This window comes from Eretmochelys imbricata, chromosome 2 (genome assembly GCF_965152235.1).
Source record: "Eretmochelys imbricata isolate rEreImb1 chromosome 2, rEreImb1.hap1, whole genome shotgun sequence".
Taxonomy (NCBI): domain Eukaryota; kingdom Metazoa; phylum Chordata; order Testudines; family Cheloniidae; genus Eretmochelys; species Eretmochelys imbricata.
In genome coordinates this window covers 164,562,760-164,634,848 of record NC_135573.1, presented here as the reverse complement: position 1 = coordinate 164,634,848, position 72,089 = coordinate 164,562,760, and the positions used below count along the sequence as shown (strand labels likewise).

General features: G+C 40.0%; 1 protein-coding gene across 2 annotated transcripts; it reads left to right on the top strand.

Annotated features, from left to right (window-relative positions):
• The first annotated feature begins 19,643 nt into the window (after positions 1-19,643).
• On the top strand, positions 19,644-52,050 carry VSTM2A (V-set and transmembrane domain containing 2A). 2 transcript variants are annotated; one of them, XM_077809203.1, is made up of 5 exons: positions 19,644-19,722; positions 21,769-21,935; positions 23,040-23,090; positions 30,155-30,491; positions 51,962-52,050. In XM_077809203.1, exons 1-5 carry the CDS (start codon positions 19,644-19,646, stop codon positions 52,048-52,050), a joined length of 723 nt encoding a protein of 240 aa, XP_077665329.1. The 2 variants fall into 2 exon arrangements, with proteins under 2 accessions (XP_077665329.1, XP_077665330.1); XM_077809204.1 differs by lacking the exon at positions 51,962-52,050 and adding an exon at positions 51,840-51,916.
• The last annotated feature ends 20,039 nt before the right edge of the window (positions 52,051-72,089 follow it).

Below are 72,089 nucleotides of genomic sequence, written 5' to 3'. Positions count from 1 at the left end.
ATACAATGTATTGTTTCCTAGCCATGTTCTTGGAAACAGTTAAACCATTTTGGCTGAAGATTTCCAAAAAAAAGTTCAATCTAAGGCAGATACCTCGCATGGTAAATTTCATCCCAAAATTTATACACAACGGAAGACAGAATGTTATATTGGAAAGTGTTGGGTAACCTTAATAATAGTCAGCTCTACAAGTCCCATCTATAATATTCAAAGGAAAGGTTCATTTAAAAATATATTCTGATTTTTGTAAGCTCCCCTATATAACTCTTAGAAGCCTGTAAAGTTTTTTTTTTTTCTCTGATGATGCTAATGATTTAATATTTGCATTGAAATAGCATCTGGTAGCCTCAATCAGGGATTGGAGCCCTATCGTGCTAGACAATGCCCACGCATATAACGAAAGGACAGTTCTTGGCCCAAAGAATTTACAGCCCCAAACCCTGATCATGAAAGGTTTATGCATGTGCTTAATTTTGAGTTTGTGAGTAATCCTATCAATCCAATCCTTTGAGACTGGTGCCTAAGTAATTAGTGCTTCGTTAGATTGGCAGTAGCTTTGATAAATTTGCAGCCCAGGAAACCTTGAATAACATTTTTTTCTTTAAAAATGAAGTTTAAGTATCAGACTTGTATTATTTTTAAATTAAATGTTACCAAGATATTTAAAGCAGTGATATGCTGGTATGGACTTGCATGAGCCCCTTATTAGCAGAGCCAGAAGGGCCCCATGAAGAAACCCAACTTCTTTTTTTTAAAAAGTTTATAGCTCAATTTTTTCTTGCAAAGATATCTTTGAAATGGTAAGTTGATCTCTAGGATTGAAAAGAACAACCAACGGGGCTCCACTTTTGCAGAATGAGCATGAGGCTAAAGATACCTATGCACTGACTGACACACATACACATTATTTTACGCTTAAATTTGTATAAAATGAGTCCAAAATTTGGGACATATCCAAAGGCAGCACCTGATAACATTGCCCCAAATGCTTAGGCTGGCTTGACGCACAGTAATGTGATAATGGTGTCTGGGAATAATTGACGATTGGGTCCCCACATTGTTTTTTTTCCAGGCTCATCGCAAAACAGTAAAGCCAATTCTTATTCAGTCCTTTCTGATGTTGGGATCAAACCAACTCTGTTCACCCTGGTATTTTCTGCTTTGTGAGGACATAGAATCATAGAACATTAGGGTTGGAAGAGACCTCAGGAGGTCATCTGGTCCAACCCCTACTCAAAGCTGGACCAACACCAACTATATCATCCCTGTCATAAATATAAAGGGAAGGGTAAACCCCTTTGAAATCCCTCCTGGCCAGGGGAAAGCTCCTCTCACCTGTAAAGGGTTAAGAAGCTAAAGGTAACCTTGCTGGCACCTGACCAAAATGACCAATGAGGAGACAAGATACTTTCAAAAGCTGGGAGGAGGGAGAGAAACAAAGGGTCTGTGTCTGTCTGTAGTCTTCTTTGTCGGGGATAGACCAGGAATGGAGTCTTAGAACTTTTAATAAGTAATCTAGCTAGGTACATGTTAGATTATGATTTCTTTAAATGGCTGAGAAAAGAATTGTGCTGAATAGAATAACTATTTCTGTCTGTGTATCTTTTTTGTAACTTAAGGTTTTGCCTAGAGGGGTTCTCTATGTTTTTGAATCTAATTACCCTGATATCTACCATCCTGATTTTACAGGGGGGAATTTCTTTATTTCTATTTACTTCTATTTTTATTAAAAGTCTTCTTGTAAGAAAACTGAATGCTTTTTCATTGTTCTCAGATGCAAGGGTTTGGGTCTGTGGTCACCTATGCAAATTGGTGAGGCTTTTTATCCAACATTTCCCAGGAAAGGGGGGGTGCAAGTGTTGGGAGGATTGTTCATTGTTCTTAAGATCCAAGGGTCTGGGTCTGTAGTCACCTAGGCAAATTGGTGAGGCTTTTTACCAAACCTTGTCCAGGAAGTGGGGTGCAAGGTCTTGGGAAGTATTTTGGGGGGAAGGACGTGTCCAAACAGCTCTTCCCCAGTAACCAGTATTAGTTTGGTGGTGGTAGCGGCCAGTCCAAGGACAACGAGTGGAATATTTTGTACCTTGGGGAAGTTTTGACCTAAGCTGGTAAAGATAAGCTTAGGAGGTTTTTCATGCAGGTCCCCACATATGTACCCTAGAGTTCAGAGTGGGGGAGGAACCTTGACATGGTGGCATAGTGGTGGGATTAACCTGAAATCATTTTGAGATCCAGTTGAGATTTTTTTGAACTAGAAATACAGATTTTAAAAAGGATTTTTTTTTCCTTTGGAAAGGAAGTCCAGAAAGCAGCTGAAACTGAAAGCAGCTTGGTTTTTCTCTGCTTTTTGGCCAAGCAGAGACAAAAGGGGATTATCTTTGTGAATTGCAGGTTTTCTTTGCCTGGAGGCAGGGTACTTAACTCCTGTAGGGAAATTCACAGTCTTCCAACCCAGAGGTTTTTTTTTCTTTTCTTTTCTTCCTAAAAGTAAATAGGGGGTGTGTGTTCTACCCATTTGCCTGGAGACAAAAGTGGCAGGGTTTTTTTTTTTAGGATTTTGATTTTTTTGTTTTACAAGGAGCACAGGTTTGAAAAGGATTTTTTTTTTCCTTTGGGCTGCTGGTAAGCAGGTTTCCAAGTAGTTGGAGGTTTTTTGCTTTGATTTGGGCCCAGAGCAGAGACAAGGGAATTGTCTTTTTCTGTAGGCTGACAATCACTATCAGAGAATAGGTATTCTATTCCAGCACAGCAAAAGTTTACAGCCAAGTTTTGTTTGTTTATTTCTAAACCTTGGGTGTAAAGTTAGTTAAAAACAGAGAGGTTAGAATGACAAAATCCACGGCTCGACAAAAGCTGGAATTAGCCAGATTTCAGGCTGCGGAAAAACAAAGGGAACATGAAAGACAGATAGAACTCATGCGGCTGAAAATGGAAGCAAGGGCCAAAGAAATGGAAGCAAGGGCCAAAGAACTGGAGGAGAGGGAAAAAGAGAGGAAGCATGTGGAGGAGGTGGAGAAGATAAAGTCTCAGCGGAATATCCCAACAAACCCTAGCAATCCTTCTCCAAGTACCACTTCCCATCCCAGAAAGTTCCCCACCTACAAGGCAGGTGATGATACTGAGGCCTTCTTAGAAAACTTCAAAAGGGCCTGCCTTGGGTACAACATCTCTACTGACCAATACATGGTAGAGCTGAGGCCGCAGCTCAGTGGACCCTTAGCTGAGGTGGCAGCTGAAATGCCTAAAGAACACATGAACAAGTATGAACTGTTTAAATCCAAGGCGAGAGTCAGAATGGGGATAACACCCGAGCAGTCTCGTCGGAGGTTCAGAGCCCTAAGGTGGAAACCAGACATGTCATTTACCCGACATGCCTACCACATTGTGAAACATTGGGATGCCTGGATATCAGGAGCAAGTGTTGAATCTCCAGAAAATTTGCCCTTCCTAATGCAAATGGAACAATTCTTAGAGGGTGTTCCTGAGGAAATAGAAAGATACATCCTAGATGGGAAACCCAAAACTGTAATCGAGGCAGGAGAGATTGGAGCCAGATGGGTGGAGGTGGCAGAGAAGAAGAAAACTGGTCGCAGTTGGAGCGGAGACCAGAAGGGACCACCCCAGACCACACCCTATTACCAGGGGCCGCCCAAAGCCCCACCTACCTCCCAAAGAACCCTCCAGACCCCTTATCGTCCCACCACCCCGTTCTCCAGCAACCCTCCTCGCCCCAGTGACCCGTCAGCTGGACGATGTTTTAAATGTAACGAGCTGGGGCATGTAAAGGCCAACTGCCCCAGGAACCCCAACAGATTACAGTTCATTGCACCGGAATCACACCAGAGGTCCACAGGCCCAGATACCCTTGGAGCGGAGGGAAACTGTGAGTGTGGGCGGGAAGAAAGTCACTGCGTGGAGGGACACCGGAGCACAAGTGTCAGCTATCCATGCTTCCTTAGTGGACCCCAATTTAATCAACCCAGAGATCCAAGTGACGATTCAACCCTTCAAGTCCAACTCTTTCCATTTGCCTACAGCCAAGTTGCCTGTCCAGTACAAGGGCTGGTCAGGAATGTGGACTTTTGCAGTCTATGATGTTTATCCCATCCCCATGCTGTTGGGGGAAGACTTGGCCAATCATGTGAAGCAGGCCAAGAGGGTGGGAACGGTCACCTGCAGCCAGGCTAAACAAGCCGTGAGGCCTAGCTCTGTTCCGGAAACTTCTATCAGGACCGGGTCAGAGGTGATGGACCCGGACCCCAGGCCAATGTCTGCAACAGCAGTAGTGGATCCAGTCCCAGAGACCCAGACGGAACCAGTCCCAGAACCGGAACGAGCCGAACAACCAACACCAGACCCCATGTCAGCACTGAATCCAGTACTTGCAACCTCAACACCAGAGGGCCCCACCGACCCTGAACTGGCAGCAGTCGATAACCCTACACAAGAGGCTCAGCCGGAGCCTGAATCCCAACATAGTGCACCAGCGGAGAGCAGTTCACAGTCGACAGAAACAGCTCCATTCCCTATATCGCTTCCAGAGGGACCAAGCCTAGGTCCACAATCCAATGAGGGACTGATGTCTCCAGCATCAAGGGAACAGTTCCAGACCGAACAGGAAGTAGATGAAAGCCTCCAGAGAGCTTGGACGGCGGCACGGAGCAACCCACCGCCTCTCAGCTCTTCTAATCGATCCAGGTTTGTTGTAGAAAGAGGACTTTTATACAAGGAAACTCTTTCTGGGGGACACCTGGAAGACTGGCATCCTCAGAGACAGTTGGTAGTTCCAACTAAATACCGGGCCAAGCTCTTGAGCTTAGCCCACGATCACCCTAGTGGCCATGCTGGGGTGAACAGGACCAAAGACCGTTTGGGGGGGTCATTACACTGGGAGGGAATGGGCAAGGATGTTTCTACCTATGTCCAGTCTTGTGAGGTGTGCCAAAGAGTGGGAAAACCCCAAGACCAGGTCAAAGCCCCTCTACAACCACTCCCCATCATTGAAGTTCCATTTCAGCGAGTGGGTCCTTTTCCGAAAAAGACACCCAGAGGAAAGCAGTACATACTGACTTTCATGGATTTTGCCACCCGATGGCCGGAAGCAGTAGCTCTAAGCAACACCAGGGCTAAAAGTGTGTGCCAGGCACTAGCAGACATTTTTGCCAGGGTAGGTTGGCCCTCCGACATCCTCACAGATGCAGGGACTAATTTCCTGGCAGGAACTATGAAAAACCTTTGGGAAGCTCATGGGGTAAATCACTTGGTTGCCACTCCTTACCACCATCAAACAAATGGCATGGTGGAGAAGTTTAATGGAACTTTGGGGGCCATGATACGTAAATTCGTAAATGAGCACTCCAATGATTGGGACCTAGTATTGCAGCAGTTGCTCTTTGCCTACAGAGCTGTACCACGTCCCAGTTTAGGGTTTTCCCCATTTGAACTTGTATATGGCCGTGAGGTTAAGGGGCCATTGCAGTTGGTGAAGCAGCAATGGGAGGGATTTACACCTTCTCCAGGAACTAACATTCTGGACTTTGTAACCAACCTACAAAACACCCTCCGAACCTCTTTAGCCATTGCTAGAGAAAACTTACAGGATGCTCAAAAAGAGCAAAAAGCCTGGTATGATAAACATGCCAGAGAGCGTTCCTTCAAAGTAGGAGACCAGGTCATGGTCTTAAAGGCGCTCCAGGCCCATAAAATGGAAGCATCGTGGGAAGGGCCATTCATGGTCCAGGAGCGCCTGGGAGCTGTTAATTATCTCATAGCAGTCCCCACCTCCAACCGAAAGCCTAAGGTGTACCATATTAATTCTCTAAAGCCCTTTTATTCCAGAGAATTAAAGGTTTGTCAGTTTACAGCCCAGGGAGGAGATGACACTGAGTGGCCTGAAGGTGTCTACTACGAAGGGAAATGTGCTGGTGGTGCGGAAGAGGTGAACCTCTCCATGACCCTTGGGCGTATGCAACGACAGCAGATCCAGGAGCTGTGCACTAGCTATGCGCCAACGTTCTCAGCCACCCCAGGACTGACTGAACGGGCATACCACTCCATTGACACAGGTAATGCTCACCCAATTAGGGTCCAACCTTATCGGGTGTCTCCTCAAGCTAAAACTGCTATAGAACGGGAGATCCAGGATATGTTACAGATGGGTGTAATCCGCCCCTCTGAAAGTGCATGGGCATCTCCAGTGGTTCTAGTTCCCAAACCAGATGGGGAAATACGTTTTTGCGTGGACTACCGTAAGCTAAATGCTGTAACTCGCCCAGACAACTATCCAATGCCACGCACAGATGAACTATTAGAGAAACTGGGACAGGCCCAGTTCATCTCTACCTTGGACTTAACCAAGGGGTACTGGCAGGTACCGTTAGATGAATCTGCCAAGGAAAGGTCAGCCTTCATCACACATCTCGGGCTGTATGAATTTAATGTACTCCCTTTCAGGCTGCGAAATGCACCCGCCACTTTCCAAAGACTTGTAGATGGTCTCCTAGCGGGATTAGGAGAATATGCAGTCGCCTACCTTGATGACGTGGCCATATTTCCTGGGCAGACCACCTGGAACATCTACAAAAAGTCCTTGAGCGCATAAGGGAGGCAGGACTAACTGTTAAGGCTAAGAAGTGTCAAATAGGCCTAAACAGAGTGACTTACCTTGGACACCAGGTGGGTCAAGGAACTATCAGCCCCCTACAGGCCAAAGTGGAGGCTATCCAAAAGTGGCCTGTCCCAAAGTCAAAGAAACAGGTTCAATCCTTCTTAGGCTTGGCCGGTTATTACAGACGATTTGTACCGCACTACAGCCAAATCGCCGCCCCACTGACAGACCTAACCAAAAAGAAACAGCCAAATGCTGTTCAGTGGACCGAAAAGTGTCAGAAGGCCTTTAACAAGCTTAAAGCGACACTCATGTCTGACCCTGTACTAAGGGCCCCAGACTTTGACAAACCGTTCCTAGTAACCACAGATGCATCCGAGCGTGGTGTGGGAGCAGTTTTAATGCAGAAAGGACCTGATCAAGAATTCCACCCTGTAGTGTTTCTCAGCAAAAAACTGTCTGAGAGGGAAAGCAACTGGTCAGTCACTGAAAAAGAATGTTACGCCATTGTCTACGCTCTGGAAAAGCTACGCCCATATGTTTGGGGACGGCATTTCCACCTGCAAACCGACCATGCTGCACTGAATTGGCTTCACACCGTCAAGGAAACTAACAAAAAACTTCTTCGGTGGAGTTTAGCTCTCCAAGATTTTGATTTCGACATCCAACACATCTCAGGAGCTTCTAACAAAGTGGCTGATGCACTCTCCCGTGAAAGTTTCCCAGAATCAACTGGTTAAAATCGTCCTTGAGATGTGGAAAATATTGTTAGTCTTTATGTACTTGGTAGTATATTTAGAGATGCATGTGTCTTATTAACTCTGTTTTTCCTAGAGCTCCAGGAAGAAATCCCAGCCAGTGTTTCACCCTAGCTGAGATTTGGGGGGCGTGTCATAAATATAAAGGGAAGGGTAAACCCCTTTGAAATCCCTCCTGGCCAGGGGAAAGCTCCTCTCACCTGTAAAGGGTTAAGAAGCTAAAGGTAACCTCGCTGGCACCTGACCAAAATGACCAATGAGGAGACAAGATACTTTCAAAAGCTGGGAGGAGGGAGAGAAACAAAGGGGTCTGTGTCTGTCTGTATGCTGGGTCTTTGCCGGGGATAGACCAGGAATGGAGTCTTAGAACTTTTAGTAAGTAATCTAGCTAGGTATGTGTTAGATTATGATTTCTTTAAATGGCTGAGAAAAGAATTGTGCTGAATAGAATAACTATTTCTGTCTGTGTATCTTTTTTGTAACTTAAGGTTTTGCCTAGAGGGGTTCTCTTTGTTTTTGAATCTAATTACCCTGTAAGATATCTACCATCCTGATTTTACAGGGGGGATTTCTTTACTTCTATTTACTTCTATTTTTTATTAAAAGTCTTCTTGTAAAAAACTGAATGCTTTTTCATTGTTCTCAGATCCAAGGGTTTGGGTCTGTGGTCACCTATGCAAATTGGTGAGGCTTTTTATCCAACATTTCCCAGGAAAGGGGGGGTGCAAGTGTTGGGAGGATTGTTCATTGTTCTTAAGATCCAAGGGTCTGGGTCTGTAGTCACCTAGGCAAATTGGTGAGGCTTTTTACCAAACCTTGTCCAGGAAGTGTGGTGCAAGGTCTTGGGAAGTATTTTGGGGGGAAGGACGCGTCCAAACAGCTCTTCCCCAGTAACCAGTATTAGTTTGGTGGTGGTAGCAGCCAGTCCAAGGACAACGGGTGGAATATTTTGTACCTTGGGGAAGTTTTGACCTAAGCTGGTAAAGATAAGCTTAGGAGGTTTTTCATGCAGGTCCCCACATCTGTACCCTAGAGTTCAGAGTGGGGGAGGAACCTTGACAATCCCAGACAGAGCTTTGTCAAGCCAGACCTTAAAAACCTCTAAGGATGGAGATTCCACCACCTCCATAGGTAACCCATTCCAGTGCTTCACTTCAGGTGAAATAGTGGTTCCTAATATCCAACCTCAACCTCCCCCACTGCAACTTGAGACCATTGCTTCTTATTCTGTGATCTGCCACCACTGAGAACAGTCTAGCTCCATCCTCTTTGGAACCCCCTTCAAGTAGTTGAAGGCTGCTATCAAATTCCCCCTCACTCTTCTCTTCTGCAGAGTAAATAACCCCAGTTCCCTCAGCCTCTCCTCAGAAGTCATGTGCCCCAGCCCCCTAATAATTTTCGTTGCCCTCCACTGGACTCCCTCCAATTTGTCCACATCCTTTGTGTAGTGGGGGGACCAAAACTGGACACAATACTCCAAGTGTGGCCTCACCAGTACCAAATAGAGGGGAATAATCATTTCCCTCGATCTGCTGGCAATGAGCCTACTAATACAGCCCAATATGACGTTAGCCTTCTTGGCAACAAGAGCACACTGCTGAATCATATGCAGCTTCTCGTCCACTGTAATGCCCAGGTCCTTTTCTGCAGAACTGCTGTTTAGCCAGTCAGTCCCCAGCCTGTAGCGGTATATGGGATTCTTTGTTCCTAAGTGCAGGACTCCCCACTTATCCTTGTTGAACCTCATCAGATTTCTTTTGGCTCAGTCCTCCAATTTGTCAAGGTATATGCCATGACATCTGCCATGATTATGGTTATGGCAGCTGCTGCAAGATTAACTCCCCAACTTTTGTTGCCTACTAAGCACTAGGAATGTCCTCTACCCCTCCTAGCAGCACTTAAGGACAAGAGGCTAAAAATGTGAATGACTTCTCATATTGAGCATAAAGTTCTAATACGTCATTAATGTTCCAACTTAGTGAGAGGTTAACCTAAAAGCAAACAAATGAACAAACTTCTCTAGCCCATGTAACACATGTTCAAGGAGCAAATATATAATGATTTGTATTTCACCAGGGCAAGGGTCACAATCCAATGGTCAGATGTTGAAGCTAGACAAATTCAGACTGGAAATAAGGCATACATTTTTAATAGTGAGAATAACTAATTATTGGAACAATTTACCAAGGATCGTGGTGGATGCTCCATCACTGAGAATTTTAAAATCAAGACTGGCTGTTTTTTTTCTAAAAGATATGAGGTAGGAATTATTTTAGGGACAGTCTATGGCCTGTGTTGTACAGGAAGTCAGCTAGATGATCATAATGGTCACTTCTGGCCTCATAATCTATGAAAAAGGGGCAAATGATTGGACAGAGAATGGTATTACACATTCTTCCATCACACTGAACTGTAGTTAGTCTTAGCAATAGAGACATTTCACAGAACAGGCTAAACAAATGGTTCCTGAGAAAGCCCTTTTTGTGCTGCTGAGGAAGCCTACATAACAGTGTGATCAGCAAAGCCCTAAGGTACTATTCTGCCTTCAGATGCCCTTTAGTAAGCCCCAATCACTTAAATAATTTAAAACATGAATTGTACAAAAGCATCCTAGAGGAGGATTCATCCCCAACAGTCTGCCTATCAGCATATACCATGACAAGTACTTCATGCAGCTATGACTGTATATGTATGTATACAGACCATGTGGCTATCATGTAATGTATTGTGTGTAGCTATCTGCATGGTTAGGCATGGTACGTAAATGGAAAACATTGCAAAAGTACATGTAGCTATCTTTTTACTTGTATTTTATTCCTGGAAGAAAGGAATCATTTGCTTTACACAGAAAAAATATAAAGGCATGGTTAATGGTGGCAGGGCTAACATCTACGGAAAAGGTTGCACCCTTCTTGACAAGTGCATATGAAAAAGCACATTTGTCCACTGCTACTAACTGGACACCCTCAAGCAGCCAAAGATCCACATATCCTTTCTAGATTGAGTCTCAGCCAGCTAAATCTCACCTACATCTCAACCAGGTGCTGGACATACTGGTCAAATGAACTATCCAGTCCAAAGAACTAGATATATGGAGTTAGATGACATCTTCTTACAGAAGGCAACACAGCCAAAATAATTTCATTAAGGATCATGGTGACCTCACATAAATATTGAAGGGAAGAGGAGATATACTAGAATCTTGCCAAAACTCTGATGAGAGTCCCCCAAGGATAGATGATCAATTGCCCAATACCACCCTCTGGGACCATTCCAAAGAAAGAAATTGAGCCAGACAAGAGCAACTTTGCCAACCCTTGCTAGGATCAGCAGACATGCCAACAATACCTCATGGTTAGGAGTAAAAATAGTCCTCTTGTAGACCTAAAATACTTAAAAGGAACTTCATATTCCTCCATCTCCAAAAGGAGATGAACAGTGCATTGTCCATACAATACCACCACCTAAAACAGGAATGAGCAGTGTCACTCTGTGTGGAGTGGCTCATGAGTGAGAATAACAACCTCAGGGCAGACTGTTAAGAAACAGTGCACAAACCCCAAACTGGTTGTGAGTTCTTTAGTTAGATTTCCCCAACCGAATAACAAATTTAAACTCCCCAGGCACTATGCAGCTTCAACAGAGTCACAGAGAGTCTCCTTCAGCATTCTGCTCTATCTTGCCACTCAGGCAAGCTTGACTCTGTGACAGATGGTCACTTTACTTCACAAAATAGTCATGTTACTCCCAGTCCCAAAGGACCAGTCACTTACCCCAGGTCAATTTGCACCTTAGATCTCACACCAAAAACAAATCTTGTAGCCAGTCCTATAGTAAACTAACTATGGACCTTTTAACTAGGAAAAAGAAATGAGAGTTATTTACAAGGTTAAAGCAGGTAAGCCTATACACACAAATGAGTTACAGTCAGATTTCAAAAGGTAATCATAACTTCTATACTAAGCAGACTTTGAATATCCTTTAGGACCAACCCAGGCAAAACAGCTGGGGACTACTTGCATACACTGAGGGCTTGGATACATTGGCGAGTTAGAGCACATTAAAGGACCCCCGGGCACACTAGCTCACTACCCGTCCACACTGGCAAGGCACATAGAGCGCTCTGATTCCGTGGCTAGAGCGCTCCTGGTACTCCACCTCAGCGAGTGGAATAATGTTTTGTGTGCCCCCACTGGAGCATTGCGGCACCAGTGTAGAAGCCCTGGTCTGTTAGTGAGCTCTGATCAGCCTCCAGAAGTGTCCCACATTGCCTGTTCTAGCCACTCTGGTCATCACTTTGAACTCTACTGCCCTGCCCTCAGGTGACCAACTGTCAGACCCACCCTTTAAATTCTCTGGGAATTTTGAAAATCCCCTTCCTGTTTGCTCAGCCAGGCGTGGAATGCTCTCAGCAAATCTCTCCATGCGCCAGGCTATCCCCAGTATGGAGCAATGGCGAGGTACTGGACCTCATCAGTGTTTGCGGGGAGGAAGCTGTTCAGTCCCAGCTGCGCTCCCGCCATAGGATTTATGATACCTTCGGGCAGATATCAAGGGACATGATGGAAAGGGGCCATGACCAGGACACACTGCAGTGCAGGATTAAAGTGAAAGAGCTGTGGAATGCCTTCCGCAAAGCCCGCAAGACAAGTGCTGCCCCTGCGACCTGCCATTTCTACAAAGAGCTGGATGTGATACTTGGGGGTGACCCCACCTCCACTCCGAGTACCACCACGGACACTTCAGAGCCCAGTTCAACAAGGCAGGAGGAGGAGGAGGAGCAAAGCAGGAGCGAGGGTGCTGAGGTGGAGGAAGACACCCCGGAATCCCTAGATGTGTGCAGCCAGGAGCTGTTCTCAAGCCAGGAGGAAGGTAGCCAGTCACGGCAGCCAGTGGACAAACACCAGAGGAGATTCCCGGTAAGCGGCTTTTATTTTGGGAAGGAAGTTATTCGGTGCGGGCTCTTGGGGTGAGGAGGGTTAGGGCTGCATGCATGCCTACATGCAGAATAAGGCATTGATGTGCTCTTGCACATCACGGTAATCGGCCTCAGTGATCTATTCAAAGGTGTCATCCAGAACTTGGGCAATGCGCTTGCGCAGGTTTCTCAGGAGAGCCACTGTGGTCCTTGTCCCAGTAAGGCTAACTTTGTCCGCGCCACTGTGCCATGAGGGGCAGGGGACCATTGCTGCACACAGGCAAGGAGCGTATGGGCCAGGGTGGAATCTGCATTGCAGTAGAAGACCCTCCCTTGCTTCCCAGGTCACCCTCAGCAGTGAGATATCTTCCAGGATGAACTACCGTGGAAAATGTGGGCTCTCCCCTAGGCACAGAAACCCAGAGGACAGTACAGCCGTGAAACAATCAGTCACGCTTGACCCTGTGCTGCTCACCATTTTGGAGCTCCCGTGGATTATGTATGCTCACTTTGGGATGGGCAAATTATGCTATTGTGTAGACTGTGCTTGCCCTTACGTACGGGAGAATCGTTGCTCTGTCTGGTGTGAACAACGCTGCCTCTGTTAAGTGTTGCATTTTGCCTTTACAGATGCAACCTTGACATCTCAGCCGTCCAATTATCACCGGCCAAAAGACTCCAAAGAATCAGAAAGAGCCCACATAGAAGCAAGGAAGACATGTTCCATGAAGTAATGCAGCATTCAAGTAATGAAAATCAAAAAGTGCAGGAGTGGCAGGACAGCGAAAGGAGGATCCGCCAGCAGAATGAGGAGCACCAGCACAAAAGTGCAGTGTTCCGGCAGCAAAGCATGGATCAGCTGATAAGCATAATGGAGCACCAAGTGGACTCTATCCAGACGCTGGTCGCCATGCCGGTGGAGCACTACCTTGCCCGCCCCTCCCCTCCAGCTCTGTCCCAAAACTCTTTCCCTTGTGCCCCCATGTCACCTCCAACCCACTTTCCCCAACATCTGGGTTCTTACCACCACCAGCTGCCTCCAACACCTGAAGCTTCACTACCTACCCCTGAAAACTACGACCCTTACCCACTGCACTCAACCCCCATCACCATGCAGTATAGCCATCCTGAAGTGCAGCACTCATTGCACAGAACTCCAGACAGGAAGGATGAGTATGATAACAGGACATACGCAAATCTGTAATTGTACCGTTCCCCACCCCACCTCCTTGACCTTTCTGTTTCCCAAGCAGTTGTGTTTCTTTTCAATAAATGAATTTTATTTCAATAAATGGATTTTTTGGGTTTGAAAACATTCTTTATTATTGCATAAAGTAAGAGATACCTTAGCCTAGGAAAGAAACAGGCACTGCAAGTAAGCGTAGCAAACACAGATTCCTACTAACATTGGAACTACTGCACTTCACTCCCTTGCAGGGTACCAGACATTACTGGTGGCTTTCAGCCTCAGATTGCTCCCTCAAGGCATCCCTAATCCTTGCAGCCCCGCGCTGGGCCCCTCTAATATCCCTGCTCTCTGGCTGTTCAAATTCAGCCTCCAGGTGTTGAACCTCCGAGTTTCATCCCTGAATGAATCATTCACCCTTCCCTTCACAAATGTTATGGAGCGTACAGCACGCAGATATAGCCGCAGGGATGCTGTCATCGGCCAGGTCCAGCTTCCCATACATAGAGTGCCGGTGTCCCTTTAAATGGCCAAAAGCACGCTCCACAGTCATTCTGCACTGGCTCAGCCTGTTGTTGAACCACTCCTTGCTGCTGTCAAGGCTCCCTGTGTAGGGTTTCATGAGCCACAGCATTAAAGGGTAAGTGGGGTCTCCAAGGATCACAATGGGCATTTTGACTTCCCCTACGGTGATCTTCTGGTCTGGGAAAAAAGTCCCGTCTTGCAGCTTCCTGAACAGGCCAGTGTTCCGAAACATGTGTGCATCATGCACCTTTCCGGACCAGCCTGCGTTAATGTCAATGAAATGCCCACGGTGATCCACAAGCATCTGGAGAACCATAGAGAAATACCCCTTCCGGTTAACATACTCAGAGGGTAGGTGGGCTGGTGCCAGAATTGGAATATGTGTGCCATCTATCACCCCTCCGCGGTTAGGGAAACCCATTTGTGAAAAGCTAGCCACAATGTCATGCACATTACCCAGAGTCACGGTTCTTCTGAGCAGGATACGATTAATGGCCCTGCAAACTTGCATCAACATGATTCCAATGGTCAACTTTCCCACTCCAAACTGGTTAGTGACCAATCGGTAGCTGTCTGGAGTTGCCAACTTCCAGATTGCAATAGCCACCCACTTCTCCATCAGCAGGGCAACTCTCAATCTCATGTCCTTGCGCTGCAGGGTGGGGGCAAGCTTCTCACACAGAAAGTGGCTTTTCTCATCCGAAAATTCTGCAGTCACTGCTCATCATCCCAGACTTGCATGACAATGTGATCCCACCACTCAGTGCTTGTTTCCCAAGCCCAAAAGCGGGATTCCACAGTGGTGAGCACGTCCGTGAATGCCACAAGCAAACTCGCGTCATATGCGTTACTCGAATTGATATCATCATCAGAGCCCTCGCTGTCACTTTGGATCATAAGGAATAACTCGACTGCCAAATGTGACGTGCTGGTGAGACTCATCAGCATGCTTCTCAGCAGTTCGGGCTCCATTCCCACAGACCGAAAGGGAAGACAGAGTGTGCAGTATAAAAAACATTGAAAGACGGCGCCAAATGTGGAGAGAAGCAGAGGGATTGCTGGGATGCGAACCGATGCATCACGGGGCGTTGGGACGGAACCCAGGATGCCCTGCATCCCTCGCCCCCTTCCCACAAGCCACAGTGCCAGAATGGGAAGAGGTGCTCTGTGGGATAGCTGCCCACAAAGCACCACTCCCAATGCCGCTGCAAGTGCTGCAAATGTGGCCACGCCAGTGTGCTTGCATCTGTCAGTGTGGACAGACTGCAGTGCTCTCCCTACCGTGCTCTCCAAAGGTGGGTTTAACTCAAAGCGCTCTACATTTCCAAGTGTAGCCATGCCCTATTAGAAATCCTCACCCCTCAGAAGTCAAGCAACAAAGGAATACTAAGTTCTTCTTAACAGGCATTTTTATTCTTTTCCCCCAGTGTCCAAGCTGTGATGGGACAAAGGCTTGGGCATATACCCTCTTCAGTGCTGTGGATGAAGCAATCAACAAAGTTTTTGTTCCACAATGGCTCATTTGGATGCAATAGCCCTTCCTGATGGGCAGGAGATAATACCTCTTGTGAAGTATTTCACACTTGGCAATGCTTCTCCCCTGACCGTGGGGAATTTACAGTCTTAGGCTTGGTCTACATTACATACTTATGTCGGTATCACTACATCGCTCCGCAGTTTGGGAGATCCACACCCCTGGGTAATGTAGTTATACTGGCCTAACCCCTGGTGTAGACAGTAGTTTGTCAATGGGATGGCTTCTCCCATTGATATAGCTACCACCTCTGGGGGAGGTGGAGCACCTATGCCAATAGAAGAAGCTCTCCCGAGGGCATGGACAACATCTAAGCACTACCACAGGTGCAGCTGCTTTACTGCAGTGCTATAAATGTAGACAAGCCCTTAGCAAACATTCTCTGTCTAATGACAGAGCAAATGTATAAATACTAACATATAGTGTGGGATACAGACATTAGGGTGGGCCAGACTGGTTTCCAGCTATGCGTTTGTCAGTGTTCAGTAAGGCCTGGGACCTTAGCATAAGCTGGCACCTGGTCTTCCAGTGTCACAGCTGGGATCAAAGAAAACTAGATGTTATTAAAGTTGGCTTTCCCACAATTTTATTGATAACTTTCCTCAGAAATGAGAAATCTGAGACAGATCAATAAGTAAGATTTTGCACATCAAGACATGGTTTCTTGAGGAGGAACCTAATGACAGTTTCTTTAACAGATGATGGTGCCCTTCCCTTCTCAAGGAGCTGACAATTTTCTCCAACAATAGATCTAGATAAAGACATACTTTGAATGAGATCAATAATTCACCTAGAAAATTCATAATCAATATGAACCTTGAAGTCACTCAGACCAATCAATAGAGGTATACATTTCTTGTGCTTGTAAGCAGCTTGGGTTAGAGAACTCATCTTTCTATGTGTTTGAACAGCGTACAAGGACACACTGATCCTGAATGGGTGCTACAGTGATATACATATTAAACAATAATTATAATGAATGACCATTAGAAATTGGCTGAAACTGCAATATTCAGTTCCAGATCAATGGAATTTCTGCTGCTAAATCCTTAAGCACTTTTGAAAATCTCCATTATTGTGTGCAGATGCTCCAGCCTATGACTGAGTGTCCACAGCCCCTCCTTGCCACTTATGCATGTCTGAGAGCCACTCTATTGGCAAAAACATCAATTCAGTAACTCCTCCCACAAGCCATCATCAGTGACCTTCACACCATATTATAGGGGTCAGCATAAAAACCCTTTCTGCAGCACAAGAGGAATGCAGAGACTCCCAGCATGTCTGGTCTAAGTAATTCCCTGTAGCCTCAATGTGGGATGTACATGATGCAGTTGACTCTGGGCAACGTCTCTACATCAGAGTGCATTTTACTCGGACAGGCAGAAAAGAAATTGTTTTCCTATGTGAAACTGCTTAAAGCTAATAATTTCTACTAGCAACATTTGCTAACATCATATAACACTATTTCATTGTGTGAATAAAGCAATATACTGACCATAGTCCAAGTTTTAGGATTCTTTTCCCTATTTCAACTTTCTAATAAGTGTACGCTCGCTATAAAATTAACAAGGATAGACGTTATTTTGTATATACAGTAAAGAGTCCCCTTGCTATCATGGTAGCACAAATTTTAGTTACTTCCGCTGATTATAAGACTTTTCTGAGAAATCTGTTTGCTTTCAGGTGGAATTGCAAATTGCAAAAATTAAATTTTGTCTGGATTGGAAAAAGATTGCTCTATTTATGGTTCCCTCTTTCCCTCCAAACCAGGTGATGCTGCATAGAATCTTTTTTTCAATCTAGTTTGCATTCAACTTGACTGCTGATAACATATGTGTAACTTGTAATTTACATTGATGACTGATGACACGTATGTAGTTAAACTGAAGCATATAATCAGTCGGCCTATATTTTCAAAGGTGACTAGGGATTTTGGCAGCTCAACTTGAGACACCTGAAAGGTGCCTGACTTTTCAGAAAATGCTGAGATCCCACCTTTGAAAAATTAGGCCCCTTTAAGGTGTTTCATGTTGGGTACCTAATAACTGAGATGCTCAAAATCACTAGTTACTTTTGAAAATTCAGTTTCATGGTGTTTAAGGACTTGTTTTTCTCTTCCTTCTTTTTGTTGGCTTTCCTCTGATTTTCAATACATTTATTATGACCTCCATAAGCACAATTAAACCTTTATAGCAAAATAAACCCTTCCAAATTAAGTACTTTTGCTGTATCTGCAGTCATTTCTGAGTATTTATAATGTACTCTTTTTATTATTATTAAAAACCATTGCTATACTTAAAAGGTGACATCAGTGGAACAGACCATTATCATGGGGAAATATCTCCTTCTGCTACATAAATAACGGGGGGACATCTGATATTTGTAAAATAAATAAACGTTGAGGTGAAATCAAAATGATCACTTTTAAAGTTGGAGACACTTTAGTCCCGTGGTCAGGTTCTAAACAGTTATTTTTCTTCTGTCGAATGTCTAAGGTAGATATAATCACTTGATCTGTGAGAGACTGGTGCAGTGAGTAAAGCAAAAGTTGCTCCTTAACCATTGTGGAACTGCTGCATTTCCATTGTTTTAAATGACAGACCTGCCCAACGTTTCACTCAATGGGAAAACAGTTTGTCCATATGGATAGAATGCAATTGTATGGCTACATTTCTTTCCTAACTGGCTGTAAATGATTTTTGTTAAAAACCTTATATGTATGAATGATATAAACGATCTGGCAGTCTGACTACTTGTCATATATCCACTCCGTGTCCTGATTGTTTTTGTAGTCTTTGATATACATGCAAAGGTATTTAGTGTTTCCTAAATGCAATGAATACTTTCTGGATGGCCCTTTCCTATAGGCAGCCAGATATTTTGGTCAGAGGGGTCTTTTTAAGACTCTTTGAACACCTATTATAGTCAAGTGTTGCCTCTTGACTGCAATATGGTATCATAGTTATGAATCCCAGTCGATACAAGGAATGTGCAATGAATACAGTCTGGAAGGAAACATTCTTTATGTAGATAAAAATTTCTCTGTACTATAGATACATAAATTTAACTATGGCACATCAATAGACTATCAAAGTGTCAAAGTCTGATGATTTTTTTTCTGGGCAAATCACACATATGCATGTATAAGTGTGTATAGGTATTTCCCCATACATATCCTAACATCTTATATAAATACTTGTATCCTATGATAAACTGATTATTTTTAAATCCTGTTAATCTATTTTGGAAAAAAAAGCTGATCAACATTTTGAAATAAAAAGATTAGGTGATCATAGTTATTTGGGGCAGTGAACAAGAAGTTCAACAGCATACTCATAATATTTAACTGTTTTCCCGTAAGCTACATTAGAGAGAGAGAGAGGGAGAGGGAAAGAGAGAGAGAGAGACCCACTAAAAAACAAACCACTGCATTGCCCTCTTGGTCTTTGACTGATGCCAGACTGGAGATTGTATCAGTACAATAAAGGCTCCTGGGTTCCACAATCATACGCAAAAATCGGCTTTCATCCAGCATGTTACCCAGCCCAAGTAACAGCAGGTAGAAAGGTATAGAGAAGCCAGAAGGCGTGAAGGGTTAAAGGCATCATCGCAGCCATTAGAGGGAAAAGTTGAAGCAATGCAAGCACGGTAGGCTCCTCTCCCTTCTTCCCCTCCCCTTTTCCAAACTCCCCACTTCCTAAGCCGGATCAGCGTTTAGGGAGGGCAGTCATCATCACGCAATCCTGAGCAGCTGGAGCTGACGTTGGACGGAGATGCCAGGTAGCTGAAAAAAAAAAAAAAAAAAAAAAAAGGCAGAGAAGGCAGCTGATACCCACTTTTCAACGATTCTTTTTTTTTTTTTTTTTTTTAGTCTGGGTCTGGACTTCAAGCATCACAGCGCCCGAGCCAGCTGATCTGAACCCTCAGTGTATTGCAATACCTTCTCTTCCCAAAGAAAAGATTCCACTGAGTAGCAGAATGCTCGCAGTGTCGCAGCCAGGGCTACAGCTGAGAGCCTTTTTGTAAATTTGTGTGTGTGCGCGCGTGTGTGATTCCTTTCTTTGAGGGCACCTTTGCTTTTTGTTACCCTGATGTGACTTTTGCTTCGCTTTGGAATGATGGGGATCTTTCTGGCTTATGTTGGATGCGTTTTCTTTTCCGTTTTGTATATTCAACAAGGACTTTCTACCCAAGGTAAGATCGCGCTTTGTCAAATGTGTGTGCGTGTGTGTACTCCCTAAAATCCGAAGCAGGGCTTCCAAAAAGATGCAGAGGGAAATATAGATTTCAAGCCTTAGAAATTGCAAACAAGCAGCAAAAGAGGGGAGAAGTTTACCCCTCGTGAGAATTAAACCGACTGCTTATACTACATTGCAAGGAGGAAAAATGAGAAACAGACGAATAGACGAAAATGCTGTGTGTATATTTCTAATGAATGCATACATACGCGTGCTTGGGCTGTGTGTCTATATATGCTTACGGCGAATAGCCACCCAGACATACATAACTATTACATGCACACATAATATAAGATGGCTAAATCGTGTGCATCCATTAAATATTGAAATCTATATAGGATCTGGCTCCCTTTCCACTCTTTTCCATATTCCTCAGTCTCAGCCCTTTGTTTCCCTTTAGTGACTATGTATAGACCTCAAAAAAGATTGACTTCTTTGAAGACCCCACTGAAAAGGGCGTCTCGCATTCCAAGCAGCCCCAGCTCTGCAGAATCCAGTTGCTTGGGACTTTGAGGGCTGCAGTGATCATTTCAGCACCTAGGACAGAGCGTCTCAGGCTGCCCGCTGAACGCTGCATCATTTCTGCACACGCAACTCCCGTCTTGATATTTTTTTGTTTAGCACTGACCAGGGAGGAGAACTTCTTTCCATCCCTGTGCATGCAGAATGAAGAGTCCCTTTGCCCGTTAACTAGCTGAATAGCTAGCACTGACTAAAAATAATGTGGGGGGGCGGGGGGGAGGCACTGCAAAATAAAAGAAATAGCAGCTTTATTATGCCTCTATTTCATAGTACAAGTGTTTAGAAAGCAAAAGGTGGTTCAGTATATTCCCAAATCACCCCACAAATAAACTTCAAATAACGAGCTTGGACGCATTAGGGATAAGGGGGATCACTGCAAATATTTCCTTCTAAGCTTTGTCAGCCTATAACAACACACAGCTGGGACTGGATAACTGACTGTTGAATTCTTTGAGCAATGGGTCTGTGCCTGTCCAGTGTTTCTTAGATTTGAACCAGAAGGTTTATTTATATATTTTTCTTTCTCTGGCCAGGGTGGCGTCTACAAGATTTAGCATGAAGTTTGCTCAATTTTTAAATGACCTACACACGAGCCCAAGGAAAATATAGGGAGACTCGATGGTGACTTTTAAGAAACATTGGTGTCTTGCACTGTGTGCATTTGTAGGAATTTTGCTCAACCGTAGAATGGTGTTGTAAGATGGGAGTAGTCATATTTAAAGAGGTGGGATGTTTGTTCGCTTTGGAAAGTGAGTCTGCTAGGATGAAGAATGATAAGAATCACTGTTTATTCGCTTCATTGTGCGAGCATGAATTATCATAAAAGAATACGTGACTCAGTTAATGTGTTTGAAACGTGCATTTTGATGAGTGATCATAACCCACCTCTTAGCACATTACACATTCTGAATATCTATTTCAGTTAACCCAATAGTGTTTAATCATTCACAAGGTATACACTCACCTAGCAAATGCAATACATGAGGGGTGCTGATTTTCCAAATTGCCTTTCACTGACATCCCTCAATGTGTTTGGTGAAGTACTGCATCCCACCCAGGGATTTTGGATCTAATTATATGTAACTTTCTTAACCCAGGGGAGCTATCAGAGGGGGTACTTAGCTTTCCCATTAGCCGGACTTGAGTACAAGAGCGGGAGTTGTGCGGATTGGGGAAAATATATAAATGTGTGAGACACAGCGGGGATGGAAGGAGAAGGGGGGGGTGAGAGAGAATGAGAAAAGAGATGGGGAAAGGGAGTGAGAAAAGATGTGGAACAGAGAAATGGGAACGATACATAGAAAGGGAGACTAAACGAGGAAATGAGCAAATGGACAAGGAAACCGGGATGGGAAAAGGTAGCGAGAAAGAGAACATGAAAAAAAAAAAAAAACAGACGAAAATGGGGGGTGGGGAGAGTGGGAAGAGGAGAGAAGAAGGAGCAGGAGATCCCAATAAGCTGTTTGCGTTTGTTTTGCAGCAAAATTCACCGAGTTCCCCCGAAATGTCACAGCCACTGAAGGGCAGAACGTGGAGATGTCGTGCGCTTTCCAGAGCGGCTCAGCCTCCGTGTACCTCGAGATCCAGTGGTGGTTTCTGCGAGCAGCCGAGGAGCAGGAGGCTGGAGGCGAGGTGACGGGCACTCAGGTACAGATGCGCCTCCACTGGGCTTCCCCCTCCCCCTCCAAGCGGGCAATCCACCCAAGCACGCCAAAAGTGGCGGGGGGGGGAGGGAAGTGGATTTCGCCTAAGGCTTAATGTGCTACTCATGAACTAACCCAGCAGGCTGCAGGGAGAAATGCCCACCCCAGGGGATGGGATCTTCGATGCCTGCCACTCCCCTAGCTCAGCTTCACATTTTAGGAAAGCGACATGGATTTCTCAAGCCTGATTCTCTCTTCAAACAACGCATATGTTAATAGAGTTGCTGCTTGCAGGACTGTATTTCCCCAAGGTCAAGATACTACAACAATCCCTTATTAGCCATTGGGGCACTCGCATTTGTAAGTCTAATTCAGCGGGGGGGGGGGGGGGGGTGCTGTTATTGGGGATGCACACCTTCAAAACAAACAAACAAACCAACAAACCAACAAACCATAATTGTAGCCTTCCAAGTCCAGCGTCGAGGACTGTTTTCTGGGGAGAACCTCGGTTTTTTCCCCCCTTGCGTTGTTTCTGGTTGATAGTTACACTGAAAAAGATTAAACATCCTTCTAATAGGAATCAGTTTAGGATTTCAGGACAACCACACAAGCATCCACTGGGCTCAGTCTTTACTTTTGTAAAGAAAGGGGAGAGGGAGCTCTCCCTTTGCCTGGAACATTTTCACTGAGATTGGACTGGAAAACAATTCATTGTCTCTAACATTTTAATCCTCCTATGCCGTCCACACGAGTTTTATATTAAGGATCCGTCCTGAAGCCTGATCGTAATAGGATGGAGAGTGACAGTTTAGTCTTACGAGAAGACGCTACGTATCTGTCCTCGTTTTCAATAGTGTTTTTTTCAGTGTGCCACAATCCCATAATGCTGGCTGCCGCAATAGCACTTGCATAGAATTGAAGCTAAATTCAGTCTGTTCAACTCTCCCAATGTGGTTCTGCCTATAGGTGGCACACTTGGCATGCAAGTGTTCTCGGGGAAAGGATGGCTGATACAATCTGCTTCGCTTTAGTGATTATTTTGCACAAGGGCCAGTAGTCCAGCACTGCACGGCAACAGCTCCTTACAACTGTCATCCTTTCCCAATAGGTGGAGCTCTTACCAGAGAGAGACTTGGACAATGACGGAACAAAGATAAGCGTAAGTATTTGAGGGGAAAAAAATAGAGAGAGAGCATTCCTACATAGTTCATTACTTTACATTTGCCATTAATTTAACATGCACCCAAAAGCCTGTGGGCAACCAACTAATCACAGTCATGGAGTTTACTTTAGTTTCTCTGTTCCTACACCCCCCCCCCCAGGCTGGTTTACAGGATGAGAGAGACTCAGAAAGAGATGCTTTCCTAGCCCTGTACACATTATCACAGAAACAATACAGCCCCAATGGGTTCATTAAACTGCATTGGTACAGATTTCCTCAACAAAAGCAAAATAACGGTCCAGGGCATGCTTGCCCCAAATATTCCTCATCCTGCAAGGAAAGCTGGATCAGTTTCCTCCTGAGCACTGCTCCCCTTTTCACCTCACCCCAGACCTACTTTCCAAGACCCTGCAGAGGGCTCTCCATGGGGCTGGGATCTGCCAGGGGGGAACGGAGCATGCTGAAGGTGGGCAGTGGTTTAGGCACACTTTGGGTAGTGGTGAAGGCTGGAGGTCCCTGTACCAGTGCCATGCAAATCACCCCCCTCCTCCCAGAAATCCTGGGACTGTACAAGCTCTGCTTTGGAGTCTCCTCTTGGCGGCAAGATCGCTCCCCCTCTCTTCCTTTTATGATGGTGCTGGGGGAGCCCTGTTACCACAGTTCCATTGGAGTCATGGTGACAGGACAAGATGGAGGGGATGCAGGGCTGACAGAAGTACATGGATTTCCTTTGGCTGGCCCTGGCCATCTGGGGATCCATTAAATTGATGGGTGCACCCTCTGGCTTATTCAACAGGAGAAAAGCCCATTATGCCCTCTTCCACTCTGCAAATGGAGCAACTCCACAAGGTTATTCTCACCTGGCACAGAATCCCACCCCCAGTTAACCCCTCCTGTGGCATTGATCCCTGGAGAGCTTGATGCAGTCCCAGAATTCTAAATGAGGAATAAATGCTGAAAGTTTGCCCAGAAATGGCATATCCCTTCAGCTGAATATGTAGCTATTTAAATGGGTGATTTCAGAAATTAGTTAAAGCTGGCAGAGAACAGACATTGATGCTGCTGAGAGGGCAACTGACCTGAGAAGAGTCAGGATGCAGTTCTTCCTGTGGCAATACCTCTATTGATTTTATTGGGTGTGCTCTCTCTGTGCCAAGCCTGCAGGATTGGACTCTATCTCCCATTTGGAGATTAAAATTTTTACACAATTTTGTGCCCTCCCCTCCCTGCTACCGGACCTGATAGCAGGGAGGGGAGGGCACAGGAGCTTTTCCCCTCTTTTGCTGTCCCTGCACTCAGAGGAGCTGAGGGACTTCTCCCTTCCAATGCCCCAGAGATTTAAGGAGATGGGACCATTGTTCATTCTTAACAAATACTGCAGTGTACACGTCTCACATGATCCCCAAAGGGATTTTGCCTCTCAGACAGAATCCATCTTGAACTCTCACGGGGCAGTGCAGCCCGACACAGGCACAATCTGGCCCTAAATCAGCAACAACCACATTAATCAGCAATATAAGATAATCATGTATGTTAAAGCCTTCACTCCCTTCTTCTCTGGTGCCTACATGTAATTAGCCAACTAATTAATGGTAGGTTGAAGGACAGTTGGCTATAGTTGAAGTGACATTTTAATGTATATACATTATATCAAACACTGTACGTATTTTGACCACAGCCCCCTCACTCACATTTCCTATGTTGCTTGTCACTTTACCCTGTAAACCCTTCATGGAATGGACCATATGTTCTGGAGAGGATTGATGGACCCCTGATTTGGGCCTTTGTGCACTATTGCAATAGAAATACAACCATTACCAATAAACTCATTAATTACTCAGAACATACTCATTCAAAACTCCCACCAAAGTCCATAGAAATGTTGACTGAATAAGAACTACAGGATCTGGCTCATCTTTGTTACAGTTCAGGCCTTTCACATTATACTTGTCTCTTATTATGTGTGTCAATAATTAAAGCCTGGCCATTCTATTATACAGCCCAATATATTCATAGGCTTGTGTAATAGATATTTTATATTTGTAATAAAAATGTTGTCTACATTACTTTGGCATTCTAAATCTACTGACTATAAAAGAAGACTACTTTTTCTTGGATGTCTGAATAGAATTCCTATTAGCTTTAATGGAATGTATCCATACCAAATGGAGAATAAACGGCGAACTGTATTTGATAAATCCTTATCAAGAGACAGTAACATGTAGGGGCTGGGTTTTTAACAATGCTGAATCTCACCATTTCTGGTGATCAATGTCCTAACAGATAAAGCACAATGTGGGACATGAGCTGTTGTCTGCTACAGACTACTAATTTACATTATGCAACAGGACAACCATCTCCTTATGCACCTACCAATAATACGTAGGAAAAAAAGTTGATCATGGGGGACTTCAATTTGAGTGACTGGCAGCATGAGAACTCCAGCATAAGCCATCACTGGAATTTCTAAACATTATAGATGACAATGTCCTAAATCAGCCAATATAGGGAAATTATATATTAGACCTTTACCTAACAGATAAAGAGGAACTGATCACAGAACTAACATATTTATGTATTTATTTGCTGGTCTGAACGTAATTCTTCTTGCACTGATCACAGACCTAATATTTATTTAATTTATTTATTTATTTGCTGGTCTGAACGTAATTCTTCTTGCACATTTTAAATGTGATCAAGTCATGATAACTTGTACTTAAGCTACCATTAACTTTTATATATATATAGTGCTTTAATATAGCCAGTTTCACAAAACTGAAAACAATTATGAAACAAATCATCTGGGAGAAAGAATTTAATCAGAAAAATGTGATGATAATTGGGAATAATTTAAGAACACCTAACTAGATGCGTCAAAAGCCACAATCCCACAACTGAAGAAGAATGTGGTGGTTAAAAACAACAAACAACAACAACAAAACCCCTACCTCTTTTAATGGGAAATTAAGACAACTATAACAAATAAAAGAAACAAAATATAACAAATGGAAGAAAGGAGAAGTTGATAGTCAAGAATATAAATCAGAAGTTAGGAATTGAAGAAAATTGGTAAGGGGGAAGCCAAGGGACATTAGGTGAAATCTATGGCCAGCAGAGTTAAAAACAATAAGGAGTTTTTTCGATGTATTAGGAATAAAAAGAATCCTGACAATAGTACTGTTCCATTACTGGACGGAAATGCTAAAATTACCAATAATGATGCAATTGTTCAATAAATATTTCTCTTCTGTATTTGGGGAAAAACAGATGATTCAGTCTCATCATATGGTGATGACAATACTTTTTCCATTCCACTAGTATCTCTGGAGGATATTTAATAGAAGCTACTCAGTTAGACATTTTAAAATCAGCAGATCCAGATAACTTGCATCCAAGAATTTTAAAAGGGCTGACTGAGGAGCTCACTGGTCTGCTAATGTTGATTTTCAATAAGTCTTGGAGAACCAGGGAAGTTCCAGAAGACTAGAAGAAAGCTGATGTTGGGCCAATTTTTAGAAAGGGTAAATAGGATGAACTGGGTAATTATAGGCCTGTCATCCTGACATCGATCACTGGAAAGCTAATGGAGTTAAGGGTCTTGATTAATGAAGAACTAAAGGAGGGTGAAGTAATTAATACAAATTGACATGGATTTATGGAAAATAGAACCTGTCTACCTGGATATCTTTTTTTTTTTATGTTTGTGTGAGATTACAAGTTTTGTTGACAAAGGTAATAGTGTTGATATAAAATACATAAATGTTTGTAAGGTGTTCGACTTGGTACCACGAAACATTTGATAAAAAAAACCTAGAATATAAAATGAACACAGCACAAATTAAATGTATTTAAAAACTACCTAACTGATAGTTTTCAAAAAGGAACTGTAATGAGTGGGTCTGTTTCCAGTGCAGTCCCACAGAGATTGCTTCTTGACTCTATGCTATATAATGTCTTTATCAATGACCTAGAAGAAAACATAACATCATCACTGATAAAGTTTGCAGATGACACAAAAACTATGGGAATGATAAATAATGAAGAGAACAGGTCTCTTTTTCAGAATGATCTAGATCATGGGTTAAACTGGGCACAAGCAAACAATATGCATTGTAATATGGCTAAATGTAAACATATACAACTGGGAACACAGAATGCAGGCCATACATACAGGATGGGGAACTCTATCCTGGGAAGCAGTGACTCTGAAAAAGATGTGGGGTTGTGGTGGATAATCAGTAGAACACGAGCTGCCAGTGTGACACAGTGACCAAAAGAGCTAATGTGATCCTGGGATGTATACACAGGGGAATCTTGAGTAGGAATTCAGAGGTTATTTTAGCTCTGTATTTGGCACTGCTGAAACTGGTGCTGGAATCCTTTCTCCAGTTCTGGTGCCCATAATTCAAAAAGGATATTGATAAATTGGAGAGGGTTCAGAGAAAAGTAACAAGAATGATTAAGGCATTAGAAAACATGCCTTATAGTGATAGACTCAAGGAGCTCAATCTGTCTAGTTTAACAAAGAGAGTATTAAAGGGTGACTTGATTACAGTCTATACAGGTGTGCTGGAACAATTTTTATAGTGGGGGTGCTGAGAGCCATTGAACCAAACTGTAAACTCTGTATATAATAGAAACCACTTCAAGCCAGGAATCCCCAGCATCCCTAGTTCCAGTACCTTTGAGTCTATAAGTACATGTATGGGGAACACATAATTAATAATGGGCTCTTCAATCTAGCAGTGAAAGGTATAATGCAATTCAATAGTCAGAAGTTGAAGATAGACACATTCAAACTGGAATAAGGTGTACATTTTTAATGGTGAAAGTAATTAACCGTTAGAACATATTACCAAGAGTCATGGTAGATTCTCCATCACCGGTAATTTTAAAATTAAGATTGGATGTTTTACTAAAAGATCTGCTATAGGAATTATTTTGGAGAAGTTCTATGGCTTGTGTTATACATGAGGTCAGACTATGTGATCGCAGTGGCCCCTTCTGGGCTTAGAATCTATGAATATATAATTTGGAAGAGGAACACTATATAATTAAGCATGCTCTCTTTGCATTTTAAAATTTAGAAATGGCTAAAGAGAAGACAAATTCTGCACTCAGTTACTTCTCTGCAACACCATTGACTTTGTTGATGTTGCACAGGGATTCATAAAGGCAGAATTTGGCCCACAGAGACGGTTTACATGCTGACTGCCCTTTCAATTTCTCTTTTATTGTTTTTTTGATAACTGGATCAGTATAGGTATTATATTATTACTGATTAAGTTTAACTATCCAGCACTTTCTGTAGATTTAATGTTGATTACATTATTACAATGATTACAATGATTACATTTAATGCTTGAAACATTTAATTTATGCCGTGAGTACAGTTTGCCATATAAAATAATTCATATGCAGAGCTGGGAACAATAACATTGTATGCTTAAAAGTCTATCACATTTCTTGCTGCTGACATGTATCCACAAGTTACACAGCAGACTGGATAAGGGCTTTGCCAAAATGGGGACTATGATATGTCAAGCTGTCAGGAACATTATGTTGCATAATCATAAATAACACATACCTGATTGCAGTGTAATACTTTTCCTTTTCCAAGATCTGTCACATCTTCATTATCTGAATGTTTCTCTACTGCATATTGCCTTTAATCTTCTATATTTACATGAAATGAAGCTACATTTGCACCTGAATTTATATAACGGATATAGGCAGCAGAATTAATGGCACTCCCTAAAACTCATAGCTTTCAATGATGATGAACCCTCAAACTGGCTTCCTGTTAGGGTAATCCATAAATGAAAAAGTGTTCTGGAATCACAGATATAAAGTAATATACACTTAAATATAAATGACTATATGGAAAGAAGCGTACAGGGGGAAAAAATCTGCTACTTTTGCTAGTGTTTCTTGGTAACTTTCACTTATGAGTAAATTACAATGTCTTGTTATGTCTTCAAAAATAAATAATTTGTGCTTTTAAATTAATTACACAAGGTGAAAAATGCATTATGCTGCCTTAGGATAGCAAAGGTTACATTGCGTGCCTTGGTATTAGCTGATGCCTCACAACATAACATAGAGTATGAGCAATTTTCTATTGTCAAATCACTGTCACAATATTTTAATAAGCACATGCTTCTATAAATAAAAGGGGGGAAAACTGGCTACATGTCACCAGATGCCTCATCATTACTGTTAACAAATGAATTCACAAAGCCTTGCACAAACCTGAAGGAGACACATTTAATGTCAAGTGGTACTTTTTAAAACAAGGAAGACTACAAGATAGCCTAATAAAGTGTTAAAGAAATGTAAACATTGGCAAACATCTTAAATAAGGCTGTTAATGCAGTGGTTCAAAATCTCAATGATTCAACAAAGTTATCTAATTGGAAAGGTTTAACCAAAGAAATACACTATCAGCAGCTTCATGCAAGAAAGCTCATTAAGAATGCTCATGATCTGAAAGAATTAATTAAAGAGCATGGGAGACTGGGTTGTTTGTCTGAGGCCAATTAACATTTCAGAGCATACCATCTAAGCAGATTTGGAATTAAGTCACCAGTTGTCCATATGCCTACAGAAAGCAAAATTCATCTTTGGTGTAACTTCACTGAAATAAGAAAAAATACACCACATTGGTTTGGCCCATGGTCTTTTAGGGTATGTTATATGGCAGTTAGACACTTCCAGCTGGCCTCTGCCAGTTGATTCAGGGTCTCAGGGCTTGGGTTTCAGGGCTGTTTAATTGAAGTGTAGACTTCCAGGCTCAGGCTGCAACCTGAGCCCTGGGACCCTTCCACCTTGCAGGTCCTAGAGCCTGGGCTCCAGCCTGAGCCCAGAAGTTTATGCTGCAATTAAACAGGCCTGCAGTATGAGTCCTGTAAGCCCAAATCAGCTGGCACAGGCCAGCCCCAGGTGTCTAACTGCAGACATCCTCTTAGGACAGCTGCATTCTGTATGTCAGTGTATTCTTCATAGAGAAAGAATATGAGAATGGTAATGTCTGATATTTTTTGTTCCTGGAAAATTTGCAGACAGTGAAAGTACAAGGGAATGACATCTCCCACAAGCTGCAGATTTCAAAAGTGAGGAAAAAGGATGAAGGCTTGTATGAGTGCAGGGTGACAGATGCCAACTATGGAGACCTTCAGGAATACAAGGCTCAGGCATTTCTCAAAGTCAATGCTAACAGCCACTCTCGGCGAATGCAGGCCTTTGAAGCATCCCCAATGTGGCTGCAAGATATGAAACCTCGCAAGAACATCTCAGCAGCTGTTCCCAGTAGCGTCCATAACTCTTCCAATCAGCGTCTGCGCTCTACCACCAGCCCCGAAGCAGCAGCTAAAATCCCAAAACAGAGTCCACAATCAGGTATGATAAGCATTTTGAGCATTTCAATGTCTTGCTAACCAGCGTGCAACATGAGGTTAACCCAGACGGGATCACTGTGATAGGGAAAGGTTGGTGCCCAATATATACATATATATGCTAAGAATAAGTAATTGAAACTAAATATTATGGGAAACATTTTCAAAAATGTGTAAGAGGCTTAGGAGCCTTAATCTCATTGGAAGTCAATGGGACTTAGGTGTCTAAACCCAGATCCTCAAACATATTTAACACCTAACTTCCATTGAAATCTGTGGGAGTTAGGTGCGTACGGATGTTTGAGGATTTGGGCCCTAGTGCCTATCTTATTTCTGAAAATGGGACTTAGACTCCTAAGTCACATAAATGCTGTTGAAAATGTTTCACTGTGTATGCTTTAGGAATGGTTGCACAGAGAATATGCATTTGCCATTTGTCAGTCGTCAGACTGAAGACACTAAAATGGTAATGCCTCATTTTCTGTCACACAGAAATAAACCTCTGTTTTATATGGAAGCTATGAATAACCTACACTGGAGTGAGTGTTTGCCATTTAATATACAATGGTGAATGCTACAATTACACATACAGTGTGACTCTCCACTGTTACATGATAGTGATGGTGAGAGTGAGGAAATGAAGAAATAGAACACACAAATGATCAATACAAGCTCTTTGGAAATGCAAAACAACCAAAAAAAAGTTTTGAAAAGTCAGCTGTGCAAGTTAAAGCTTCTGATATTATCTCACATGACCTTTTCTTAAACTAACTAGGGAAATATAGCCTACACAAACCTACAACACATTGATGTACTACTGGTTGGAAAAAAACATTCTTAGAGAATAGTTATCAATGGTTCACAGTCAAGCTGGAAGGATATATTGAGTGGGGTCCCACAGGGATCTGTTCTGGGTCTGGTTCTATTCAATATCTCCATAAACAATTTTGATAATAGCATAAAGAGTACACTTATAAAGTTTGCAGATAATGCCAAGACGGGAGGGGTTGCAAGTGCTTTGGATGACAGGACTAGAATTAAAAATGACCTTGCCAAACTAGAGAAATTGTCTGAAATTAATAGGATGAAACTCAATAAGGACAAATGCAATGCACAACACTTAGGAAGGAATAATTAATTGCCCAAACACAAAATGGGAAATGACTGCCTAGGAAGGAGTACTGAAGAAAAGGATCTGTGGGGTATAGTGAATCACAAACTAAATATGAGTCATTTTTTTTTAAAAAAAAAGGTGAACATAATTCTGGGATATATTAGTGGCAGTGTTGTAAGCAAGACACAAGAAGTAATTTTCCCTCTATATTCAGCACTGATAAAGCCTCAGATGAAGTACTGTGTCTAATTCTGGGCATCACACTTTGGGAAAGATGTGGAAACACTGGAGAAAGTCCAGAGAAGAGTAAGAAAACAATTAAAAGTCTAGAAAACATGACTTATGAAGAAAGATGAAAAATAGGATTTGTTTAGTCTGGAAAAGAGAAGACCGAGAAGGGACATAACAGTTTTTAAGTATGTAACAGTTTGTTATAAATAGGAGGGTGATAAATTGTTCTTTTTTAACCACTGTGTACAGGACAAGAAGTAATGGGCTTAATTTGCAGCAAAGGGGATTTAGATTAGACATTAGGAAACATTTCCTAAGTGTAGGAGTAGTTAACACTGGAACAAATTACCTAGGCAGTTTGTGGAATCTCTATCACTGGAGGTTTCTAAGAACATGTTAGACAAACACCTGTTAGGGATGGTTCTTAGTAATACTTACTCCTGCCTCTTTGCAAGGTACCGGACTAGATGAACTATTGAGGTCCCTTTCAGTCCTACATTCCTATGATTCTCTGGGTTACTTCCAATTTACCAAAAGAGAATGCAGTTGAGCAAGGCACTTAAGCATGTGCCTAACTTTAAGCATGTAAAAAGAGCTGCTCAAAAATTTTCTAATTGAATGTTTTGACATCAGAAAATGTCATTTAATTGAAACAGAAACTTCCTATGGAAATGTGTTGATTTCCAAAGAAATTCCCTTTTGGGAAATAAAAAAAAAAGGGGGGGGGAGTATTTTGATAAATCAATACATTCCACTGTGACATTTTTGGAATGGAATGTTTTGATTTGTCATGTCAAAATGACCTTTTGTTTGGAAATTTATTTTCATTTATATTGTAAATATGTATGTGTGTGTGTATATATATATATATATATATATATATATATATATGTGTGTGTGTGTAATCTAAAAATGTCAAAATTGAAATGCAATGTTTCAATTTTATTGAAACAAAGTGTTTTCATAGATACTATGGTCAGAAGGGACCATTATGATCATCTAGTCCAACCTCCTGCACAACACAGGCCACAGAATCTCACCCACCCACTCCTGCGAATAACCTCTCACCTATGTCTGAGCTATTGAAGTCCTCAAATCGTGGTTTAAGGACTTCAAGGAGCAGAGAATCCTCCAGCAAGTGACCCGTGCCCCATGCTACAGAGGAAGGCGAAAAACCTCCAGGGCCTCTTCCAATCTGCCCTGGAGGAAAATTCCTTCCCGACCCCAGATATGGCAATCAGCTAAACCCTGAGCATATGAGCAAGATTCACCAGCCAGATACTACAGAAAATTCTTTCCTAGGTAACTCAGATCCCACCCCATCTAACATCCCATCACAGGCCATTAAGCCTATTTACCATGAATATTTAAAGATCAATTAATTACCAAAATCACGTTATCCCATCATACCATCTCCTCCATAAACTTATCGAGTTTAATCTTAAAGCCAGATAGATCTTTTGCCCCCACTGCTTCCCTTGGAAGGCTATTCCAAAACTTCACTCCTCTGATGGTTAGAAACCTTCATCTAATTTCAAGTCTAAACTTCCCAATGACCAGTTTATATCCATGTGTTCTTGTGTCCACATTGGTACTGACCTTAAATAATTCCTCTCCCTCTCCGGTATTTATCCCTCTGATATATTTATAGAGAGCAATCATATCTCCCCTCAACCTTCTTGACATGATTACATTTTTTCCTGTAAATTTCATGTCACAGGAATTTTAGAAATCCTTTGTTTTCATTCAAAACAAAACTAATTTCAAAATCACAGAATTTCCTTCAAATCAGAACCTGAAATCCTCAAACAGCAATATCTGTGAGTAATTCTACTTAAGTCAATGGGACTAGTTAGAAGCTTAAAGGTAGACACATACTTAAGCACCTTGACCAGAATTTGGACGCAGCAGGTAGTCCATTAAACTATTCTGGTAGCATTACAGGTATAAAAGATTCACTAATTCAATAATTTATCCAACATTTTGCCCTGTAAGGGCTGTGTCCTGCGAGTGATCTGGATGCAAACCTCTCATTGATTGTTACGGGCATTCCAAAATCAAAATAACATTCAGTCATAGCTCTGAGAGGGCAAGACATATGCTTATCTTCATGCTTCAACATTTTCTCAAAATGATATTTATTGTAGGCCAAGTACAGACAGTCCTAATAATAAAGTATTAGTAATTTAATCTCTTACATTCATGTGTGGTTTCTGATGAAGCAAAGTTTCATGCTCCATTCACAAAGCCAAATTCACCTACTGAGGAAAATTGACTTTCACTAGTACTGATTTTGACTCAATATATTGTATGTTGATTTCACCTAATCAACAGTCAAATGCCATAATGTAACTGACAGTGGAGTCTGCACCAATAGTTTAACTTTTGAGGCTCAAGATTGATTTTCCTCATATTGAGAAGACTGGGGGCTTAATTTTTACTTTCAATCTGATTTGGTGATATTTTAGACCCACTTTGAATTCATTTTACAGAAGTATAAATGCCTACAGAAGGTACCAGGCAGCGGAGAATTTGGCCCACATGTCTAGTGATTCCAACTGAGGAAGAAGAAGCATCCAATTTTGGGACATCAGAATGGCAGAACAGAGATAGTAGTTATAGGCAGGCACATTGTGTATGATCTTTCTTACTAATGTAATTAATCAACATGTGTCTGCCCTAATTTCCTTATGTGGTTCAAAAGAAAATTAATCTCTTTTCTCATATTTCAACGTAGTGCTCAAATACAGAAACTAGCAGGAGACTGACATTTTCATGTTTCATTCAATTTTATGCAGTGAAGGAACCTATCCTAGGGAATGGAAACATTGTTAAAAATTAAAATATACCTGCATAATTCAAATGTTTGTGATTATATTTCATACAATGGGGTAGACTGGGATATCTTTACTTTTGTTGAGTAGTACCTTGACATCAGTGGGACTGCTTGCAGAATAAGGTTTCACCCAGTGTGTGTAACGGTGTCAGAATTTAGTCCAGTATTAGAGTTGGGGTTGTATTACCTTATGACCAACATTAAATTTTCTCATTGCATTGATCAGCACATTGCAAAGAAATCTGGGTCCTATAATTACAGGAAAGAGACTTGGGATTTAGGAAATTTTAAATCTATATATTTTGCAGGGTATAGCTATGAGGTAGGCAAGATCAGTTCCTTCTGATTGTATGATGTTTTCGCCGCACAATTTATATTTGAAAGGTAGGCATCACTCTGTTGAACTCTTTCACTGCTCATGTTCACCCAACATTCTTTTAAGTGTCAGTTTTCAGTTGACAATAGAGATCTAAAAAGTACCACTAGAGAATAATTTCTCAACCCAAGGGCAGTCGTTAAACATAAAAAAAAAACATTTGCCAGCTATTACCATTTTAAAGTACCCGAGGTTACCATAATTTCCCACTATACTCAGGAGAAAGAATATTTGTGGTAACTGTGAGGGAACTGTATAGGAATGGTTGGTAAATGATATTTTTTTGATGGCTTATTCTGTATATATAGTTTATGGGCTTTTATATATCTCTGTGGCTCTTGTATATCCGTTATTTACCTCACAGGATGTTGTGAATCTTAATTCATAAAAGTTCACACATCACTGTGAAATGTTTAAATAAAAATGCTATATATACTTGTAAAGTATTCTAGTTATAGAAACAGATACAGAATAGACAGAGAGAGTGTGCACCAGAAAGAACAAAAAACATGTATTCCACACCAAAAAAAAACATACAGTGAAGAAGTATTAAATTCTATTTTAAAATAAAAACAAAAAGGGAAGCAAAAGTCAGAGCTGTCATAGCTTGACCCTTTGATTTCATATGCCTGGGCTGCTGCAAATGAAGTTTGCCATCACGGCATAACAGCAGTCTGACTAATATGACAGCCTAATATGCATATATTCAGAAAAATGTCTTACGTAGGTGGAGTGATAGACATTTTCTCTGCATAATTCATAAGAGTGTATCATATTCCAAAGGTAATACTACACATTTCATATATCACAAGGTCTTGTAACTATAGGTAATGGTGTAATTTTCTAGGGGCAAACTGTGAAATTAATTTGGTCCTATGCAACATTCCCTCTAATTTTTGACAGGCCGTGCGTGCAAAAAATGTCTTCTGTTCAAATTTTTGTGCTTCTGTTCAAATTTTTGTGCACAAACAAAAATCTGTTTTTTCTCATTGAGTCTGGGCTGACAGATCACAAAGAGGCCACAGCTACAGATAAAGAAATCATTTCAGGCCCAAATTCTGACTGCTTAAATTCAGATTTCTCAGATTCCTAGGAAACCCGTGTGCTTCTCAGGATTCACTAACTCAAACACAGAACTGGCTACATCTTAGTAACCCTTCTACCATCTTAGAAAAGAGATATCTGAGGAGCAACTCCTTTGATGGCTCGGGGTTCAGTATGTAACCTGGGAGGGAGCAAGCAGGGGAAGATGGGTCTTTGCATCTTGTAGCACCAACTGAATTCCTTGAATCAGGAAGACCCACAGCAAACTTCAGTACCAGGAAGGAGAACAAAGGGAGGAAATTATAACGTTATTGGAATCTATTGATTCTGGTAAATGGATGTGCTCCCCACATCTCCCCGCCATTTGGGTCTATTTAGTCCGTAGTTCCGAATCTACCAGCTTTGAATGCAAGACATACTTTTATGTCCAGATTGTAGTGTTATAGAATATTCACCAACATTTTTTTCTTTCTGACTATATATTATTGACTATATTATAATATATAGACTTTCTGTCTATATATTATAGACTATATTATATATAGTCAGCCTACAAAAAGCCTGCAGCCTTCACTGAGGTCACCGGCAAAATTCTCACTGGTGTCACTGGGAACCCCTTTGGGGATGGTTTTTGGAAGTGTTGAGCATCCACAGTGCCAGCTGAAGTCAACATATCTTTGGGTGCTCAGCACTGAAGAAAATCAGGATCATAAGTATTTGGGGTTTAAAATAATAAAAAGTTTCAGAGTAGCAGCCTGTTAGTCTGTATTCACAAAAAAGAAAAGGAGTACTTGTGGCACCTTAGAGACTAACCAATTTATTTGAGCATAAGCTTTCGTGAGCTACAGCTCACTTCATCTGAGCTGTAGCTCACAAAAGCTTATGCTCAAATAAATTGGTTAGTCTCTAAGGTGCCACAAGTACTCCTTTTCTTTTTTAAAAAATAATAAAGAGCACCATTGATTTTGTTTTCTTTAATCTTTTCTAGATCTATTTAATAATTCCATCAATAAGACAATGTGTAGCTAATAGGCTATCTACTATCTATTACAATTAGATATCTTTACATACCATAATCTTTAATATTTTTTTTATTTAAAAGGACTTGCATATTCACCTTTTCTGATAACAACAAATATTTTTAGTTAGTCTCAAATAACAGAATAAACTGTAAAATTATTAGTTGATACTCAGTAAATGTGAACCTTAGTCTGAAAAGTGCTAAATGCCTTCAGCTCCCATTGTTCTCACTTGTGATGCAAGGAGCAAAAATGGTATGAGAAAACAAGAATGAGCAACAGAGGAGAATAAACACCTCTCTCAATCAAGGAGTGATGTAACAGACTCCAAACACTTCTACACACTCTTTTCTATTAAATAAAGTGTGGTCCAGGGAATCATATTTTTCTACTTGAATGGTATACCTTGATCACCTTCAGCACTCATATAGATTGAGATGATTACAACACGTCTTCCATTCTTCTCTTATCTTGGCTTTCCTTCCCCATGTGTGGCCATGCCTTTTCACAATAAAATCTTCCTATCTCTATGGAGGTTAGCTGAGTGGTCATTTCAGTTCCCCTGGGTACCACTCAGTGACAGCTGCAGTCCATTGATTGTCAGTGAGCCTCGCTATTGGACCAGCCCATCACATTTTATTATACCTGATTTAAATGACTGTATACCATTCATTTTGACTAAAGCAAAGCAGAATGGTAGATAGTAATTAAAAAATTGATAGAAGTGTCTATACATTGTATTATAAAGCTGTATCTGGGGTGAGATTATTTTTGTTCCAAGTTCTACCTTAAAGTAAATTTTGATGACAAGACTTTGTTAGGCTGGGATTTTGAAAGGAAAGGAAAGGAGTTAAGTTGCTAACTTCCTTAGGGTTCTTTGAAAAACCCAGTTTAATTTATTTTGTATATATGCCTATTCCAGGCTTTGGGCACCCTGGGGGCAATCCTAGTCCTATTGAGGTCAATGACAATACTCCCGTTAACTTCAAAAAGAAAAGGAGTACTTGTGGCACCTTAGAGACTAACCAATTTATTTGAGCATGAGCTTTCGTGAGCTACAGCTCAAAGTGAGCTGTAGCTCACGAAAGCTCATGCTCAAATAAATTGGTTAGTCTCTAAGGTGCCACAAGTACTCCTTTTCTTTTTGCGAATACAGACTAACACGGCTGTTACTCTGAAACCCGTTAACTTCAGAGAGCCAGGAATTCATCTAATTTTCTAAATGTTCTAGTAATTACAGGGCTCAGTCCTGACAGGTGGTGAGCACTGTGACCAGATCCCATTAAACACATAAGCACATGTTTAACTTTAAGCACCTGAATAGTCTCACTGAAGTCAATGAGCGTATTCACATGCTTTAAAGTTAAGCACATGCTGGATGTGGGCCAAAGCGCTCAGCACCTTACAGGGTTGAGTCATATAAGAGGATTACTTTTCTGAGGCAAGCGTGGAGAGTAATATTAGTTGCTTTGTCCTGTGGGCTGAGCGCTGAGTAGTTGCCTCCCCTAAAGTCAGTTCCCCTAAAGGTAGTATGTTGGGGTCATAATAGAGCTGAAAATGGAAATGTTCATTTTGAAATACCTTCCCATGCTCAGAAATTCATCTCACCCTTTCTGTGACTACAATACTATTTACCAACACACACCTATATTTAGATCTATCCTATATATGTACATACCACATTTAGCGATCCATCTACCTAACTACCTATAGTTATTGCCATGTACGTTCTTAAGCGTATCACTTAATTTTTAGTCATTTAAAAGTGCTTTAACCTCTATGGGTTGCCTCGCATCCAGAGCCAAACATGATAAATTTCATGGGGGAGCCTCTGAGAAATCTTCTTAGCAGAGGGAGCATACAGCAAATAATTCAGTTCCACATGTCTGGTACAACTGCTAATTAACCATTGGGAAGAATACACATAGGTCATGCAGTTTTGTTTGTCTGTTCATCCAAATTACTTCTCATTGCTGCTTAGTCTGGTGTATTGCACCGGGACATTGGAAATGGCAGAGCATGTGATAGAACGCTCTTAGAAAACAGATGGGGTTTCCTTGCTTCAGAAACCATCCCATTTGTTACCTGACAAATACACAGCATTTTTGCCTGGTTTTGGATGTGAAACAGGGAACTTCCTTTCTCTGATAGAAAAACCCACTCCCTTCACAACGGTTACAATGTAAAATGAATGGGCCAAATTCTCTGTTGGCTTAAATGGATATAAACACTACTGAAGTCAATAGAGTTGCATCTGCTTATGTTAACAGAGAAGTAAGCCCCTGTAAATGTATTTTAATGTTACACAGGGCCATGGGGGTGAGAGTGGAGAGTCCTGGCTTTTACCAGTTCATATTAGGTGGGGAGGCATAACAAGCTGGCTGGGAACTGAAAGAAGAGAAAGAAAGACAAAAGAACACAGCTATTTGGAATTATTTCAGGATTAATTTTTTTCCCCCGGATGGAATCTTTCCTACACGATTCACTCTAAAAGCTTAGCCCTGGTCTGCTCTAAAACACTGCACTCTTAGTAATTAGTCATTCTCTGAGATTTTTCATTGGACTAAATAATTCACAAGGCACAGCAATGCTAACATCAGATACCCTGCTCTGGGTGTGAGTAGTAGCTATAATAAAAATAATTAATCCTGGTTGGTTGTTTAGAAAGTTGGATATCATTTGAAGAACATATGAGGATCTCTCTCCGCACCATGGACAGGATGTTGGGTGTTTTCCCTTTTTCATTTGACCATTTCATTCACAAACTGTGTATGACACACTTTGTTATTGCAATTTGCTAGAGAGAGAGAGAGAGAGTTTATGTGTGATACATCTCATTGAAGTTTGATCCCCACCTATCGGTAAATACTACTTGCCTGGAACAAAGCTGTCTAACATAATGAAAAGAGTTAAAACATAAAAGTGAAAGATAATGGCCACAGACTGTATTGTAGATACTACTCATACAGACTCTACATGCTCTGCAACAGTGACCAAAACACAGTTAGGAAACCATTTTGTTGCTGCTGTTTCTTCTGATGCTAATGCTGTTATTACCTTGGCTGCTATTGTTGCTTCCACACACAGTGTCACTGGGGAAACTGCCCAGTGAACTAATGCCTGCAGAAGAGCAGTGCCCATTGACACAATGAAAAACAAAATACACTGCTGAACACTGCAATAGATCTACTGTATTCCCCCTCCTCCAATTCCCCGTGCCACTGAACAAAATGTTAAAATGATAAGATTTGTTGGAGAGAAGGAAAAAAATTAAGAACTGAGGAAGAGGCAGTAGGTTGTCACTAAATCATTAAGGGCCTGATTCTCAGCTGATGTAGGCCCATTACCTTAAATGGAGCAATGTTGATTTATACCAGGTCTTAAATATTATAGTACTCTATTTGCCTGAATCTTCATCTGCTGAAATAAGAGCTCACACATTTATTTATTTCCTGAAATATATACAAAAATATATGTGGGTGACCATGCTATGTGCTAGGTGTTTACCACATAAAATACTAGCAAAGGCCTGCCCATGGTTCTAACCACCCCTACCCTCACTGCCCTGGGGGAAAAAGTAAAAAATAGATGTAAAGGGAATGATTGAGAAGCTCAGTGATTTAGAATTTGTGGGACGATGAAATTAAAACATTGAGAGAAACACTCTAGGCCTGATTCTCCCATCACTCGATTTTGACACCAATACGACTTAGTGGATTTTCATGGAGTTACTTCCAATTTACACCAGTGCAAATGAGGGGACAATCAGGCTAACCACATCTAAAAGATGAGGCTGAACATTGCCAGCTGGGTGCAAAAGGTGATATGTAGCACAGAGATTTCTCTGTAATGAGCAACAATTCTTCAGTGTCTGTGACACACACAAGCTTATTTTTGCAGACGTTCTTTTTATAGAAGTGCTTCTGCAACACTTGTGAGATAGTATTAGGGCCAATCCTAGTTAGGATTTATATATATATATATATATATATACACACATATATATACATATTTATATATATATATTTTTAATAATTTTTTTTTTGAGGAATGGATGAGTGGTATGTAGGAGAAGGGGACTGGTGCAATTAAGTTTTGAAATGTGACTCACATTTTTGTGGATAATTTGAAAGTCTATTAACCAGCCAGAAGCTGTATTGTTATTTTGGGTTTGGGTTTAAGGAATAAGAAGGTGTGACAGCCATGCTTAGTTAAGATAAAGTTTGAGAAGCTGATCAGCCATACAGCTGTCAACAATTAAAAATGTCAGTTCAAACAAATTCTAGGGCATTGGTAAGCAAGCAGCATTAAAGCAATGGTTTATTCCTTTGTGTATCATGCATTTTAAAAAATGTCAAAGATATTTTAAGACCACTGTTCCCAGTGGGGAAGTAAAGAAGAACATTGTTCAGTGCACAAGGAATCAAATATGAGTATTCCCAGAACATACTGCCAATGTTTTCCAAATATTAGGAATAAGTACCAATTTACTGTTTGGGTTTTAGCTGGACTACCAGAGCCTGCAACCTGCTGTGCCTATTCTTACCAACACTGGATCTTGCGCTCCCCCTGAATCCAGTGTGAGTAACCAGCAGTGACATTTCAGAGGCCTGTATACAAAGGCCCCTTATATCTCAACCCTTTCCCTGAAAAGTATTTACTCATGCAAGTAGACCGTTGAAGTCAATGGGAATAGTCATATGAGTAAAGAATATTCAGTGTGAGGAAAACATTACAGAATCAGGCCCTAAATTAGGGAAGGGAACTCAGATATGGGTCATAAAAGGCTGAAGTACGAGCATCCCTACTCATGACTGAGAACTACTGATACATACAACCTCATACTCTGAAGGGTTAGTCTGAAGTGGGTCAAGAAAGTTATAAGATCCAGACAAGAAGAGAAGGATAAAATAAAGAGTGACAACACACTAAATATATAGCTTGGAATGTCCATGTTGAAGCACAGTGGTGACTAGTAGATTATACAAGAATTGAATAGATCCTTTGCTCAAAATTTGGAAAGAGCTCAACCCATTACCTTGTGCCGGGGTTAGGGTCAGGGTTAGGGGTTGATTCACACCCCACCTTGCGGCAAACTAAATGTTTATGTAGACAAGCTGTTAGCCTCACAATATTTCCCAAGACAGCTTAAGTCTATAAGTACCTGGGAGAGAAAAATATTCTTGTTGTTAGAGTACAGGACATTTGGTCTCTAATACTGACTTGACCGCTAATCCTTGCTCTTCCACAAACTCAGGCAAATCACTGGTAATCTCTCTGTGTCTCATTGTACCAATTTGTACAGTGGGTACACTACTACTTACCTTTCTCACAGGATTGCTAAGGGTCTTTCATGTTTTTATATTTGCTTTGAGGTTCTTAAATGGAAGGCGCTATAGAAATGCAAAGTAGCAGTATTCTCATGGGAAAAAAGCTGTCCTTGCAAGATTTCTGGCCTCATTTCCAGACCAAAACAAAGTTTAGATAAGCTTCTCATAAGTATTTAAACAGAGTGCTGAACCTAGTGAGTTCACATCATTAGCAGCAACGCACATGAATGCCACATATCATGGGGTAAATGAACTTCCATTAAACAGTTTCATGTCAAGATCTCCTGGTCATGCTTATGGCAAAAATCTTGCCTAGTCATATATGTGTATATAGTAATATAGTGTAAAACAATTTACACTTTAAAATGAAACAGGCCAAACAGTGATTTTTGGGTTCAATGCTGAATGGATACAGTGAATTATAAAATAATATATGTTAGACACGGAACAGCCAATTAGATTGTCCAGCCCATCTTCCTGCAAATACTTGATTGCACCCAGCATCTTTTCTGGGGTTTTGTCCAGTCTAGTCTGACAAGTCCCAAGTGATGAAGCTTCTACCACTTACAAGATTACTCCACATTCAGAGCCTGTGGGATGACACAGTCAAACTGATCTGCAAGAAAGATTGTTTGAACAACAGTATTTTGTAGGGACTGGAAACAGGGACTGGAAGAGGGCAGGGAGAAGTGTGTGACTGGAAGCCCAGTTAGGAGGATACTGCAATAGTCAAGAAGGGAAATAATGAATGATGAACAAGAGCTTTGCTTGAAGGGGTAGAAAGAAAAGGATGCATCTTTAGGATGTTGTGGAGGAGGAAGCAGCATGATTGATTGTGGCCTCCATGCATGGGCTAAGGGCAAGGGAGAACCCAAAAATAATGCCAAGGCTGCAATCCTTCCAAGCCTTTGGTCAATTATGTTGGTCTTCTCTGATTTCCTTTTGATGTCCACAGAACTGAAAGTAATATTCAATGTGCGGTCATAGCAGTGCCACACTGAGGTCTACTAACTTTATGTCCTGCATCTATAACCAACCCTAACATTGCACTAGCCTTATTTGCAGCCATAGCAGATTATAAATGGATGCCTTATTTTCTAGCCACAATCAGTCCTAGCTCCTTTTCATCATTACCCCTTACATAGGTTTCTCCTTGCCAGTTTTGGACCACTCTGCTCCTCCTTCCATTTCAGCAAAGTGAGTCTCATTTTATTCTTTTATGTGCATGTTTGTATTTTCTCTCTGCCTTTGTCCTTACAAGTGTTTTCAAATCCTCCTAATTTTGGGCTAGATTGTAGTTCTAGACACAGCTCTGAGCAAGATGTGGCACCAACCCAGGAAGGCATCGTGACTCAGAAACATAATGCAGGCACAGTTCCCTCCCCAGCTTTCCCCTTTGCTTTGAAGGTTGGTGTATAGTAATTTGTTATTGTCCTCCACCAGCAGCAAACACCACCACCAGCTTGCACTGTTTTGCTGTACTAGCCAGCAAGTTGTGGAGCCAGAGCCAGAGTTCTACCCATTCACCTGCCCCACTATTCAGAAGAAGGAAAGATAAAGTGAGCAGAGAGCACCTGATTACACCTACAGGCTTGGACTAAGTCTAGGTAGCTTGCACAGAGGTTTAAGCGGAGTTCTTATGGAGTAGTCCCTGTCATGTTCCTACCCTTAACATTTTCTGATAATTTAACTAATGCTCTGGTTATTCCTTTTTCCAAAACACCAAAAGTCAGAAAGTGACAGACCCTTACATAGGTGTGCAGAGGAGGGGCACACTGATGTATTAGCAGGAGTATTGTAAGCAATTCACGAGAAGTAATTATTCTGCTCTACTCTGCGCTGATTAGGCTTCAACTGGAGTATTGTGTCCAGTTCTGGGCACCACATTTCAGGAAAGATGTGGACAAATTGGAGGAAGTCCAGAGAAGAGGAACAAAAATATTTAAAGGTCTAGAAAACATGACCTGTGAGGGAAGATTGAAAAAAATGGGTTTGTTTGGGACATAATAGCAGTTTTCAAGTACATAAAAGGTTGTTGCAAGGAGGAGGGAGAAAAATTGTTCTTCTTAACCTCTGAGGATAGGACAAGAAGCAATGGGCTTAAATTGCAGCAAGGGAGGTTTAGGTTGGACATTAGCAAAAACTTCCTAACTGTCAGGGTGTTTAAGCACTGGAATAAATTGCCTAGGGAAGTTGTGGAATCTCCATCATTGGGGATTTTTAAGAGCAGATTGGACAAACACCTGTCAGGGATGGTCTAGATAATACTAAGTCCTGCCATGAGTGCAGGGGACTGGACTAGATGACCTCCTGAGGTCCCTTCCAGTTCTATGATTCTATGATAGGTGTGCAGGGAAGGGGCACACTCAAGGATTCTCCTCCATTCCATGGCTCATCTTATGCAATGGCACGTCACAGTTCCAGTCCCGAAGTTCAGGAATGGATGATACAGTCTGTGTAGCTCCCCGAGTCACTAGGTTCCTCAAGAAGGGACAGCTCACCTATAGGCTGAGGTAGCCCTGCACCACCACCAGCTCAGACCAGAATGTTACAGTCTGGTGGCAAGGATCTGGAATCTTTAACTCCTCACAGACATACATTAATAATGGGCACTGAAGGCTAAGGGTAGAAAGAATTCCTTCCCCAAAATACAATTCATTCTCAGATTAGTTTAAGGTGAATTTCTTCAAAGTATAGTATGTGTGCACATTTTAGTTGCATAAGAGAGAGAAGGAGTAGAACAGGTCAGGAATTTTTTTTGATAAAGAATGCTTTTTTTTTTTTAATTGGAAAATGCCTTGTAGTTGAAACCAAAGCTGTTTACAAACCAGGGTCAGTTTGATGAGTTCTCCTTACTCATAAAAACTATTGGAAGAAAGTTTTGAAATTGTCACAATATCAAAACATTTCATTGTAAAAAATATAGAAACATGTTTTTTTCAAGTCCAAGTGACCTTTTGGCTTGAAATTTCATTACATATAGATTATTTAAAAAAAATGAACAAAGGTTGAAATCAAAATGAAAGACACTGAAATTTTCAAAATAAAATGATTGTTTGACCTGGACCAATTTTTTTTCCAGATTTTGGTTCATGAAAAATTTTATGATTTTTCACTTTTAGGCCTGATTCAGGATGGGAATTTTTTTTTTTATATATCTGGTAAGAAAAAAACATAGGAAGGTTGAGATTTCCACAGTTGAACAAGGACAAAGATGGATAGAATGAGGGCAGAGAAGGAATTTATTCATTTCAGGACTGTGTGAAATAATACACAATCAAAGCTGAAATTAAATGTACCTTCCTGGTTTGACCAGTTTTTACAAACACAGTACTCAGACAACCTTTCGATACATCTGGTTTAAGATTCATAAATAGTTTGAATGAACTTAGGGCATGTATTAAATTATCCTGGATTGATTTTACATGGAAATTATGCAGAATTTTGACTGGATTTGGCTTTTAGACTTATTTGAAACTCAAATCACACAGAAAAACTAATAGGAGTGAAGGAGGGTCCAAGTCTGAAAACCGTGAACTGAAGAAAATGCCGGCATAAATTTTTGCAAAACAAAACAGCCACATTTTCACACAGTTCTATTTATGATTTAGATGATCAGAAGAATACAAGGCATTCAGTGTAGTTAAAAAAACATTATAAATGTATATACAAATGTGGTGTTGAAAGCCAGGTGATCTGTATTGAGACCACATGATGACCTGAAAAGTTTGTGCTTAACTGTACTGGTCCTGATCTCTGAGCACCAAACCTACACTTTACTCATTAATCTGAGACTTCTCCTGACATTCCAAATCCTGAAGGCCACATTCTTAACCAGCCTGCATTCAGTGGGACTGTCTCAGGAGTAGGATACTATTCATTGTGAGTAAAGTTCTAAGAGGATCTGGCCATTAGAATTTAGTATATCTGCAAGGTAGGAAGAGCTGGGAGTATGAGAGGCACTCAGTAACTAAGCATTCTGCAGAGGTTAGCTGTTCCTAAGGGTGTACCTAACTAATTTTGTTGAAGTTCCATGCTCCTAGAAGCAGACTGCCTTACACCTCAGCTAGGTAAGCATTTTAGGGACTTTGGGCGAATACATCTGCAACTAGAAGGAGCTAAAACAGTTTAAAAATTTATGTAACTGGTATTTTCAACCTTAAGGGAAAACAAAAACAAATGATAGGAAACAGATTTTTTAAAATCTGACTTTGTCTGTAAAATTGTGTATGATCAATAACCAAATGGAAGCTGGAGACTCTACTCTCATTATCAGGTCTGTCAGCCTAGCATGAGTCACATGACCAATTGACCAATTGTATTCTGCAGTTATACTTTTGAAATCATCCCTTCTGCTGAAAAGTAACATTTAAAATGTTGACATTCTAACAATAATGCTAATTGCAGAATAAAGTTAACATTCACTAATATACAGTATATGTACACATTTAGGTTTTTGTACGTATCATGCTTGATATGTACACAACATGGATAGATGTGTCCATGTTAGCTTTAAAGATGGGTTTATTATTTTCAATACTAAGGCCAAAATTTGTTAATTTTTATTTTTCATAAGTGTGTGGAACACTATTCAACACCCCACCATCATATTGGCATTTAAGTAAAATCACATATTTGTATCAAAGGGATTCTCAGAGATTTTCATAGTGTGCACCACATTTTAAGAGTTTCCCATAGAACCCTCTCCTCCCATGCACACTCATGTCTGTGGCAAATAGAATATTTAGCTACATGGAAAAGTAACATTAGGAAAATATTTAATGTATGTTTCACTTCTTTCAATGCACTTTAGCAGCTGGAACAAAAGGAAGACCCAGCACCATGTGACCAGCCAGCTGTCCTCTCACTATGAGCAAGTGCTCTGCACCAGTGGTTCAAAGACCACAGTTTGAGAATCGCTAGTATACATATTAAGTAGCATTTCTTTAGTAATGTAGCAATAGTGCACACACACATCCATTCTTTCTTCAGACCACTATCCTGGATCCTGACAATCATGCTCAAGCTTTACACAGCACTCGTGTTGTGCAATAAAATCTCTTTTAGCTGTTAGTTTGTTAATTATAGAAAAAAAACCTTTTAGAAATAGTAGGCATATGAGTGATAAACTTTGGAAATCCACAGCCAGATAAACAGTTTGTAACTAGCATTGCTGTGCTCACAGTTCCAGTGGTGCTACTCATGCTCTGGCAAGACATGTACACTAGAAGTCCATCTGAACCAAAACCCTGGATCTGAGCATCCTGAACTTCGGGAACATCTGGATCTGGATCCAGATATGAAGTTTGCATCTGGCTTTAGTCTATATGAAGTGTTGAACCAAAAGGCCAGATTTCCGCCCCCCTCCCCACCCGACCTTTTGGGAAATGTAGATCTGGGTTTGAAAGGTGCACCGCAGCCTATTTCTGTTACATAGTGCTTTATCATATCATTAAAAGAAGAAATTGAGAGGAATAAAAGATAGCTTCCATCAGTGACTTCAAAAGAAACAGGATGGAAACTTAAACAGTTGCTTTTTGTTTTATTGCTTTAATGTGGTCTGTACTTTGTATATGCTTCCCACTACCTGCAAATAGGGAAGAGAGATGTTTGAGCCAGTATGAGACTGAAGAAACGTATTCAGTGCTTCAGTGAAAAATCTGAATACATTTAGATTCCTACAGTATTTCAAAGGTATCCTTGAAAAGATAAAAGTTCATTTAATCTTCACCATCATTCATACTCACTCATATTCATTGTAGCTTAGAAATCAATTTTATTTGATAGGACATATTACTAGGAATGTGGCTTTCATGATTGGATGAGCATTTTGAAAAGAAATAAAAGTACTTAGAAAAAGTAAGACTCCAATATTGCATTGGGATGCTACAGGGTCAACCCCTGAGACTGCTTAAGGATTCTGATGCAGGTCCATGATGACCATGTTACATAACTAAGTAACCTCAGATATTCCTAACAGCCTCTTTTTATTAAGAAATTTTAAATATTTTAATGGGATTGTTCCCAATAAGCTCACTTAAGCTTTAACGTGCACATGCTGTATAAAACCTGATCTAAAAATCTTTGAAAAAACAAACAAAACCACCCCAGCAGAAACAGAAGAGCCTGCAATTTGTGTGCTGGAAATGATATAATCTGGAGCATACATTTATGCAATGGTTGAGAGAAAAGATTATTGATTATTGAAATCTTGATTATTCAGTGCATCATCATTTCTGTGTTCTACAAAATGGTAGCTGAAAAGAAAAGATTGGTTGCAAATATTGCAGTTTTGCCTTTTCCAAAATTGAAACACTTAGGTCAATTTCATTTTGTAAGGTAGTAGTTTCCTTCAACATCATGCTACGGTTTTCAAACTGTCAAGTTATGTTGTCATTAAATAATTGTTCAAAATAGGCCTCTTTAAAAAATATCCAAATGGGATTTGTGAACATTTGTGCATAAACTGTGCTGTAGATCTCATGCAGAGAAGGTGTGATTCAAATGACTTTTTAAAGAATTTGATCGATCAATTCAAATAGATTTCTATGGATAAGACAAAGATCACAAAATGATAGTAAAAATACTTGCAAATATAAAAATAATATGAGCTAGTCTAACTGTAGATAAAAGTCCTCATTTAACTAAGGAACAGAGGGAAATCTCCTGAAAATATGATGAACCATAAGCTTGATTTAAAATAAGGTAAAGCATATAAAGAAAGGGTACGTTCCATGATAAAAAGAGATGATGTATATAAGATACTACAAGCAACAAATAAAACTGAGTTGCAGTGGCGTTTGGGTCCAGTTTGTCAACAGTTGTGGGTGTGAGCAATTATCCATAGCGAGTACATCCGTTGCAGTCCTGTGAGCAAATTTACTTATGTGCAGAATCAAGTCCTTAATATCAGATAATATTATATTCTACTGTACATTAGATTTTCAAATGAGAATAAAGAAATTAAGCTACCAGCTCTTAAGCAAAGTAAGCAGTCATGGGTTAAGAGGGAAGGTTCTCTCATGGATTAGTAACTGGTTAAAAGATAGGACAAAAAGGGTAAGAATAAATGGTCAGCTTTCAAAATGGAGAGAGATAAATACTGGTGTCCCCCAGGGGTCTGTCCTGGGCCCTGTCCTATTCAACATATTCATAAATGATCTGGAAAAAGGGGTAAACAGTGAGGTGGCAACGTTTGCAGATGATACAAAACTACTCAAGTTAGTGAAGTCCCAGGCAGACTGCAAAGAGTTACAAAAGGAGTCTCAAAATGAGGTGACTGGGCAATAAAACAGCAGACGAAATTCAGTGTTGATAAATGCAAAATAATGCACATTGGAAAACACAATCCCAACTATACATATAAAATGATGGGGTCTAAATTAGCTGCTACCACTCAAGAAAGAGATCTTGGAGTGGATAGTTGTCTGAAGACATCCACTCAATGTGCAGCGTCAGTCCAAAAAAGCTAACAGAATGTTGGGAATCATTAAGAAAGGGATAAGTAATCAGACAGAAAATATCATACTGACTCTATATAAATTCATGGTACACCGACATCTTGAATATTGCAAGCAAAATAAGTATTTTTTTTCACACAACACACAATCTACCTGTGGAACGCCTTGCCAGAGGATGTTGTGAAGGCCAAAACTATAACAGGGTTCAAAAAAGTGCTAGATACATTCATGGAGGATAGGTCCATCAATGGCTATTAGCCAGGATGGGCAGGAATGGTGTCCCTAGCCTCTGTTTGCCAGAAGTTGGGAATGGGCGACAGGGGATGGATCACTTGATGATTACCTGTTCTGTTCATTCCCTCTGGGGCACTTGGCATTGGCCACTGCTGGAAGACAGGATACTGGGCTAGATGGACCTTTGGTCTGACCCAGTATGGCCGTTCTTATGTTCTCAACTCCCTCTGACTTTCAATGGGAGTTGGGCACACAGGTTTCTTAGCTCCCTTTGAAAATCCAATTTTGGAGTGCAGTGGGTGTCATTACAAAGTCCTCATTTGTTCTACCCCTACAGGGGTATTTTCAATACCTCAGTTAGTTCAGATAGCCTCATGTGTTTACAGTGGGTAAAAATCCTTGTAATGGCTACTTCTGCCTATAAAAGTCACAGTTCGGCCAGTTACTCATATTAATTCCATGTACAATGAGCCACACTTTTTTTTGCAAAAGGAGGCAGTATATTGAGATCTGAAATTTAATTTGATCTCCATTCTAACAGGGAAAGGAAAGCAAATATTTTTAGCTTTTACCTAAAACTATATTCTCTAGGCAAAAGAGGACAGATATTTAACTGGACAGACATCTGTAAACTGAAGGGGAAAAAACCCCACTTGTCCTAGCATCTTTGATATCACTAACTTCCTTTGTCTTCTAATAATGCATATTATAGCTTTATGAAGTCATATGTGCACTTTTTTTGTGATAAGAAAATTCAGGGTCACACCTGATGTTGAAGTTCGATATGGAGATAGGTTATAAAGGATTAGTAACTGTTTTCCTCAATGTTAAATCAGTTATTAGGGTTCAAAACCACAACAGGTTGTTTATAAGCATTGACAGCGCTATCTACAGGTGACCTGACCGCCATCTATAAACACATGCTGATCGTATTTGTAACATCTAATCAATCATTTATTAACCCTTTATAAACAGAACTTTAATGAAGAATATGGCCAGATTCAGTTTACAACTTTCCCCTAAAGTAATGCAAGTCCTTTATGTATTTATGATGTACAGCAGTGGTCTCACACTTTAACACCTAGCATGTCACACATCTAGAACTCCAAAATACTTGCTATGCCACCTTTTCAATTTTAATTAGCATAGTTCTAAGGGATCTTACATTAAATCTAGTGCCACAGTTTAAGCATCATTCTCTTAGCTTTCTGAAGAGAAAAAAAAACATCAAAAGATCTCATTACTCAAAAATAAATATACTCCAAACAGTTTAGCATACATTTCTTCCCTTACATTGCACTGCCATTCTCCCAGGTTCCTTAGCATTGCTTTTATTTTGCAAGCAAATATTTTGCTGGCAACAATAGACTGTTTTGTTAGTAAGAAAATACTCTCATTACAGAGCAACTTCAGAAATTATTTTGTAAGGAATGTTTTGAGGTGGAAGGTGTTTAGATTTGTTTCTCTATGTATATTATAATTAGATTACATTGTTTAAAAAGACATACAAAAAAAAAAAAAAAAGAACCTCCCTGGGACTGAAATACTTTGTATGTGTTGTTATTTGCAGTGCATGCCAAGACATTCATGGGCACCAGAGCCAAGCTGGCGAGCTAATTAAATATATAAAATGTATGTGTTTAAACAGCCTTATAAGGAGCATTGGAAATCTGCAAGATGAGCGAATATCTTATAACTTCTTCCGCAGGTGCGAGGATAGCTACAAGCCATGGACTTTCTGTCCTGCTTCTTGTTTGTGGCTTTGTGAAGGGTGCTTTGCTTTAATCTAAAAGTGCTGACTTTTTCCAATATCACTTTCTCTTCTTAAAGCAAAGAGCAAATCGCCTGTAAAATCCACGGAGCGGACAGCAAAGTTGACCCTAACCTCCAACCACCACTCTGCACCCAATGTACTCTAATTCTCTACACATGGAGCACCTTCAGGAAGTACAAAAAACAAAACAAACAAATATATATATTGTTTAAACATATAAATATATATATGAAGAGGATACCACATTTTCTTGATCTATATTATTTTCTTTGCTGTATCACTGATCATTTATTTGAAGAGAACTGGTGTGATGTAATGGGACATTTTGTAACAGCAAGCCCTAGTTTCCTTTTCTTTCAGCAAGTAGAAGCATCATATCCTTGACTGCTCAGGGGTTGGCTTGCAAGTCATTAGTATTATACAAATTCACTCTGGATGATATTTGGTTTCCTTCTTTGAAAGAACTGTTGCAGCCATGAGGCAAACAGTGGCCAAAAATAAATAAATAAAACCAACAAAAAATCCCAAGAAAACAAAATGACTCAGCATCACCGCTGATGACAAAAAACACCTCAGAAACTTTGATGAAAAGCTTATTTTTTGTGGGGGTGGGGAATGCAAAAAAACCCACCAACATTGCAAACCAACTAACAGGACTAGAGGACATTGTTTTTGAAGACAAGCAAGAAGCACTATTGAAGTTTTTTTATTTCACTTTTTTGAATTTTTTCCTCTTTTTTTTCCCCACCCCCTTCCTTTTCCTCTCTTTTCTCTTGGTTTGTTTCTTGTCCAATGGTGGCAGTTGCTGACTTAGGCCAACCCCTATTGACTGTGTGGTGGTTATATAAATACATTTTTTTGTGTGTGTGTTCTATATTTCGATGTGTTTTCTCTAATTTTGCAACTCCTGTATATGCAAAACTAACTTCAATTCTGTAAATTGCTTACAGTATGTGTGATATAACTTCACAGTAGACATACCATTGTCCTCATGCAAGACAGTTTTTGATATTATCTATATGTCGTGCCACCAACAGACATTTTTGTTTCCTTTTTTGATGAAGCATTATTTTTTAATTTGTAATTCAGTACTGTGTGGATTTTGTAATACATGCATTCACTTCCACTGGTTTGACCCCTTGCAGATGGCAATGCAGCCCTCTGTTTACTCTGTAAAATGCACATTAAAATTTGTTATGGTCTCTGAACAATGAATTATTTTACTTGTGTGTATGCTATGTTGTAGTCTGGTGGCTGAAAGCCCTTTTAATTTATTATGTTTATTGAGGATGAAACGATTTTATCATCAGAGAATGTAAAAAGTATCTAGGCAAATACTGCGTGCAAGCAGGGTCAAGAGAAAAAAAAAACTAGAATGTGCTCCTGGAAGATTTTCTTTTAATGATGAGTTTTAGTCAAGTGAAATTTCTACAGTGATTCACTCAAGAACTCTTCCTGCTATGGCTAAAGAGGTATCTTTTTTCTCCCTTTCCATAGGTGGCTAGCCATTGTTCTTTCATACTCTTCATTACATTTCTTTATGCCTATGAAGTGAAAATGAAAATGTTTCTGTTGGCTGGAAGTAATATACATAACATGAATTACATTAATCAATGAAGGAAGGGAAAACTACAAATATTTGTTTGTTAAATCAGCTAGGTAGTGTTTAATGTCCTTTCCTCTTTTCACCCAAATTGAATAATCCAGATCCTTCCTGCTGTTTCATATTCTAACACAGACAAACATGTTACAATACTTTACATGGTTCAGTGTACTGTTTACTAGAGGACTCTGTAACTATGTCTGGTCAGCCTTAAAAGACTGACCTCTCAACATATTTTTTCCCTTATAGAGAAGAAAAACGAGCTTACCTACATTTAACATCCTACGAGGATAAGGACTTTATATTAAATTTTAAAAGACCCACAAAGGCCCTATCCTTTCGCCCTACTGTCAAAAACAAAACTCCCACTAATTTCAATGGGAGTAAGATCAGACCATATATCTCCAGGATAAAAGAGCTATGCACTAATGCTTTGTGTCTTAACATATTCATAAATGATCTGGAAAAAGGGGTAAACAGTGAGGTGGCAAAATTTGCAGACGATGCAAAACTACTCAAGACAGTAAATCCCAGGCAGTCTGCGAAGAGCTACAAAAGGATCTCTCAAAACTGGGTGACTGGGCAACAAAATGGCAGATGAAATTCAATGTTGATAAATGCAAAGCAACGCTCATTGGAAAGCATAATCCCAACTATACATATAAAATGGTGAGGTCTAAACTAGCTGTTACCACTCAAGAAAGAGATCTTGGAGTCATTGTGGATAGTTCTCTGAAATCATCCACTCAATGTGCAGCGGCAATCCAAAAAAGTGAACAGAATGTTGGGAATCATTAAGAAAGGGATAGATAATAAGACAGAAAATATCATACTGCCTCTATATAAATCCATGGTACACCCACATTTTGAATACTGTGTGCAGATGTGGTCACCCCATCTCAAAAAAAGATATATTGGACTTGGAAAAGGTTCAGAAAAGGTCAACAAAAATTATTAGGGGTATGCAGCGTCTGCCGTATGAGGAGAGATTTATAAGACTGGGACTTTTCAGCTTGGAAAAAAGAGATGACTAAGGGGGGATATGATAGAGGTCTATAAAATCTTGACTGGTGTGGAGAAAGTAAATAAGGAAGTGTTATTTTCTCCTTCTCATAACATAAGAACTAGGGGCCACCATATGAAATTAACAGGCAGCAGGTTTAAAACAAACAAAAGGAAGTATTTTTTCACACAACACACAGTCAACCTGTGGAATGCTGTTAAGGCCAAGACTATAACAGGGTTCAAAAAAGAACTTGATAAATTCATGGAGGATAGGTCCATCAATGGCTATTAGCCAGGATGGGGAGGAATGGTGTTCCTAGCCTCTGTTTGCCAGAATCTGGGAATGGGATACAGGGGATAGATCACTTGATGATTACCTGTTCTGTTCATTCCCTCCGGGGCACTTGGCATTGGCCACTGTTGGAAGACAGAATACTGGGCTAGAAGGACCTTTGGTCTGACCCAGTTTGGCTGGTCTTATGTTCTTATGTCTGGATAATATAAAAATGCAATCCTTTTTGGGCTGTTCACAAAGGCATTTCTAATTACTTCATTTGGAAGATTCACAAGAGTAAATCAAGCACAATTTCGAGCATAATTTTTGCTTGAAAAAAAAAATTCAGTGCATTCCTTATGTATCCTAACATTAGGCTCTTTGACTGCCAGTGCACACTGAGGAAATATATTTATTGAGTTAGCAACATGATTGTCCAGTCTTTTTTCAGAGCAGTTACAGTTAATTTAGAACCCAAAATATACAATTAGTAGTTCAATTAATTCCTTCTAACATACATTACTTTTCCTTTGTCAACAGTGAATTTCACCTGTTATTGTACTAGCTAGCTGTATTAGGCCCTTCTGAACTTCCTTCCAGTCTTCTCTAGTCTTGACTAGTGCTGGCTAGAGAACAAGAAACTGAGGGGTTTTGCTTTGTTTTGTTTCAAAAGAGGTTTAGAAATTTGTTTTTTTGTTCTGCATTGGAATGATACTGAAACCCTTCAAAGATCGAGAGAGAAGGAGAGCCAAGTGTCATGGGCACTCATTTAGGCTGTGACAGACTTCAGTTCAAGTTCTCACTTTGCCTGTTCTGCTGGGCTATTTGCTCCTCTAGGATCAGCTGTTATTTGCTTTTCATCAGAAATTCCATCTGGAACCTAAAAAGTGTCACCAAACCAATGTGCTTCCACAAAGTTTCAGTTTTGACCAATCAACATTTTCCAACCCCCCCCCCATATAAATAAATTAAAAAAATTAAAATTCTCACACACAAAAAAATTCCTGACCAGCTTGAGTCTTGACTAGCCTAAATAACTGTGTCATCTGCACATTTTGCTTCCTCATAGTTTATTTCCTTTTTGCTTTCCCTGATAAATATATTTAACACCACAGACCTTAGCACAGACCTATGGGGCTCACCACAGTTAACTTTTTGCTGTGTGAAAATTGACTAGGTGTTACTCTTTGTTTTATATTTGATAGACAAAAGTTAAAGCCACTCAAAAAATTCAATACCCAGGTATTTAAATGCTTGATTGGAAGGTTTATAATATTCATTTTAATATACAGTACCGTTTCCAGAGTATATTATAAAAGAAAAACATTACAAGATATTTTAATTACCCTTACTTGGTAATCATAGAGTCAAATCTCTCATTTCAGTCTATCAACATCTCAGCAACCAGAAGTCCCATTGATTTCCAAAGGAGGTTTTTTTTTGGCGTTCAAGTTGACTCAGGGTCAGGCACTTTCAGTAGGCATGCGTCATAATATCCAGCTTAACTTGCTGTGCTCTACTTCTTGGTCCTGCTTTGAGCAGGGGATTGGACTAGATGACCTCCTGAGGTCTCTTCCAACCCTAATCTTCTATGATTCAATGATTCTATGTGATGGAGTTTAATTTGCTAATGATATTTTCATACCATTGTGCAAAGAAATAATACCTCTACCCTCCAATTTTCCACTTCATCAGCAATTAAATATACCAAAACAGTATCTTCCAAACCCAGAAACACATAGCAAACTGTATGCAAACGAGGACAAACTGTATGCAAAATAGAAAGAGCTTGATGTATAAACACATGGAATTAAAGAAAAGGAGAAAAGTAGAGAAAGGCAAGAGGCAAAGCTACAAAATAAAAAGTGGGAGGTAGAACTGAAATTAAAAATGGGGAGGGAGAATCTGCAGATATATGGTATTCCAAGAAGTGTGTCCATTTGTGGCATATGCTGTGGTAACCATTATCCAATTCAAGTTCATATAAGACTTCATCCTGCTAGGTACTGAGCACTTCCTGCAAGGTCCTCTTCCTCAGTGTCCTCAAACCCTATTGGATGCATTAGTAGCTGAGATAACTCCACATCCCATAAAAAGTTCCACATTTTACAAGATGAGGCCCATAAAGCATTGTTTTCCTGGGGAAAAGTAAAACATGCACTACTTTGTAAAGTGCACATTTTGAAAAAAATATTTTTCTGAGGGATTAAAATCCCAGTCCTCTAGAGAGGGGAAATGGCTAATATAAGGAACTCAATCAATGGAGCATATATGTTTCAGGGGAGGAAATAGTGGTGCTACTTTATCTAACACCATTTCATCACTGTTCAGTAGTTGTCATTTCATCATTTCTTGATCAGTAAGAAGAGTGTAAAGAAAACATGTTATCCTTCTGCTGAGGAAAAGGAATACCTTACTTTGTGCAGATTCATTTAATGTACAATTCTTTGCGTCTTGTGTGTCCACTCAAGCTGTAGGTCTAGACATTTTTCTTCTACATAATAAATCATGTAAACTAAAATATCACATACTAAATGATTAGGTCTCTTATTTGAACCAAATTTCAATGAAAGAATAGAAATTCCAAACTTCTCTTAGGACAGTATTATGGCAATGCAATAATTTCCTTTCCTGTGTAAAATATTAGGATTTTGTAGATTTCAAATTAGTTACCCATATAAAAGCTGGTGACGTTTCCTTCAAATAATTTTAAACATGGGTTATGGTTCAATGTACATTTCACTTCATTCATCAGATATTTGTTCTGTTCAAATGTTGACATGTACTTCACGTATTAACATAACACAAATGACAGAATGAAACCACTGGAGATAGGCTGAATGATTCAGAAAAAAACACTACTCTTCTATGTCTACCTACGGAGGTCCTCCTAGACAATATTGTTGTTACCCACATATAACTTCTTATCAGTAGGGCAATCCCCAAAGATACAAAATCATGAGTCAGACTTCCAACATCACAAAGGCAGCTTAAAAAAAATGAGATTTTTTAAAAAAAAACACGATTATTTTAAGGTTCTTGTTATTTCCCTTATTAGTTGCCTCTGAAACTCAGACTGCACATTGGTCACCCAAAATCTGAAGCACTCAAAATTAGTAGACAGTCTCTACCAGGTAAGAAAATGTTGGCCTTCGTGTTTAAAAATATCACAAATCAAAGTAACTCTTAAAACAGTTAACAGTGAAAAAAGTCAGATTAAATTAAATGAGTTAACCCAGTGTCTTTATGCCTGAAGTAACAAAATAGGTCAGTTGCAAATCCTGCAAATTATAAACAAAGGTTTTATATACAGTGCACTGAATCCTGGTGAATTCACTTTTAAGACAAATTTATTACCTTCTTTTCACATATTAGCATATGGGTTACAGGAGACTGACTTTCGGGAATGTGCATTATTATTTTCTCTGGCATTCATACTGTAAAGATATTTCAGTTTTATCTTTCAGTGCATTGAGACCAATATGCTACTTGATAATCTCTTACAAAGGAAATCAATATAATACCTTACTGACTGAAGCACAGTCAGTTAGTTACAAACAAAGATTCCAAGCCAGCATGGTACTTTAGTACCATGGTAGCTTTAAGCATGTGAGCCGTCATGCCATTGACTTCTGGAGGACTATTTGTGTGCTTAAACGCACACATTTGGTTACGTATGCGGCTGATTCAGGACACAAATGGACACTAAGATGAAATAACCAATTTATTATCTTCAAGTTGCTTCTTAACACATATCATAGAGTGGTCAAAGCCAAAAAGTCAGCATTAGCCTAAACTTGCCATATGGCAGTTTTAAATAGTTGAACTTCTTAGTAGTAATCTCTGCAGTTATGTCATCATATGCTAAAAAATAAAGAAAATGTTCCCTCCGTCACCTCCCAGCCCCAAGAGGGGAAAAAAAATGCCAGCCAAAAACTTTGTAGTGGAATGTTTGTGCCTGACATTACTATTGGTAAATGTCAAATGTTGTTCATAGAGCTAAAAGTATTAAGATCCAAGAATGGGATCAAATACCTTGCAATATAAATTTTTAAAGGTTAATCTGTCAAGATTAGCTTTGCTAAACAATAAGCACACAGAAAATTGTTTAATGCAGGTCATCAGAAACTGCATCAGTCTCTTGTTTCAAACATCCCAAACATTGTTTTATTTGATTTCCTAGATATGAAGTTTTGTTGAAGACATAATGGACAGAAAAGGCTATATAGTTTGTCTGGTACTCTTAATGTCACCAATTTGAGACAGCACTAAAAAAAGAAGAAAGCTAGATTAGCAAATGGAAGAATTACAGGCAAATAAAAGACAAAGAGAAGGATCAGTATTGTTTAAAAAGAAAGAATGTTTAAAAATAGACGTAATAGAAATGTAGGCCTGGAAGGGACCTCAAGAGATCATCTAGTCCATCCCCTCATGCTTAGGCAGAACCAACGATACCTTAAACATCCCTGACAGTTGTTTGTCTACCCTGTTTTTAGAAACCTCGAATGATGGTGCATCCGATGAAGTGAGCTGTAGCTCACGAAAGCTTATGCTCAAATAAATTGGTTAGTCTCTAAGGTGCCACTAGTACTCCTTTTCTTTTCTCGAATGATGGGTGTTCAGTAACCTATTCCAGCTCTTAGCTATCCTTTTAATTAGAAAGTTAAGTAAGGGACCTTGTCAAGCATAGGTTAATATTTTAATTCATTTTCTCCATTCTGCAATATTCCTTTCTGTTGATATTACCCTCTCAGACATGACAATACTGCACTTCTCTTCTTCTACAGCATAAGGCAAAATTTCCTTTCTCGTTTATGAAAGGAGTTACAATTAATTAGGCCGTTTCTGTTTAACAACAATTTAAATCTATATAGTGTTATATCATGTCAAAATATCTTTGATGGAGTGGTGGAATTTTTATTTTGGGGGAGGGGAGAAAGTAGCTTTATTTTTTACCATCTTGGGAGGCAGGCCAGTCCTTGCCCCCAGACAGCCCACCAACCTGAAGCATATTCTCACCAGCAATGACACACCACACCATAGTAACTCTAACTCAGAAACCAATCCATGCAACAAACCTCAATGCCAACTCTGCCCAGCAACACCATCACAGGACCTAACCAGATCAGCCACACCATCACCGGTTCATTCACGTACACCAATGTAATATACGCCATCATGTTCCAGCAATACCCCACTGCTGTGTACATCGGCCAAACTGGACAGTCTCTACGCAAAAGGATAAATGGACACAAATCAGATATTAGGAAAGATAATATACAAAAACCTGTAGGAGAACACTTCAACCTCCCTGGACACACAATAGCAGATTTAAAGGTAGCCATCCTGCAGCAAAAAAACTTTAGGACCAGACTTCAAAGAGAAACTGCTAAGCTTCAGTTCATCTGCAAATTTGACACCATCAGCTCAGGATTAAACAAAGACTGTGAATGGCTAGCCAACTACAAAAGCAGTTTCTCATTCCTTGATGTTCACACCTCAACTGCTAGAAGAGAGCCTCATCCTCCCTGATTGAACTAAGCTTGTAATCCCTAGCCTGATTCTTGCTTGCACATTTATACCTGCCTCTGGAAATTTCCACTACATGCATCCGACAAAGTGGGTATTCACCCACGAAAGCTCATGCTCCAATACCTCTGTTAGTCTATAAAGTGCCACAGGACTGTGCTGCTTTTACAGATCCGGACTAACACAGCTACCCCTCTGATACTTGACATCAATCATATTGTCAGTGCAGTTCTGGAAATACTATTATTTAATTGTAGCTGGAGAGCTAAGTACAAAAGCACAACAAAATCTATTTGGTAAGCTTTACAAATGTAGTTTTAAAAGAGATTGTCAGCAATGGACTATTCAGAGTGTTAAAAATAATATTTTTTTACATTTCAGGGAAGTTCCATGACCTGTGTTATGCAGTAGGTAAAACTAGATATCTAATGGTACCTTCTGGCCTCGGAATCTATGAACTATGAACCCAGAATACTTTCTCTATAGGATAAAAACAGTTTCAAGAAGGCCAGAAGTAAGGCCTAGAAAAAATTTGAGAGAACACTTTAAGCTAGAGATTTTTGAAAAATCTCAACATTTGAAAATTTTCAACAGAAAAAAAAAGAATTTTGGTGAAAATATTTTTCTCCCATTTCTGCCTGAAATTCTGTGAGTTTGAATCTCATTTACACCACTCAAGGAATGTCAAAGAGCCTTAAAGTGGGAGCAAATGAAATGTATGTCCATTTAAAAGCACCTTTCATTGGAGATATTGGTGTGTGAAGAGGTCTTAGTATACATGAGAATCATGCCTTGTATATATTGATAGCTCACAATGAAGCTGGAATGTACATAATAGACCACTAATTCCTCTGTACTCTTTATATACCATGTAACTTGAGAAATACCACAGATGTTTGGGTTTGACAACTAACTACTTAAAATAAACTGCTTAATATAAATCTCAGAAGGAAGAAGAATCTCAAGTATTTCTTTGACAAAAGTCACTCACAACAATAGTCTTTCCTATGATTATTTTATTTTTCAGCTTTTGAAGCAATATTCAGTGCAGTTTACATGAAACTTTTGTTTATAATTTGCAGGATTTGCAACTGACCTATTTTGTGACTTCAGGCATAGAGACAATGGGTTAAAGCATTGAATTAATGCTAACTTTTCTGAATGTTAACTGTTTTAAGAGTTACTATAATTTGAGATATATTTAAACACCAAGGCCAACATTTTCAAAAGTGGCTATTGCTTTGGGGTGCCTGAGGTTTTGGGTGACCAATTTGGGGCCTGAATTTCAGAGATGTTAATCACCCACAGCTGTACTAAAAGAAAAATACCCACCCACTTTATTTCTGTAATAAAATAAACTCTGTTAAAATTTACCTCACCATTATTTGAACCATTTTAATTTAATTTAAACCAGACATTAGAGCAAAAGCTGTTTACTCCGTGTGCTATCTGCTTACACAGGAGGTAAAGAAGTTTGGAGAAGTATTCTACCTGGTTCGCCTACTAATTGGAGTCTAACACAACACACAGAAAATGGAGGACTCAATTCCCTCTAGTATCCTCAAACAGCTATTGAAAATGATGCTGACAGGTCAAATCTTTACCAAAGCAAAACATCCACTGATGTCAATGGTAGTTTTCTCCAAGTAAAGACTGAGCTCCTCATCCTGTAACTGACGGTGTGTGAGTGGACTGCTGCATTTGGCAGAACCCTATTGAGAGTGGGGACCCATGCATATCAGATGCAGAATCAGGGCCTAATAACTCAAGCCTTGTGTAGGGGAAGGGGTCTGCTTGCCTAGGGCAGCAGTTTGACAAGACCCTAGAGGATTCAGCCCCTCCAAAATAATACCTCTGTAGTATACTTGATTGCCAGTGATGAGGGTACTGAGAGAAGGAAAATAAGGATTGTGTAACCCAGTTCAGCTCATTTCAAATTAATTAAAAAATATATAATTATGTAACTATGTTTTATTTTCAGCTTTGACCTAACTATTTTATGGTCCAGCACTTCAAATCCTTATATCAGTGTTCAAGTTTATGCCTGGGAACACTCCCACTGAGTTCAAAATGGATTACTTTTGTGAGGATTCCTGTGAAGGACTGAGACCTAAAACAATGAGGTTTGGGTTTCAGAGCTGTTGCCAACATTGTTGCCAAATCATGTGATTTTCTCACAAATTTTCCAATTGTTGTACTTTTAGTTAAAAGTTTATGTCCTGGACTCACGTGAAAATCTCAGCTTCCTTTTTTTATTTAGACAGAGTTTCTATCATTCACAATTGCAGGGAAAAAAAGGTTGAAAATGTGACCTGAGTGCCCCGTCAGGGCTCAAAAAGCAGAAGGGAAATAAAAAGAACTCCAAACAATTGTTTTTTTTCAAATCTACTTTTTTTAAACTGCTCATGATGTTGGAAATGCGATTGCCCTACTGATAAGGAGTTGTGTGGGTAACAACAATAGCCTGGGAGTGCTTCCGTAGGTGGACTTAGAAGAGTAGCATTTCTGTTGAATCATTCAACCCACCTCCAGTGCTTTCATTCTCTGTCACTTGCATTATGTCAGATATGAAGTATATGTAAACTTTTGAACAGAAAAATATCTGATGAATGAAAGGAAAAATACATAGAATCATAACCCAGGTTGAAAGTTATATGACAAACAATCACCAGCTTTTATATGGGTAAATCCTGTTCAAGTCAATGGGAATTCTTTTTTCACAAGGAATATATGATCAAACCCAGATATTCTTTTATTGACACTATAATTAAAGAGTAAGGGTAATTACATTAACTTAGTATGATTTTAATTTTTATAATTATACCTGCACTCTGGAAACAGTACTATATTTTCAAGTGAATATTATAATCCTTCCAACCAAGTATTTAAATACCTGGTATTGAACATATTTGTTGAATGGCTAACTTCTGTCCATCGGACAGAAGAACACTAAGAACACATAGTCAATTTACACATAACAAAAGGTTAACTGTGGGATGCCCCATGAGTCTGTGCTAAAGTTTGTATTGTTTAATATATTTATCAGGGATCACAAAAAGGAAATAAACTATGAGGAAGCAAAATTGGCAGATGTCACAATTTTTGTATTGAGGTTAGTCAAGACTAGAGCTGGTCAGGAATTTTTTGGGTAAAGGGTTTTTTTTTAAAATGTCAATTGGTTAAAACTGAAACTTTGTAGAAGTGCATTGATTTTGGTGACACTTTCCAGGTTCAGGGTGGAATTTCTGGTGAAAATCCAAGAACAACTGAGCCCAAAAGAGACAATATCCTGGGAAATCAAGCAGAGTGGGGATTTGAACTAGAGTCTGTTACAGCCCAGGTGAATGCCTGTACCACTTGGCTCTCCCTCTCCCGATTTTTGAAGTCTCAGCTTCATTCCAATGAAAAACAAAAATCAAATCTCAAAACATATTTGTATTGTTTTTTCTTTGTAAAATGCAGTTCTTGTTTTCCAGCCAGCACTAGTCAAGACTAGAGCAGACTGGAAGGAAGTTCAGAAGGACATAATACAGCTAGGTTGGGTAGCACAATAAGAAATGAAATTCACAGTTAAGAAAGACAAAATAATATATGTTACAGGGAATCATTTGAACTTCCAACTATATATTTTGACTTCTAAATTAGCTGTAACCACTCTGGAAAAAACCTGGCCATTAGTGTTGCTAACTCAAACAATATCATCACTCAGTCTACACTGGCAGTCAGAGAGACAAATGTTAGGTAGTATAAGGAACAGAATGGATAATAGACCTGAAAATATAACAGTTTTTATAATGCTGTTATGTCCTGACGTGGAATACTGTTTGCATTTCTGGGCACCCTATTTTAGAAATATTTTGGGAAAAATTGAATGATATAGTCTTATCATATAATTATGATACCCCTCTTTCCATTCCACTAGCATTTCTGAAAAATGTTTAATAGAAGCTACCAAGCTAGACATTTAAAAATCAGCAGGTCCAGATAACTTGCATCCACGAGTTTTAAAAGGTCTGGTTGAGGAGCTGAGTCGACTGTTAATATTGATTTTCAATAAGTCATGGAGAACTGAGGAAGTTCCAGAAGATTGGAAGAAAGCTAAAGTTGGGCCAATCATTTAAAAGGATAAATGGCATGGCCCAAATAATTATAGGCCTGTCAGCCTGACATCGATCCCTGGAAAGATAATGGAGTGGCTGCATGGGACTTGATTCATAAAGAATTAAAGGAGTGTAATGTAATTAATGCAAATCAACATGGGTTTATGGAAACTTACTGCTGTCAACCTAAAAATATCTTTTTTGATGATATTACAAGTTTGGTTGATGAAGGTCATGTTGATGTAACAGACTTCTGTAAAGTGTTTGCCATGGTACCACACAACATTTTGATTAAAAAACTAGAATGACATAAAATTGACTTGGCACACATTAAAAGGATTAATAACTGGCTAATTGATAGGTCTCAAAATGGAACTGTAAACTGGGAATCGTCATGAAGTGGGTGTGTTTCCCTTGGGGTCCCTCAGGGACTGGTTCTTGCCCCTACACTATTTAACATTTCTACCAATGACCTGGAAAAAATATGAAATCATCATTGATAAAGTTTGCAAATGACATAAAAATTGGAGTAGTGGTAAATAATGAAGAGGACAGGTCACTTACTCAGAGTTATCTGGATTATTTGGGAAACTGGCACAAGCAAATAATATGCTTTTTTAATACTACTAAACGTAAATGTGTACAAGTAGGAACAAAGAATGTAGGCACACTTCCAGAGTGGGGGACTATACTGGGAAGCAGTGACTCTGAAAAAGATTTGGGGGTTGTGGTAGATCAGTGGTTCCCAAACTCGTTCCGCCGTTTGTGCAGGGAAAGCCCATGGCGGGTCAGGCAGTTTGTACCTGCTGTGTCCGCAGGTTCGGCTGATTGCTGCTCCCAGTGGCTGCAGTTCGCTGTTCCAGGCCAATGGGAGCTGCTGGAAGCGGCGCGGACCAAGGGACGTACTGGCCGCTGCTTCCAGGAGCTCCCATTGGCCTGGAACAGCGAACTGCAGCCACTGGGAGCCGCGATCGGCCGAACCTGCAGACGTAGCAGGTAAACAAACCGGCCCGACCCGCCAGGGGCTTTCCCTGCACAAGCAGCGGAACGAGTTTGGGGACCATTGCGGTAGATAATCAGCCAAACATGAGCTTCCAGTATGATGCTGTGGCCAAAAGAGCTAATGCAATCCTGGGATGCAGAAAGAGGGGAATCTTGAACAGGAGTAGAGAGGTTATTTTACCTCTGTATTTGGCACTGGTGCAACTGCTGCTGGAATACTATGCCCTGTTCTGGTGCCCACAATTTAAGGAGGATGTTGATAAATTGAAGAGGGTTCAGAGAGAAGCCACAAGAATGATTAAGAGATTAAAAAGCATACCTTATAGTGATAGTTTACCAAAGAAAAGGTTAAGGGGTAACTTGATTAAACTCTAAGTAGCTACACGCAAACAAATATTTAATAATGGACTCCTCAGTCTATCAGAGAAAGGTAGAACACTATCCAGTGACTTTGAAGTTGAAGACAGACACATTCAGACTGGAAATAAAGGTGTAATTTTTTAACTGTGAGAATAATTAACCATTGGAACAATCTACCAGTGATAAGGTGGATTATCCATCATTGATAATTTTTAACATCAAGATTGGATGTTTTTTCTAAAAGAGGTGCTCTAGGGATTATACAGGTCAGGCTAGATGATCACAATGGTCTCTTCTGTCCTTGGAATCTACAAATATATATCTAGGTATAGATGTGTGTATAACAGAAAAATGAAAGAGTTCCATGGTGAGTGTTGAAAAATTATTAGTGCTATGGATGGACTTGCATTTTAAAAAAATGAAAAAAAATAGCACTGTAACTTGAAGAAGAGACAAGTAAGAGTGGATATAGAAGATGAATACATAATAACAAATGGTACAAAGGAGGTTATAAAAGACACTCCTATTTACCCTTTCTCATTATTAAAAGAGATAGAAACATTTATAAATGGTAAAAGGATTTTTTTTTAAGAACACAAATTAACCTGTGAAACTCATTGCCATCAATAGTGGTAAGGCCACCACTTAGTAGAAAGGATGGTCTCCTGTTTAGAGAACTAACCTGGGACTTAGGAGATGTAGGTTAAATTCCCTGTTCTGCCACAGACTTCTGTGTGATCTTGCTCAAGACATGGTCTCTTTCTGTTCCTCAGTTCCACATCAATAAAATAGGGAGAATAGTCCTTCCTTACCTCAGAAACGTGTTGTGAAGATAAGTGCATTTAAAGATTGTGATGTGCAGTTGTAGAGGCCATATAAATAGTTAAGATAGAAAGTAGGATTCTAAATAGAGCTGATTTTTTAATGGATAATGAGAATGGATACATTAAAAAGGTTTTTAAAAGGTTTGTGTAAATTTATATAAAAACCTTGGGCTTCAGACCATAAGCCAACCAGTAGTTGTTAGTAGTTAGGAAGAAACTAACTTATAGGCATCCTTCAAAGAAAGGATATTGCGTTAGGGGGACCCCTTGTCTGACTTTGTATGGCTGCTTTGGATAACAGGGATTCCAGAAATTATAGAGATTTTTCAATGTAATTAATAAAAGAAATTGGGACCTGAGCATGTCCAGGGAGTTCTTTTGGTAGTTGCAGTTAGGATAGTCAAAACTGTATCATATTAAACCTTTCTTACAGCAGACCCATAGGTTTATACTATACATTGTTATCAGCACTGAAGGGACCAGGAATAGGTCTGGCTGCTAGTCAGAGCTACCATTAAAAATACACAACAGAACAGGATTAGCAAAATCAGGTGGCTTGGAAACATTATAAGGGCATATGAGGTTTTGCCTTTTTTTATTAACTTTATAAGATTCAGTAGTAGGCCAACCCTTGGTGAAGGCTATACTCTCAATTTAGATGAATTTCACAAAGCCTGCCAAAACAGTTAGAATCTATTTCTCAAAACTAAGAAAGAATGTACATTTCCCTTAGAGTATAATATTTTCACACAGCTATGAGAGGCATAAGAGAACAACAGTGCAACCTTACCTATGCATTGTGTAGTTTGTATCTGCTTTGGCTTATTTTCTGCCCTTACTACATGGCATATACTGTAATAAGAACAAACAGCCCAATCTTGCTCCCACGGAAGTCATTGGAATCTTGCCATTGACTTAAATAGGAGCTGGTGAAAACAGGTCATGTCTGAAAGTGAGGAAGCATAGGAATAAATATGTAACGACTGAGCAAAGGTAGATTGATAGATGAATTACTTTACATTATTATTTCATCTCTACCAGCTCAATTCAGTCTTTCAGACAGTCACATTGAAGAGTACTTTTGTCATTATTACCCCAAGCTGCTAACCCTTTCCCCCCTCTTTTCTTTTTCTCTGACATTCATATATTGCAGAGAAATGTAAAACATCCAGCACTCAATTATTAATTTTATATAATTCAAGCCTGGCAGGCAATGCAAGAAACAAAAATACAGAGGAGACTTAGAACCAAATCCCACTTCAAGAGTTTTGCCTAAATATAGCTAGCTCCTGTATCAGCCACATTCTTTGACTTTTATCATTGAAACATCAAGCTAGAATAATAAAAAACATCCAAATCCCAAAGGATATTTTCTTTATTTGATAGGGCAAAGACATATCTGTATCCAAACTACTGATCAGACATTGTAACTGCTTGCTCCATAGAATGTAGCAACAGGATTTTATCACCTTCATTAGGGATGGAGGAACACAGCATGCTGAGTGTCAGACCACTTGAAAATCAAGGGAGTTGAAATAAGGAACAGGATTCAAACTAAATTTTGAAAACGTATGTGTGACTTTGGTTGCTCAACTTGAGAAACCTTAAAGGAAACTGATTTTCTGATTGAGGGTACTCAGCACTTTCTAAAAAAATGGGGCTTTATAAGTGTCTCATATTTAGCACCCAAAAATTGAGGCAAGCCAAATCATTTCACAGTTCTGAAAATATAGGCAAGCACCTTTTGAGGAACAGGTGTTTACTGCCAACCAGTAGTGGGCCCAAGTTAGGAGCACATAGTGTTACACTTCTCTACGCAGGACACTTCCCTTCCTCCCACCCTACAAGAAGATATTAGGAGAATAAACTTTCCATGCTGAGATGACAGAAGAGAATTCCCCTCACCTGCTCCCCTTCTCATGGTCCCCATAGAAGAGGAAAGAAAAGAAATACACACTGGCTAGATTCCTTTTTCTGCCACCTTTGTTGCAAAGAGTGTGTAAAGATGCCTGGCTCACTCTTCCTTCATCCCAGGGGGAGGAAAGTGAAGATGGGTCACTCCAACATCTGGATCCTCCTTCCCTCAGGTCCAAAGCTCACCTCTCTTTCCATTGATGTCTTCTGTGGGGATCTAGTGGCCTTCTCCCTATTCTCTGTCATCTGCAGGGGATCCATACAACTTTATCTTGGCTGTGAAAAAGTTGGATATGGGCCTACTGATCCCCCCAATCCGAAGAGAAGGTCTTTTGGGTTTAGACAGCTTGTCCTACAACCCATTTGGTAACAGCAACATTGACTGAACATTGCAGTGAGTCCTGCTGCACTGTCTCTAAGATATATTAGTCCTGTTGCCACTATTAATAGGTAGGGGATCAGTTAATAGGTATTGATAAATAGTCTGGTTATTTACTGAACAAGTTCAACAAGTTCTTTGTGAGGATCAGCTGTGCCAGCTTCCCCACATTGTTCATCCAGCAGTCCTCAGCATTGTCCTGGAAGGATCATCTCTAGGATGTTAGAGTTCTTCTTGTCTACCCTGTCATTGCCTGTCTATTGAGACTGCTGACCAGGATGCCAATTCCTTCCCATTATATTCTGAGTGTTTTCCTTTACATCTCTTTGTTGTTAGTATTTTTGTTAGTTCATTCACTCATTTTTCTGTTATAGTTCTTTGAGTCTCTTCTGTGATAAGATGCATCTTGATGTACCTACAAATATTTGTCCCCATATACAGTTGAGCAAGACAGCTTAGTATGTGAAGGCGAGATGAAGTGGAACGAATACTGTGTCAAGCCTGACAGAGAAAATAAGACTCTCTCTTCACTGGAACGTTGCCTTTTAAAAATCTTGAGAGCAACAAATACTAATGCTTCCTGTAAGCCACATGAGGCTTGGGATTTGGAGAGCAGGGAGCCCCAAAGCCAGCCAGAGACAATGACACTTTATCAAAGAGGGAAGCTTATGAATATAAAATAGCCTTTACATTAGCTATTATGAAGGGGGGAAAGGACTCTAAAGGAACCAATATTTCAATCATTTCAAATGATTCCGTAACCAAATTAAGATAAGATTAGCATTGCTAGCTGAAAGTGTGTGCTTAAGCCAGAAACAGGGAGTAGTCACAATTAGGGCTAAGTCTGATGTTTTTACTCTGTTCTCGTTCAGGCAAGAGGGAACTTTTAGTGGACCGGAGGCTTTTTAGGGGCAATTTTTTCTCTCAGATGAGAATCTGGCCTGAAGTCATGTTTAGAATGACCAATTGTAGCTACTGCATAGTTGACTTCCTATCTGCTGCATCATCAGTTTCAGCATCTATTAGTTCCATGAGGAGTCCTGATAAAGGTACCATTAATAAGCAAGGTGATGGTGTCTAAAAGTGGCACTGCACCGAAGCAGAGGAAGGTGAAAATGACTAGAAGTCCTGGTGTTCAGAGGCGTGGAGGGCAGGAGAAAATCTTCACAGAGTGTGAAGATGATAGAAAAGAGCACCTTAATACAGGGGGAGAAAGAAGGAAAACATGACAGGACAAAAAACTATCAGCAATTGTTTAGGACAGGGAAAAAAGCATTGCATATTCTTTGATGGAATGGCTGATTATCTTAATAGATAATTGCTCCATCCCAAGAACTATACCTAAGACAGACTATGGTGCTGTTTTGTTTCTTCTTGTTTTTTTTTTTAAGGTATATTAGTTCTCAGGAATCCACAAAGTTGTCAAAATACAAACCTTTGAGAAAAGACAATTTATGAAAGGAAATATCTATATATAAGGACAATGAAATTAGCGTAAGTATACAAGAATGAAACAAACATTACAAGACACTACACAAGTGCATCTGGAGTTGTAGAAAAGGTTGTATATCATCTTGCATGCTTACACACACACAGTGTGCCATGTGAACGTTGTGTATGCAATCCTAACAGTGCAACTACAAACATCTCTTTGCATAGGTTTTAGTATGGAACATTATTCTCTATGAAGTGTTATAATGCAAACTTTTTTTCTGTGTCTTGACAGGGTAGGTAATGCCAACTTTCCCATGAATAAGACCATGAACTTTCTTTGGCTGCCTTTCAAGGTGTCAAATCTGACTTTAGTATCCAACTTCAAGACCCTCTGATTTATCGTTGGCTCGATATCATTTCCTTATTTCTCTCTCAATTATTACTATTTCTACTACTATTAATAATAATGACAACTTAGATTTATACAGTCTTTCCTCTCAAAGGGTCCAAATGCACTTTAAAAATGATATACAGTACTGCAATCACTTTACTTGCCACCAAATTGCAGCCACCTCTCGAATGAAACCTGGCAACATTTTAACAGCACTCTGCAACACTATCACAATGGTTTAAGACAGTGGAGATTACCATATCAAAACAAATTTTATGTGGATGGAATGGAACTATGCAAGTTGGAATATGGCCAGACCACGACCTAAGTATTGCAAAGAGTGCCATGGAAAATGTATTGACTGCAAGTGGTCACATCTTTTCATCTTATTTGACATTCTTATGATTCTCCATCTTATTCAGTGTTCACTGTTAAAAAGTGAACATTTACCACTCAGTGGTGCACGAGATAAAACATTTATTCTCTGCATTGAGGTTAGCGAATGGCTATCACATTTCAGAAACCACCCGTATGGTAACTGCTGGAAAAAATGGACTTGTAATGGCAACAACTCTATAACACTGTAAAAACAACCTAGAAAAAACGAATAGGTTATTGTAGCACTATGCACAGTTTGTTTCTGTGCAAGAACAGTACAAGTGTCTGGTAGGGCATTGGATTCATATTTCTTAAGAAAGAAAGACTTTCAGATTATAAGAGTAGAAGGTGCCAGCCTGAATTTTTGTTATTCAATATTGACTTACAGCCCAATTGCATTGGAGTGCATTGGAATCCTGGGGTACAGACAATGCAACGCTCCATTATCTTCATTGACTGAACCCCCAATACATCCTTTATTCCAGTGGTGGATTGCTCCAAACCAGACAGGAACCACAACCCAATGCCATACAGGCTATGTGGCTATTAAAAACCAACCCACCGCAACATCTGAAAAGTAATGCAACAATTTGCTGCAAAATCTTGATAGTCATCATGGCAGCACCATAAAAGCTTTTGCATAAAATATTGCTAAACATTAAAAATAAATCTTAAAACTGCCTCAATTTCTCAAATCTTTCACCAACTCAAACCTGGACAAATTTTAACGTAAACATCACAGTTAATATTTCATTCAAATCTATTTGATATATTGAGTGATCTGGTGTCATAATTCCACTATCCATTAACAAACTTCTATAATAGTCTTGAAATCAAACTTCACTCACAAAGTTCAATCCATGGCAAAGTCAAATGGTAAGGATGACTTGTGCACTTGTGCCAAACCCAGTTAATGGCAGCCTTTCAATTGACTTCAGTGAATTCAGGATCAGTCCCCTTGTTAGAAAATCCAAAATTTTTACAATGCTCC

Bases quoted from the DNA above. Each gene is read 5' to 3' on its own strand.
- VSTM2A (XM_077809203.1), top strand. From the start codon at position 19,644: ATGATGGGGATCTTTCTGGCTTATGTTGGATGCGTTTTCTTTTCCGTT. The intron at 23,091-30,154 runs GTAAGTATTTGA...GAAAATTTGCAG, and splicing joins ATGACGGAACAAAGATAAGC to ACAGTGAAAGTACAAGGGAA. The intron at 30,492-51,961 runs GTATGATAAGCA...CTCTTCTTAAAG, and splicing joins AAAACAGAGTCCACAATCAG to CAAAGAGCAAATCGCCTGTA.